Source organism: Somniosus microcephalus, unplaced genomic scaffold, assembly GCF_052327205.1.
Source record: "Somniosus microcephalus isolate GS21.2 unplaced genomic scaffold, FLI_Smic_1.0 unresolved_chr8, whole genome shotgun sequence".
Taxonomy (NCBI): domain Eukaryota; kingdom Metazoa; phylum Chordata; class Chondrichthyes; order Squaliformes; family Somniosidae; genus Somniosus; species Somniosus microcephalus.
In genome coordinates, this window is record NW_028225186.1 from 37554234 (window position 1) to 37626322 (window position 72089).

The 72089-nt window shown below is 46.3% G+C and overlaps 5 non-coding genes across 5 annotated transcripts; 4 read left to right on the forward strand and 1 right to left on the reverse strand.

Annotated features, from left to right (window-relative positions):
- The first annotated feature begins 47075 nt into the window (after positions 1-47075).
- trnag-gcc (transfer RNA glycine (anticodon GCC)) lies at positions 47076-47146 on the forward strand. Its single transcript has one exon. It is a non-coding gene; the product is annotated as a tRNA-Gly (tRNA).
- A 2145-nt stretch (positions 47147-49291) lies between these two features.
- On the forward strand, positions 49292-49362 carry trnag-gcc (transfer RNA glycine (anticodon GCC)). Its single transcript has one exon. It is a non-coding gene; the product is annotated as a tRNA-Gly (tRNA).
- Positions 49363-51489: 2127 nt separating this feature from the next.
- On the forward strand, positions 51490-51560 carry trnag-gcc (transfer RNA glycine (anticodon GCC)). The gene has a single exon. It is a non-coding gene; the product is annotated as a tRNA-Gly (tRNA).
- A 2126-nt stretch (positions 51561-53686) lies between these two features.
- trnag-gcc (transfer RNA glycine (anticodon GCC)) lies at positions 53687-53757 on the forward strand. Its single transcript has one exon. It is a non-coding gene; the product is annotated as a tRNA-Gly (tRNA).
- Positions 53758-64980: 11223 nt separating this feature from the next.
- Positions 64981-65077, reverse strand: trnar-ucu (transfer RNA arginine (anticodon UCU)). The gene is made up of 2 exons: positions 65042-65077; positions 64981-65016 (listed from the first exon to the last, which is right to left on the reverse strand). It is a non-coding gene; the product is annotated as a tRNA-Arg (tRNA).
- Positions 65078-72089: the final 7012 nt, after the last annotated feature.

Here is a 72089-nt window from a genome sequence, read left to right on the forward strand (position 1 = left end):
GGGCACTATTGAGTGAGTGCTGCACTGTCGGAGGGGCAGTACTGAGGGAGTGCTGCACTGTCGGAGAGGCAGTACTGAGGGAGCGCTGCACTGTCGGAGGAGCAGTACTGAGGGAGCACCGCACTGTTGGAGGGGCAGTACTGAGGCAGCACCGCAATTTCGGAGGGGCAGGACTGAGGGTGTGCCGCACTATTAGAGGGGCGGTACTGAGGGAGCACTGCACTGTCGGAGTGGCAGTACTGAGGGAGCGCAGCACTGTCGGAGGGGCAGAACTGAGGGAGCGCCGCACTGTCGGAGGGGCAGTATTAAGGGAGCGCCGCACTGTCAGATGGCAGTACTGAGGGAGCACCGTACCTTTGGAGGGTCAGTACTGAAGCAGCGCTGCGCTATCGGAGAGTCAGTACTGAGGGAGCATGGCACTATCATAGAGGAAGTACGGACGGAGCGCCGCACTGTCGGGGGGGAGGGAGTGCCGCACTTTAGGAGGTGCTGTCTTTCGGATGAGACATTAAACTGCTCTCTCTGGTGGATGTAAATGATCCCACGGCCACTATTCGAAGGAGAGCATGGTCATTCTCCTTGGTGTCCTGGGCCAATATTTATCCTTCAATCGACATGACTAAAAAAACAGATTATCTGGCCATATCACATTGCTGTTTGTGGGAGCTTGCTGTGCGCAAATTGGCTGCCACGTTTCCTGCATTACAACAGTGACTGCACTTCAAAAATTACTTCATTGGCTGTGATGTGCTTTGGGACGTCCTGAGCTGGTGAAAGCTGGCATAGAAATGCAAGTCTTTTAAAATATTTTTGTAACACAGTGATGTGTGTGTGGAGATCAGTGTCATATTCTCCATTGTCAGTCAATGCTGCCACTCGCTGGCATCAGATAGACAGTGCAGTGCTATAAATGTACAGGGGCTGAGGGCACTGGTTCTGTCCTGCCTCTGTCAGCAGTGACAGTTACCACTTAATCATTGCCTTGGGCTCATTTCTCTTCTACAGTCTCAGCAGCCTTTCCTCCATTCTTCGGACCCCACAGATGTGGAAGCCGGGCTGGTGAGCTGCCGCCCAAATGCTCGGTCCTCGATGGGGTGTAGGCTCTTAATCTGCAGCTGACTTGCTGTGCACCAGGCGGGAGGGCCATATTCCAGGGGCGGGCTGGGGAGAGCTCACAACCGTCTGAGGAAAGCCCTGGGGCTGACAGCGTGCCTCTTTCCACAGAGAGCTGGGGGTATCGGGCATTACCTGTAATCACCGTTCCAACCAGGGGTATCTGGGCATTACCTGTAATCACGGTCCCACCAGAGGTATCTGGGCATTACCTTTAATCACCGTCCCACCATGAGTATCTGGGCAATACCTGTAATCAGCATCCCACCAGTGGTATCCGGGCATTATCTGTAATCACCGTCCCACCAGGGTTATCTGGGCATTACCTGTAATCACCGTCCCACCAGGGATATCTGGGCATTACATGTAATCACCGTCCCACCAGGTGTATCGGGGCATGACCTGTAATCACCGTCCCACCAGGGGTATCTAGGCATTACCTGTAATCACCGACCCTCCAGGAGTATCTGGGCATTACTTGTAAACACTGTCCCACCAGGGGTATCCAGGCATTACCTGTAATCACAGTCCCACCAGGGGTATCCGGGCATTACCTCTAATCACCGTCTCACTAGGGGTAGCTGGGCATTACCTGTAATCACTCCCGCCCCAGTTGTATCTGGGCATTTCCTGAAATCACCATCCCACCAAGGGTATCTGGGCATTACCTGTAAACACCTTCACACCAGGGCTATCCGGGCATTACCAGTAATCACCGTTCCACCTGGGGTATCCGGGCATTACCAGTAATCACTGTTCCACCAGGGGTATCTGGGTATTACCTGTAATCACCATCGCACCACGGGTATCTGGGCATTAATTTTAATCAACTTCACACCAGGGGTATCGGGCATTACCTGTAATGACTGTCCCAATAGGGGTATCCGGGCATTACCGGTAATCACCATCCCACAAGGGGTATCTCGGCATTTCCTGTAATCACTGTCCCACCAGGTGTATCTGGGCATTTCCTGTAGTCACTGTCCCACCAGTGGTATCCGGGCATTATCTGTAATCACCGTCCCACCAGGGGTCTCTGGGCGTTACCTGTAATCACTGTCCCAACAGGGGTATCCGGGCATTACCAGTAATCACTGTCCAACCAGGGGTGTCTGGGCATTACCTGCAATCACCATCCCTGCAGGTATATCCTGGAATTACCTGCAATGGGTAGCACCAGGGCTATCCTGTCATGGGAGCCAATATTGTATCAAAATTAGCGGATAATATGAAAGGTTTGTTTACTGGATTTCTCACACCGGCCCATCCTCAGGCCACTGGGAATGTGAGTGAGATCTCCTGTTGTGCTCCAGTGTAGACAGCATTGTGCTGTGGATTAATGTCCTCCAGTGTCAGAATACCACGGACCAATGTCGTTCATGCCATCAGTCTGGCCCAGATTCTAGCAGATGTTGGATGGAAAGACGACAGTGAGCCGACATACGGGGGCCAGATGTTTATGGCTTTATTCTGTGCTTACATTGTGTGTCTGTACCTTTGCCATATCCTGGCTCAATAGCAGCAATGACAGGATTAACAATTGTAAGAAGTCACACAACACCAATTTATAGTCCAACAGTTTTATTTGAAATCACAAGCTTTTGCAGCGCTGCTCATTCGTCAGGTGAAGTGGACAGATGCATAAAGACACAGCTTATATAGTCAGAATAATGCCAGATGATTACATGTAACCTTTCTAACAGCCTTTTATCACACCTCGGCAGCGATATAATCACAGCAATCAAAGGTGTGAATGGTGTCCAAACAGGTCAGACAGAACCAAATTAGTAAGAATACTGTGGAGGAGGAATTCCTGGAGTGTTTACGGGATGGTTTCCTGGACCAATATGTCGAGGAACCAACCAGAGATCAGGCCATCTTAGACTGGGTATTATGTAACAAGAAAGGATAAATTAGCAATCTTGTTGCACGAGGCCCCTTGGGTTGGAGCGATCATAGTATGATCGAATTCTTCATTAAGATGGAGAATGAAGTAGTTGACTCAGAGACTAGGGTCCTCAATTTAAATAAAGGAAACTACGATGGTCTGAGAAGCGAGTTGGGTAGGATTGAGTGGGGAATGGCGCTCAAAGGGATGACGGTGTATAGGCAATGGCAAACATTCAAAGACTGAATGGACGAGCTACAGAATTTGTTCATCCCAGTTTGGCATAAAAATAAAACAAAAAAGGTGACTCAACCGTGGCTAACAAGGGAAATTAGGGATAGCATAACATCCAAGGAGAGGACATATAAATTGGCTAGAAGAAGCAATAATCCTCAGGATTGGGAGCAGTTTAGGAGTCAACAAAGGAGGACAAAGGGATTAATTAAGAAAGGGAAAATAGAATATGAGAGTAAGCCAACAGGGGACATAAAAACTGACTGTAAAATCTTTTATAGATATGTGCAGAGAAAAAGATTAGTGAAGTCAAGCGTAGGACCCTTACAGTCAGAATCAGGGGAATTTATAATGGGAAACAAGGAAATGGCTGCCAACTAAATACATACTTTGGTTCTGTCTTCACAAAGGAGGACACAAATAACCTCCCAGAGATGCCGGAGAATATAGGGTCTGAAGAAAGAGAGGAACTGAAAGAAATCAGTATTTGTAGGGAAATGGTGTTAGGAAAATTGATGGGACTGAAGGCCGATAAATCCCCAGGGCCTGATGGTCTACATCCCAGGGTACTTAAGGAAGTGGCCCTAGTGATAATAGATGCATTACTGGTCATCTTCCAGAACTCGATAGACTCTGGACCGGTACCCATGGATTGGAGGGCAGCTAATGTTACCCCAGTATTCAAAAAAGGTGGTAGAGAAAAAGTGGGGAATTACAGATCGGTAAGCCTGACATCGGTCGTGGGGAAAATGGTAGCGTCTATGATAAAAGATGTAATAGCAGAGTACTTGGAACGCAGTGACAGGATCGGACAAAGTCAACATGGATTTACAAAAGGTAAATCATGCTTGACTAATCTACTGGAAATTTTTGAGGATGTAACTGGTAAAATAGGTAAGGGAGAACCAGTGGATGTGGTGTATTTGGACTTTCAGAAGGCTTTCGATAAGGTCCCACACAAGAGATTAGCGTGCAAAATTAAGGCACATGGGATTGGGGGCAAGGAATTGACTTGGATAGAGAACTGGTTGGCGGACAGAAAGCAAAGTGTTGGAATAAACAGGTCGTTTTCCGAGTGGCAGGCAGTGACTAGTGGGACTAGTAGGCTCGGTCCTAGGGCCCCAGCTGTTCACAATATATATTAATGATCTGGACGAGGGAATTGGATGTAATATCTCCAAATTTGCAGACGACACAAAGCTGGGCGGGAGGATAAGCTGCAAGGAGGATGTCGGGAAACTCCAGTACGATATGGACAGGTTGGGTGATTGGGCAGAAACATGGCAAATGCACTATAATGTGGATAAATGTGAGATTATCTACTTTGGTGGCAAAAACAGGAAGGCAGATTATTATTTGAAATGCAATAGATTGGGAGAAGGGGAAGTGCAAAGAGACCTGGGTGTTCTTGTGCACCAGTCGCTGAAGGTAAGCATGCAGGTGCAGCAGGCGGTTAAGAAGGCAAATGGTATGTTGGCCTTCGTAGCAAGAGGGTTCGAGTACAGGAACAAGGATGTCTTGCTACAGTTGTACAGGGCCTTGGTGAGACCGCACCTTGAGTATTGTGTGCAGTTTTGGTCACCTTTCCTGAGGAAGGACGTTCTTGCCATGGAGGGAGTGCAGTGAAGATTCACCAGGCTGATACCTGGGATGGCAGGAATGACGTATGAGGAGAGATTGTTTCGATTGGGCTTATACACACTGGAGTTTAGAAGATTGGGAGGGGCTCTCATCGAAACCTATAAAATTCTGTCAGGTCTGGACAGACTAGATGCAGGAAGGATGTTTCTGATGGCCGGGGAGTCCAGAACCAGTGGTCATAGGCTAAGGATAAGGGGCAAGCAATTTAGGACTGAAATGAGGAGGAATTTCTTCACCCAGAGAGTGGTGAACCTGTGGAATTCTCTGCCACAGAGGGCGGTGGAGGCTAGTTCATTAAATATCTTCAAGAAAGAGTTGGATATATTTCTTGAGGCTAAAGAGATCAAGGGATATGGGGAAAAGGCAGGGACAGGGTACTGAATTTGGATGATCAGCCATGATCACATTGAATGGCGGAGCAGGCTCGAAGGGCCGAATTGCCTACCCCTGCTCCTATCTTCGATGTTTCTATGTTTCTATCAAAGAACAATGAGGTGGGGTCACAAGGGGTCAAATGTTGCAGATGCTGGGGCCTGTATGAAAAAGAAAGAATTTTTTTTTTGCTGGAAATCACAGCAATCCGTCCACATCTCTGTAGAGAGAACAAGCCAACGACTACTCGAGTCCGGGTGACCGTACGTCAGGTGGGGTTTCATGTAGCGTGACATGAACCCAAGATCCCGGTTGAGGCAGTCCTTATGAGTGCGGAACTTGGCTATCAGTTTCTGCTCTACGATTTTACGTAGATCCTGTGTATTCGCAGGGCTTGTCCATAGGGGACGGCTTCTTTAACGTGGTTAGGGAGGAAGCTGGAGAAGTGGAGCTACCTGAGGTTGTTTGTTCGTGGGCTTGCGGTAGAGAGAAGTGCTGTGGTGTCCGTCTTTGATGGAGATTTGTGTGTCCAAGGATGAAACCGATTCTGAGAAGTGGTCCATGGTGAGTTTGATGGTGGGATGGAACTTGTTGATGTTATCGTGCAGTCTTTTCAGTGATTCTTCGCTCACCAGATACCTGGTACACACTCATGTGACTCGGCCAACATTGTCTACCTCATACATTGCAGGAAAGGATGCCCCGGAGCATGGTACATCGGCGAGACCATGCAGACACTGCTACAACGGATGAACGGACACCACACAACAATCGCCAGGCAGGAGTGTTCCCTTCCAATCGGGGAGCACTTCAGCAGTCAAAGACATTCAGCCTCCGATCTTTGGGTAAGGATTCTCCATGGCAGCCTTCGAGACACACGACAACACAAAATCGCTGAGCAGAAACTGATAGCCAAGTTCCGCGCTCATGAGGACGGCCTCAACCGAGGTCTTGGGTTCATATCACGCTACATGTAACCCCACCTGATGTAGGGTCACCCAGACGCGAGTCGTCGTTGGCTTGTTCTCTCGACACAGATGCGGATGGACTTGCTGTGATTTCCAGCAAAACAAATATTTTTTTGACTGTTTGTTGTTTTTCATACCGACACCAGCATCTGCAACATTTTATCCCTTGTGACCCTACCTCATTTTTCTTTGATGTAATATTTTCCTGACTGACCAGTTTGGACAGCATTCACACCTTTGCTTGCTCTGATTATCTCTCTGCCGAGGTGTGATAAAAGGCAGTTAGAAAGATTATCTTGGCATAATTCTGACTATATACGCTGTGTCTTTATGCATGTGTTCACTTCACCTGACGAAGGAGCAGCGCTCCGAAAACTTGTGATTTCAAATAAAACTGGTGTTGTGTGACATGTTAGATTTGTTCACCCCAGTCCAACACCGTCCTCACCACACCAGGATTAACAATAAGGAGGGACTGTGTCAGAGGTGGAAGGAAGCTCGTGGCAGCGGATTCTGAGATGAGTGGGTGCCCTGCCACTAGAACCAAAGGGGCTTTGAGGAACACGGGCCAAGAAATTGGATATGGCCCGAAAACGGGCGGAGTCATGGCCCAGCGTTACTTAGCTGTGTCTGGACAAAGTGATCTAAGTAGCACGCAAAATTCATGCTGGGTGCTCTTTTACATGATTATTGCGCTGATCTCAGCACTAAACCCGCTGCTCATTGGTTTATCGCTCAATAGATGGGCCAATAGCGGGTGCAGTCTGACTGCAAGACATGTTTGGCCTCGGCTTTCTCCAGTACTTAAAGGGAAGGTTCTTTGATGCAGCAGCACCTCATTGTCATTCCATTTGGAGCGCCACTTGGAAGATCACGCTGTATCAGAGTGCTCTCGTGCAGCCTCAGTTTGCTGCCACCCAAGCTCAGACTGCAGCCACCATGGCAGGGTTTACCAGTATCGAACGGGGCTAGCAGGTTGTCACAGCCGCCCCGCATCTGGCCAGCAACAGATTGCTAGGAATGTTGAGGCACCGCCCCGGGGGGAGTGGCAGTGGGTCTGGGGACCAGGAGCCTGCTGCCCACTCTCAGGATGACAGTATTCCTACTCCCACCTCTGCCACTCCACCATTGCTCTTGCCGCTGTCTGTCAGCCAGCCTAGGTTGCTGCGGCCCATGCCGAGGTGGTGCAGTCTACAGCCATGCCTTCCAGGGCCAGAGCTGCTCGAGGTCGTCCTGCAAGGCCATTTGCAGTCTCCCCCACTGAAATTCAGCAGCCTTCCACTGGCCATTCCACAGCCACTGGGGGAGTTGCGCACAATTAACACAGGGCGGTAAGTTGAGCGGCGCACTCCAAAACATGTGGGAAGTGCGGCAGCCACCATGTTTCCCCTAACCGTGCCTTAAGGGCCTGCGGTAAGACTGTGGATTTCTAGGCTTGAAGCTTAATTTTCAGCAGCGGGAATCCCCTGCTTGGCCCAGTTGGAACCTTTAATCGCTTCTCTCACTTTGACCCGAAACAATTTTTGAGCTTCGATGTCTGATGGTCAGTGGATGTAGGTCTTCATTTTCATGACCTTTCTCTTCTTGTCGTAGGTTGAGAGTTCAGCATCTGGAATCTTCTCCAAGAAGATCAGGATGATGATATCTTTCATTTCGTGGAAGTGCCTGTAGCTGTACATCCAGGTAAGTCAGGGAGGGCAGGTGTTCCACAACCGTGCTATTGATGATCATAATGGAGTATTTCACCAAGAACAATGTCCTGAGGTTGGAAAGGTTTCCAAAGATGTCAAGAGACATGGATTGCAGGCAAACATTTTCAAGGTTGAGTGTCTTTATACTCTGGAGATTCTTGGAGATCCCTGGATTCAGACTGTGGATTCCGTTGCAAGCATCGGGCATTGAGCGGATTCTTCGAATTGATCAGGTCTTCAAATCTGTCTTTGGACAGCGACTTTTTACTCTCTCTAATTTACAGGCTTCTTAAAGAGATGAGGCCGTTGAAAAACTTTGTAGGAATAATGTTGATGCCGTAGGGTTGCTGGGCTTGTAGTTTGAGAATGTAGAGGTTTGTGAGGTTAACAAAGGGAGATGTTGCAATCAGGCCAGTGTTGTATCTTATCAGGTTACTGGCCAAGTCCAGCACTCGTAATGATGGGAGGATGTCGAAGATCTCCCTGCTGATACGGGTTATACAGTTCCTATCGAGATAAAGCTTGGTCAGGTTGTGTAATCCACAGAAAGACTGGCTGGTGAGGCTTCGAATTTTTTTCCCTCCCAGGTCCAATGTGTCCAGGTTATTGAGATTTGCAACCAGTTGCTGAAAACAATTGAGATCCTGTTGTTTCTAAACGTGAGATTCCTGAGACTCCCAAGATCGCTGAAGGAGTCTTCATAGATATCAGTATTGAGGTTGTTGTCGAGTCGGAGCTCCTGCAAGTTGGTGAGGTTAGAAAAGGCAGCCTCGTTGATGACAGCAATGTTGTTAATGTTCAGCTTCAGGGTCCGAAGAAGGGGAGCATAAGAGAAGGCATGACTATAAATGGTGAAAATGCTGTTATAGTGAAAGTTTAGGAGCGACAGCTTGGGAAACACCGCGACTGCCTTCCCATCCTTGTAACTGGAAGGTAACTTGTTGATTCTATTGTGCTCGATAATGAAAGAAACAACTTGTTTTCTTTTCGATGCAAATTCAAAGCAGGCCACAGATGTGAAGAGATTGTGTGATAAATATCAGCTGGTGATGGGTGGGCACTGGGATAGGGAATGGGCAGGGCGGATTGAGATCTGATTGTTCTGCAGGACCAGGCGGTTCATAATCCTGTGACCCAGATAGTGGCACAGGTTGGACAGCTGACTCTGGCTGTGCAGCCTTAACCCAGAGTATTGAACATTCTGTAGATCCAGGTTTGCAGATTTGAGGAAATAGGTGAAATTTAAGGGATTGTTCTTGATGCCCGAACAAGAGATGTTCCTCAGGTCAACTTTTGAAAATTCCAAAGCATCGGAGTGTTTGTTAGTGGATAGATCCAACTTGAGAATTTTGTTCAAGAAGTTCCTTTGGCAGTCAAAGGTTGTGAGAGAGCTGTTAGAGAGGTTGACTAACCGGAGGGAGGGCGGCAGGGTGGTGGGATGTTGCAGGGTGGCGAGTTGATTGTTGCCCAGATCCAGGAGCATCAGATTACTGAGCCCAGAGACAGCGCTCACCAGATGGGAGAAATTCTGTAGTTTATTGGAGCTTAAGACAAGTGTTTGAAGATTGTCCAATGCAGCGGAGGCTTGGGTTGAACTGTGACCAAGCGGTTGTGATGGAGAAGGAGGTGATCTAACTTTCCATGTTCTTGGAAGCCCGAAGGTGTCAGACGAGAGATACTGTTGTAGGTCAGGTTGAGGGTCAGTAGGCTGGTGAGATTACTGAACACAACGCAGCAAACACTCTCAATCCGATTGTAATCCAGTCACAGGCTGAGCCGCTTGGGCAGGCTGTGGAAGCTGCCCGCTTGCAGTTGGGTGAGCCAGTTGAGGGAGATGTTCAAGTGCACGGTTCTGGCTGGGATGTCGGACACGGCACTAGAGACCTGTGTTAGGAAGCGGTGGACGCACCAAAAGGTAACATTGTGGTTGGCATCCTGCATGCAGTTATTGAAGCTGTACCCGGGGACTGTGGGCACCAACACATTGCAGGAAAGGGCACAGAGAAGCAGCAGCCAGTCAATGCTCAGTCTCAACATCACAGCCTCCTTCCTCCATCCGAGGGTTCAGATGTTATGCAGGACCTCACTCAAGAAAAATTCTGTGGGTGTGAGATGTTTTTTCTCTGTCGCTGCCAGAACAGCCTGTAAAGTCAGAGATGGTTTACATTGTCAGTTTAGTAGAAATTAAGCAAATCAGTTAACCTGCTGCCACGGATACTCTGTTCTCCACTACTCTGAAAAGCCATTCCCATGTTTAATATTTGTGATAGGCAGAAGGCTCCTTTCTGTCCAGGTATTACCAGCTCCCTGAAGACCCCTGACTTCTCTGAACACCTCACGCTCTCGCATACCTCGCCCAGTCCATCATCACCTGTGGCCCTCCCAGGCCACGGCTAATTTCTCATTAAGATCTGCTTCCCCTTTTTATTGAAGTGCCAAAGGCCCCAGACCCTGATGACTGTGTTCTCGAATACTGAGGGCAGACAGAGAGGAGATAACAGAGGCTTTGAGGACAATGCTCCAAACACCCTGTGTACAGTTCTGGTCCCCATATTACAAAAACAATATAGAGGCACTGGAGAAGCTGCACAAAAGGTTTGTACCAGAACTGAGAGGTTTCAACTAACAGGAAAGATTAAACAGGCTGGGGCTCTTTAGAAAAGAGACTGAGAGGTGACCTGATAGAGGTCTTTAAAATTATGAAGAGGTTCGATAGGGTAGACAGAGAGAAGTTATTTCTAGTTGTGGGGGGAGACCAAAACTGGGGGCCATACATATGAGATAGTCACTAATTCAGCCAATAGGGAATTCAGGAGAAAGTTCTTCACCCAGAGAGTGGTGAGAATGTGGAAGGTGTTACCACAATGAGTGATTGAGGCGAATGTCATTTGAGGGGAAGCTAGATAAGGACATGAGGGAGAAAGGAATAGAGGGATGTGGTGATAGTGTGAGATGAAGTAGGGTGGGAGGAGGCTCGTGTGGAGCATAAACGCTGGCGTGGACTGGTCGAGCCGAATGGCCTGTGTATGTGTTGCAAAATTCTATCTAAACCTTGGATATGGAAGTTGGGCCACATGCCTGCAGTTGCCAATATAACAACTCTCTTCAATCAGAGTGAAAGTGATAAATCAGATAACTGCAGACCAGTCGGCCTAACATTGGTGATGGGTGAGCTCCCAGAGAAAGAAAAGAGAAAGTCTTGCATTTCTACAGCGCCTTTCATGACCTCAGGATATCCCAACGCTTTAGCGCCAATGAAGTGTAGTCACTGTTGCAATGTAGGAATTGTGGTAGCCAATTTGCGCACAGCAAGCTCCCACAAACAGCAGTGTGATAGTAACCAGATAATCTGTTTTAGTTATGTTGATGAAGGGATAAGCATTGGCCCAGGACCCAGGGGAGAACTCTCCTGCTCTTCTTCGAAATTGAGCCAAAAGGATCTTTAACAGCCACCTGAGAGGACAGGCACGGCCTCGGTTTAACATCTCATCTGAAAGACGGCACCTCCGACAGTGCAGCACACTCTGTGTACAGCATTGGAGTGTCAGCCTGGATTTTTGTGCTCAATTCACCGGAGTGGGGAGAGCGAGAGTGACTCAGGGCAAGGGTGCTTCCTACTGAACCACGGCTGACGGGAGCAGGGACTGCAGGGAGGATGAGCAACCTGGCCACAGCACCGTGGAACGGGGGGCCATTCAAGTGGGGGGGGGGAGTAAATAGAAATGCTGTAGTGGTAGGGGATAGTATTATTAGGGGGATAGATAGAGTTCTCTGCAGCCGAGAGCGAGAGTACCGAAGTCTGTGTTGCCTACCCGGTGCCAGGGTTAAGGACATCTCCTCTTGGCTGGAAAGAAAGTTGCAGTGGGAGGGGGTGGATCCAGTTGTCGTGGTCCATGTTGGTACAAATGACGTAGACAGCACTAGGAAGCCAGTTCTGTTAAAGGAGTATGAGCAGCTAGGGGTCAAATTAAAAAACAGAACCTCAAGGGTAATAATCTTTGGATTATTACCTGAGCCACGAGCGAATTTGGCTAGGACAAATAAAATTAGAGAGTTAAATGCGTGGCTCAAAGACTGGTGTGGGAGAAATGGATTTTGCTTCCTGGGACACTGGCACCAGTACTGGGGCAGGAGGGAACTGTTCTGTTGCGACGGGCTTCAATTGGCCAGTGCTGGGACTAGAGTCCTGGTGGATCATATAACTAGGGCTGTAGAGAGGGCTTTAAATTAACTAGTGGGGGGGAGGTTCCGAGAGAGCAAATAATAAAAATGACAACAGAGAATGTCATAGACTTAGGTAGCAGTGGGGAAATTAAAAACCAGAGCGTGTCAGGAAGGGGCAGAAGGTATGGAGTAAAAGGTAAAGTAATAAAAAGGGCGAAAGCAGGAACTAAGTGTCACAAAACATATTTGAAAGTTCTCTATCTGAATGCACGTAGCATTCGTAACAAAATAGATGAGTTAATGGCACAAATAACTACATATGGGTATGATCTTGTGGCCATTACAGAAACATGGCTGCAGGGTGACAATGCCTGGGAATTAAACATACAAGGTTATTTCACGATCAGGAAGGACAGGCAGGAAGGAAGGGGAGGTGGGGTGGCTCTGTTAATAAAGGAAGGAATCACTGTAATACAGAGAAATGATATTGGGTCAAAAGATCAGGATAATGAAACAGTTTGGGTGGAGGTAAGGAATAATAAGGGGTGTGCTGCCTCTCCCTCTAACTTAACCTCACTGTATGTATTTAACTTACTTATATATGTATAACCTACCTGTTGGGGCCGTTGCCCCTTTAACTTACCTTTTAGGGCCATTGCCCCTTTAAGACGCGCCTTAGCGTGCTGACGTCACGTCACGTACAACGTAGCGTGCTGACGTCACGGCACGTACGACGTGACGTGCGTGAGGCGGCTGCCGGCCCGACTCGGCCTTCCAGAAAGGCTGCCGGCACAGCCCGGCCTAGCGTCTTCGGCCGCATCTACCAGCCGCCGGGAGCGACGCGATCTTCCACTCCCGCGGCAAGCATCGGCTCAGCCTGGCCTCCAGCTCCCGACTTCGGCCTCCACGGCCAGAAACGCGACCACGCGCATCACGTGACGCCCCAAGCGCGGACAACGCTACCGAGCGTGATGAGGTCATCACGCTCCCCACAGGACTGCTACGTAGTCCTCGTGGAGTCCTCGCTGGGACACAGACCTACACCACGGTGCTCCTACAGCAGCACAGGCTCCGGGCAGTTGTATTGTCCCCATGCTTGAGTCTTGGAAATTGTTTGTCTGTAAGTATTTTAGGATGCTATGGATGATTAATGTGCACTGTATGTTGTAGAAAATGTTTAGTTGTAACTTTTCTCTGTCTAGCTGATTAACTAGTAGCTCTATTTTCATACACTATGTACAGGGCTAATTTAAAGAGAATGCCTCCCAGTTTACTAAATGTACTGTGTTGCTCAGGCATACCTAAATCTGTGTATACATATCAGTTATGCGCCTGTATACTAATGTGTGCTTCCATTTCTGTGTTGTATTTCAGTTTTACAATTAGAATCGTTCAGTAAAGCGTTACAAGAAAAGTCAAGCCTTGTGATTTTATTGGAAGATATCGAGTTGTTCGCTATCTGTCTAGCTCTGCATAGAAGCGCGTTGCGAGGGCAGAACAGTAAAAAGACAACAGCACAGCGGGCTCAAGCACAGGAAAATACCACTCAGCTACCATGAGTCTACGCTCAGGAAAACAATATACCATAGAGGACGTCGACCAGTCAAGCGAGAAGCATGAGCCTCTCCTAGCAAACGATGCCAAGTCACAGCCCTCTAAAGTATCCCCTAGGTCATCTCGGCGGTCCAGCAGACCGTCGTCATCGACAGCTTCTGCAGCCGCCAAAGCACGTGCCAAGGCAAAAGCTGCCCAGGCTCAATTGTCCTTCGCTGAAAAAGAAGCTGACCTTATGAAGCAGAGAGCCGACCTCGAAGCTAGTATGACAAAGCAGAAAGCTGACCTTATGAAGCAGAGAGCCGACCTCGACGCTAGTGTGATGAAGCAGAGAGCCGACCTCGACGCTAGTGTGATGAAGCAGACAGCACAGTCCTCTAAAGTATCCACTAGATCATCTCGGCAGTCCAGCAGACCGTCGTCATCGACAGCTTCTGCAGCCGCCAAAGCACGTGCCAAGGCAAAAGCTGCCCAGGCTCAATTGGCCCTTGCTGAAAAAGAAGCTAGGGTTATGAAGCAGAGAGCTGACCTCGCTGCCAGTCTCCACATTCTCCAAAGCCAGAGAGCTGCCGCTGCCGCTAAAGCTAAAGCCGCAGCTTATGAAGAAGGTGAGGAGAACGAAGGCGGGGAGCCCAGCCAGGAAACATATGTTCTGGGACAGCCCCTCAGTCCAGTGCAACGTACAAGTGAGTGTGTCCAACAACACTCCAAATTGTTCTCCAAGGAAACATCCAACCATCTCGACACAGAACCAGCTACTCACCACAGTAGCAAACAGCCTGTTTTTGGAGACACTGAGCTTAAAGGAGAAGAAACAAGCAAGACTTACCTACATAGACCTCCACAGCACTCGGCCAATCCGGCCAAGCAGTCCCCACCCGAGCCACAGGGTACACAGGACCTCGCTGGGTGCCTTATCCGCCGAGAGTTGTTGAGTTCGGGCCTTCTGGAGTTAGATGGCCGTCCTGAAAGTTGTTGGCCATGGAAAGAGTCCAACCCGAGACTACACAAGGTAGCATCGAACAGTGGACAGGTGATGGAAGCCTTCCCTGCAGAGGAACGTGCCAAGGATCTGAAGGATTTGCACCTTGGAGTGGATCCTCCCCCCCTTCAACGGAGCCTGGGGCTCTCCTGGAACCTGGAAACAGACAGCGTCACATTCCTGGTGTCCCGTGAAGAAAGGCCATTCACACGGAGAGACATCCTGTCCACAGTCAACAGTTTGTACGACCCTTTGGGGTTCGTAGCTCCCATAACAATGCAAGGAAAAGCATTAGTACGGGAACTCTCATCGGATCAGAGTGAGTGGGATGCTCCACTCCTCCCAGAAAAAGAAGCAAAATGGAACCTACAGTTGATCAGAGACAAGATTGACATCGATGTGGGCGCCGTCAAGTTCTTCACGGACAGCAAGATTGTACTTGGTTACATCCACAACTCCACAAGAAGGTTTTACGTGTATGTTTCCAACCGGGTGACTCGTATCAGACGATCCACTCACCCTGACCAGTGGTGCTATGTCTCCACAGACCTGAACCCTGCAGACCATGCTACCAGGTCTATACCAGCAGCACACCTACAGCAAAGCAGTTGGTTCTCGGGCCCCTCTTTCCTGTCTAATGTCAACACAGAGGAGACTCCTGAGTCCAATCCCTTCACCCTTGTGGAGCCTGAAGCTGATACTGAGATTCGGCCTGAAGTTACGACCCTGGTCACCAAAGCCTCAGAATCTCAGTTGGGCTCACAAAGCTTCGAGCAATTCTCAAGCTGGACAACACTCTGCCGAACCACAGCCCGACTCATTCATGTAGCAGCATCCTTCAAGGGGAATTCGGACAACATAGAACGCAAAGGATGGAAATGTTCTAAAGAAGTATCCAGCACAAGTGAGCCTTCACAAGCCAAAGGTGTGATCATTCGCTCTGTCCAGCATGATGTCTTCAAGGAGGAATTCAAATGTCTTGAAGAGGGACAGACATTCCCCAAGCAAAGAGGAGAGTATTTGTCCACCCTACAGAGCTGTAGGAAATGGACAGAAGACAAGCCAAACGTCAAAGTGAGAGACGTTGTCTTGCTGAAAGACAGCCAAGCACGCAGAAATGAATGGCCAGTGGGCCTGGTTGTCAAAACTCTGCCGACCAGGGACAAGAGGGTCCGCAAGGTGGAGGTGAAGATTGTCAAGGAGGGGCCTACCAAAGTGTTTCTGAGGCCAGTCTCAGAGATCCTCCTTTCTGAAGTAACCTAGAGAACGGACTCTGAGTATGTTGCAGCCAAAGGACGTTTTCTTCAGGTTTATTTTGTATCTGTAGTGGTACAATGGAATTGTACCAAGCGGGGAGTGTGCTGCCTCTCCCTCTAACTTAACCTCACTGTATGTATTTAACTTAATTATATATGTATAACCTACCTGTTGGGGCCGTTGCCCCTTTAACTTACCTTTTAGGGCCATTGCCCCTTTAAGACGCGCCTTCGCGTGCTGACGTCACGTCACGTACAACGTAGCGTGCTGACGTCACGGCACGTACGACGTGACGTGCGTGAGGCGGCTGCCGGCCCGACTCGGCCTTCCAGAAAGGCTGCCGGCACAGCCCGGCCTAGCGTCTTCGGCTGCATCTACCAGCCGCCGGGAGCGACGCGATCTTCCGCTCCCGCGGCAAGCATCGGCTCAGCCTGGCCTCCAGCTCCCGACTTCGGCCTCCACGGCCAGAAACGCGACCACGCGCATCACGTGACGCCCCAAGCGCGGACAACGCTACCGAGCGTGATGAGGTCATCACGCTCCCCACAGGACTGCTACGTAGTCCTCGTGGAGTCCTCGCTGGGACACAGACCGACACCACGGTGCTCCTACAGCAGCACAGGCTCCGGGCAGTTGTATTGTCCCCATGCTTGAGTCTTGGAAATTGTTTGTCTGTAAGTATTTTAGGATGCTATGGATGATTAATGTGCACTGTATGTTGTAGAAAATGTTTAGTTGTAACTTTTCTCTGTCTAGCTGATTAACTAGTAGCTGTATTTTCATACACTATGTACAGGGCTAATTTAAAGAGAATGCCTCCCAGTTTACTAAATGTACTGTGTTGCTCAGGCGTACCTAAATCTGTGTATACATATCAGTTATGCGCCTGTATACTAATGTGTGCTTCCATTTCTGTGTTGTATTTCAGTTTTACAATTAGAATCGTTCAGTAAAGCGTTACAAGAAAAGTCAAGCCTTGTGATTTTATTGGAAGATATCGAGTTGTTTGCTATCTGTCTAGCTCTGCATAGAAGCGCGTTGCGAGGGCAGAACAAGGGGGAAAAAACACTAGTGGGCGTAGTCGATAGGCCTCCGAACAGTTGCAACTTTGTTGGACGGTGTATCAATCAGGAAATAGTTGAGGCTTGTAATAAGGGAACATCTATAATTATGGGGAATTTAACTATCATATTAATTGGACAAATCAAATTGGGCAGGGCTGACTTGAGGATGAGTTCATTGAGTGTATTAGGGATGGGTTTCTTGAGCAGTATGTAACAGAACCGATGAGGGGGCAAGCAACCTTAGTAACGAGACAGGATTAATTTAAAATTTCCGAGTAAAGGATCCCCTTGGAATGAGTGACCATAACATGGTTGAATTCCATATTCAATTAGAGGGTGAGAAGGTTGGATCTCAAACAAGCGTGCTAAGCTTGAATAAAGTAGACTATGAAGGTATGAGAGCGGAATTGAGTACAGTGGATTGGGAAAATATATTAAAGGGTAAGACGATACATGATCAGTGGTGTACATTTAAGGAGTTACTTTACAACTTCCAAAAAATATATATTCCACTGAGAAGAAAGGGGTGTAAAAGATAAGACAGCCATCCGTGGCTAAGTAAAGAAATTAAGGATAGTATTCGACTAAAAACAAGGGCATATAAGGTACCCAAATCTAGTGGGAGGATAGAGGATTGGGAAAACTTTAAAAGACAGCAAAAAATAATAAAAAGATTGATTAAGAAAGGGAAGATAGATGATGAAAGTAAATTAGCAAAAAAAATAAGAACAGATGGTAAGAGTTTTTATAGTTATATGAAATGAAAAAGGGTGGCTAAAGTAAATGTTGGTCCCTTAGAGGATGAGACCGGGAAATTAATGGTGGGAAATATGAAGATGGCAAAAACACTGAATGAATATTTTGTATCAGTCTTTACAGTAGAGGTCACTAAGAATATCCCAACACTGGACAAACAGGGGGCTATAGGTGGGGAGGAGCTAAACAGGATCAAAATCACTAAGGAAGTGGTACTCGGTTAAATAATGGGACTCAAGGCGGATAAATCACCTGGACCTGATGGCTTACATCCTAGGGTCTTGAGGGAAGTGGCGGTAGGGATTGTGGATGCATTGGTAATAATTTTCCAAAACTCCCTGGACTCAGCAAAGGTCCCGGCAGACTGGAAAACTGCTAATGTAACACCCTTATTTAAAAAGAGCAGTAGACAGAAGGCTGGAAACTATAGACCGGTTAGCCTAAAATTTGTGGTAGGTAAGATTTTGGAGTCCATTATTAAGGAGACAGTAACAGGACATTTGGCTAATCATAATTTAATAGGACGAAGTCAGCATGGTTTTATGAACGGGAAGACATGTTTGACAAATTTGCTGGAGTTCTTTGAGGAAGTAACATATAGGGTGGATAAAGGGGAACCACTGGACGGAGTGTATTTAGACTTCCAAGAGGCATTTGACAAGGTGCAACACAAAAGATTATTGCTTAAGATAAAAAATCACGGGATTGGGGGTAATATTCTGGCATGGATAGAGATTGGATATCTAACAGAAGGCAGAGAGTTGGGATAAATGGTTCATTCTCAGACTGGCAATCAGTAACTAGTGGTGTTCCGCAGAGGTCAGTGCTGGGTCCCCAACTCTTTACAATCTATATTAATGATTTGGAGGAGGGGACCGAGTGTAACATATCAAAGTTTGCAGATGATACTCAGATGGGAGGGAAAGTAATGATTGAGGAGGACATTAAAAACCTGTAAGGGGACATAGACAGGCTAAGGAAGTGGGCAGAGATTTGGCAGATGGAATACAATACTGGAAAGTGTGAGGTTATGCACTTTGGCAGGAAAAATCGTAGAGCAAGTTATTATCTTAATGGCAAGAAACTGGAAAATACTGAAGTACAAAGGGATCTGGGGGTCCTGGTGCATGAAACTCAAAAGGTTAGTATGCAGGTGCAGCAAGTGATTAAGAAGGCCAATGGAATGTTGGCTTTCATTGCTAGGGGGATATAATATAAAAATAGGGAGGTATTGCTTCAGTTGTACAAGGTATTGGTGAGACCGCACCTGGAATACTGCATACAGTTTTGGTGTCCATACTTAAGATAAGACATACTTGCTCTCGAGTCAGTACAAAGAAGGTTCACTCGGTTAATCCCGGGAATGAGGGGATGGACATATGAGGAGAGGATGAGTAGATTGAGACTCTACTCATTGGAGTTCAGAAGAATGAGAGGCGATCTTATTGAAACATATAAGATTGTGAAGGGGTTGGATCGGGTGGATGCGGGGAGGATGTTCCCGATGATGGGTGAAACTAGAACTAGGGGGCATAGTCTTAGATTAAGGGGCTGCTCGTTCAAAACTGAGACGAGGAGGAACTACTTCACTCAGAGGGTGGTAGGTTCATGGAATATGCTGCCCTAAAAAGCTGTAGAAGCTACATCATTACATAAATTTAAAACAGAAATAGACAGTTTCCTAGAAGTAAAGGGAATTAAGGGTTACGGGGAGCGTGCAGGAACTTGGACATGAGTCTAGGTTCGGATCGGTCATGGCCCTGTGGGTAGCGGAGCGGGCCCAGGGGCCATGTAGCCTGATCCTGCTCCTATTTCGTGTGTCTAATTCTGTTAGATTCAGGAGATGGTTCTGTGATAGTGGATTGGCGGCTCGGATCAGATCAGCCATGATCTTAATGAATGGCGGAGCAGGCTCGAGGGGCGGATTGGTCGACTCCTGCTCCTATTTCTTATGTTCTAATGTTCTTATAGGGTCTGATGAAAGGGAGGAACTGAAAGAAATCAGTATTTGTAGGGAAATGGTGTTAGGGAAATTGACGGGATTGAAGGCCGATAAATCCCCAGGGGCTGATAATCTACATCCTAGGGTATTTAAGGAAGTGGCCCTAGAAATAGTAGATGCATTGCTGATCATCTTCCAACATTCGATGGAATCTGGAACAGTACCCATCGATTGGAGGGTAGCTAATGTTACCCCACTATTCAAAACAGGTGGTAGAGAGAAAAATGGGAATTACAGACTGGTAAACCTGACATCGGCAGTGGGGAAAATGCTAGAGTCCATTATAAAAGATGTAATAGCAGAGCACTTGGAAAACAGTGACAGGATCGGAGAAAGTCAACATGGATTTACAAAAGTTAAATCGTGCTTGACTAATCTACTGGAATTTTTTGAGGATGTAACTGGTAATACAGATAATGGAGAACCAGTGGATGTGGTGTATTTGGACTTTCGAAAGGCTTTCGATAAGGTATCGCATAAGAGATTAGCGTGTAAAGTTAAGGCACATGGGATTGGGGGCAAGCTATTGACTTGGATAGAGAACTGGTTGGCAGACAGTTGACAAAGAGTTGGAATAAATGGGTCTTTTTCCGAGCGGCAGGCAGTGACTAGTGGGGCACCGCAGGGAATGGTCCTTGGACCCCAGCTATTCACAATATATAATAATGATCTAGACAAGGGAACTAGATGTAATATCACCAAGTTTGCAGATGACACAAAGCTGGGTGGGCGTGTGTGCTGTGAGGAGGATGCCGAGAAACTCCAGTATGATTTGGACAGGTTGGGTGATTGGGCAAAAGCATGGCAGATGCAATATAACGTGGATAAATGCGAGGTTATCCACTTTGGTGTCAAAAACAGGAAGGCAGATTATTATCTGAATAGCAATAGATTGGGAGAAGGGGAAGTGCAACGAGACCTGGGTGTCCATGTACAGCAGTCGCTGAAGGTAAGCATGCAGGTGCAGCAGGCAGTTAAAAAGGCAAATGATATGTTGGCCTTCGTAGCGAGAGGGTTTGAGTACAGGAACAAGGATGACTTGCTGCAGTTGTACAGGGCCTTGGTGAGACCACATCGTGAGTATTGTGTGCAGTTTTGGTCGCCTTATCTGAGGAAGGATGTTCTTGCCATGGAAGGAGTTCAGCGAAGATTCACCAGGCTGATACCTGGGATGGCAGGAATGACGGATGAGGAGAGATTGGGTCGATTGGGCTTATACTCGCTGGAGTTTAGAAGAATGAGAGGGGATCTCATTGAAACTTATAAAATTCTGACAGGACTGGACAGACCAGATGCAGGAAGGATGTTCTCGATGGCCGGGGAGTCCAGAACCAGGGGTCACAGTCTAAGGATAAGGGGTAAGCCATTTAGGACTGAGATGAGGAGGAATTTCTTCACCCACAGAGTGGTGAACCTGTGGAATTCACTACCACAGAAGGCAGTAGAGGCCAGTTCATTAAATACATTGAAGAAGGATTTGGATATATTTCTTAAAGCTAAAGAGATCAAGGGGTATGGGGGGAAAGCAGGGACCGGGTACTGAATTTGGATGATCAGCCATGATCGCATTGAATGGCGGAGCAGGCTCGAGGGGCCGAATGGCCTACTCCTGCTCCTATCTTCTATGTTTCTATGTCCTTATATGGGATAAAATTAATACTCAACTAGAAACCATTCTAGAAACCAGGAAGCTGGTTAAAAGACAAAAGCAGAGTGCGATAGTTATTGGGTGTTTTTTTGACTGGACGCTGTAAAGACGTGGCCCCCCTGCATCACTGCTGCGACCGTTGCCCTTGTTGCTATTTCAACAATCTGGACTTGGATACAGGAGGCAGACGTATCGACATTTGCTGCTAACACGAAAAACAGGGAACCTGAGTAGCTGTGAAGGAACCGTCAGTGAACATTTAGAGAAGAATATGGAGAGGAAATGTACACCAAATGGTGTGTTAAAAGCTGCCGAGGAGTCTCCAACAATAGATATTTACAGAGCAGAGGAGACCATTCGGCCCACTGTGCTAATTCTGGGTCTCTGCCACAGCAATGCTAAACTAAACCCACTGACCCACTTTCTCCCCATAGGCATGTATCAATCGCAAACTAATCTCACTGCCCCACTCTCTCCCCAAAGACCTGTAGCTATCCCAAACTAATCCCACTGTCCCGCTCTCTCCCCAAAGCCCTGTAACAATCCCAAACTAATCCCACTGACCCGCTATCTCCCCATAGCCCTGTATCAATCCCCAAACTAATCCCACTGCCACGCTCACACCCCATAGACCAGTATCAATCCCAAACTAATCCCACTGCCCCGCTCTCTCCCCAAAGCCCTGTAACAATCCCAAACTAATCCCACTGACCCGCTATCTCCCCATAGCCCTGTATCAATCCCCAAACTAATCCCACTGCCCCACATACACCCCATAGACCTGTATCAATCACAAACTAATCCCACTGCCCAGCTCTCTCCCCATAGCCCGGAATCAATCCCAAACTAATCCCACTGCCCCGCTCACACCCCATAGACCTGTATCAATCACAAACTAATCCCACTGCCCCGCTCTCACCCCATAGCCCTGAATCAATCCCAAACTAATCTCACTGCCCCGCTCACACCCCATAGACCTGTATCAATCACAAACTAATCCCATTCCCCCGCTCTCATCCCATAGCCCTGAATCAATCCCAAACAAATCACACTGCCCCACTCACACCCCATAGCCCTGAATCAATCCCAAACTAATCACACTGCCCCACTCACACCCCATAGACCTGTATCAATCCCAAATAAATCCCAGTGCCCCACTCTCTCCCCATAGCCCTGCACCGGCACTTTGAAAGAGCTCTGCAATTAATTTCATTCACCTGCCCTTTCCCCATAGCCCTGTAATGTTTTTCCTTCAAGTATTTATTCAACTCCCTTTTGAAAGTTACTATTGAATCTGCTTCCACCGCCCTTTCAGGCAGCGCATTCCAGATCACAACAACTTGCTGCTTAAAAAAAATGTTGCCTCATGTCACCTCTGGTTCTTTTGCCAATCACCATAAATCTGAGTCCTCTGGTTACCGAACCTTCTGCCATTGGAAACACTTTCTTCTTGTTTACGCTATCAAAACTATTCATAATTTTGAACATCTCCATCAAATCTCCTCTTAACCCTCTCTGCTCTCAGGAGAACAATCCCAGCTTCTCCAGTCTCTCCACATAATTGAATTCCCTCATCCCTGGTACCATTCTGGTAAATCTCCTCTGCACCCTCTCTAAGACCTTGACATCCTGTGTTGACTTTAACAACATAGCACTGATTTGACACGTTCCTGTGAAAGATCATTGATCATTAAGAGATTGTAAATCTCACCTGCTTGCTGCTGGGGTTTGCCGATGTTGAGCTGAGACTGTAAGTGCAATGGTTTTGAAATGACAATCAGAGGGGATGTGGTTTAGACGTCACATGAATGAAATGACAGTTTCATCTTAAAAAGGAGAAGTGTAAGTGAAGGCAGTCCACGAGGAGGCTGGATTGGCTCGTGTGTGTCATGGGCAGTGGTAACCCACTGTCCAAACTGCCTACTGTGGGCAGCAGCAGCTGTCACAGCTGGGAGCCGTTTTCTTTATCTTTACAACTTCCCTTCTCCACCTCTCCCCTCCTGCTGAAGCCCATCACAACTGATCCTCTGCTCAGCCATTGCCCACAGCCAGCAGGGCGAGTGGACAAGAAACCAGGCTCATTCACCCTCTCCCTAACACAGGGCCACTGACACCAATTGTAACCGCTGCCCAGGTTCAAGTCAGCTCCCTCAGCACAGGCCGGGAATGGAGCCTGGAGCTTTCCAAATGCAAGAAAGTAAGAAACAAATACTGGCCAGGAAAGTCTCAGCGAGACCGAGAAATCTGTATGTTTGTTTGATTGAAACCAAAACGGCTTCGAACCCGAGGTTACTTCACACAGGTGGAGAAATTCAGTTCACTTTTTCGACACAATTCAAAGCAGCAGAAGCAACGAACACGTTGAAACCGGCAAATATGAACACATATATCACCACGCAACAACAGAATAAGGAGCATATGGCACAGAAAAAGAAGAAATGAAAGAAAGATTCAAAGAAAGAAAGAAAATACAAGGACTTGGGGTTTTATACACTGGCACTGTGTTTCTTTCTGCACCGGGACAGCAGAGGGCACAATCGGAACATCAGCCACATCAGTGCCTGAAACATGGTTCAATTGGAACAGGAGGAGGCCGTTCAGCCCCTCGAGCCTGTCAACCCAGAACAGGAGGAGGTCATTCAGCCCCTCTAGCCTGTCAAACCGGAACAGGAGGAGTCCTTTCAGCCCCTTGAGCCTGTCGAACAGGAACAGGAGGAGGCCATTCAGCCCGTTGAGCCTGTCGAACAGGAGGAGGCCATTCAGCCCCTTCAGCCTGTCAAGCAGGAACAGGAGGAGGCCATTCAGCTCCTCAAGCCTGTCGAACAGGAACAGGTGGAGGCCATTCAGCCCCTCGAGCCTGTCAAACAGGAACAGGAGGAGGCCATTCAGCCCCTCGAGCCTGTTACACAGGAACAGGTGGAGGCCATTCATTCCCTTGACCCAGTTACACAGGAACAGCTCATTTATTATTAATGTTTCATGTGATGTGCTTGCTCTGAAATAAATTGTTAAAAGATTTAACTTGCATTGGCCAGGAATCGAACCCACGTCTCCCACGTGGTAGATGAGAATTCTACTTCTGAACCACCAATGCTCGCAATGACCGCAAGCTTCTTTTTCCGGAAGCTACAATTTATTTTTGACTTTTGTTAATGGAAGCGCGGACACTGCGGTAAAATAAAAAGCGAAATGCAGCAGATACTGGATCTGAAATTGTTGATTAAATGTTGGAAACACTCCACAGGTCAGGGAACATCTGTGGACAGAAAAACACAGGGTTAACCTTTCAGGTCCATGAGCTCTCGGTAGAACTAAGATTTTGCAGCTTTGTAGGTCCCGTGTGAGTTTCCTTCCAAACTTTTTAAACTTTTAAACCGCACAAAAATAAGAAACTAACCTGCCCCCGGAAAATAAACGGCCCGTACGGGGATCGAACGCACGACCTTGTCGTTTTTAACACCACGTTCTAAACAACTGAGCTAACTGGCCCATCTATAGAGCTTATCTATAGTACCGTCCCTGTTTCTGGTCTTTGCCAGCAAAGTCACTTTGTCTTTGAAGGCTGTAAAAGAAAGACTTGCATTTCTACAGGCCTTTCACGACCTCAGGACATCCTAAAGTGCTTTACAGCCAATGAATACTTTTTGAACTGTTTTGCATCTGTGACAGGTAGACTGGTCAGGAGGAGGTCAAGTAGGTTTTCCCCTCGTGTTGGTTCCCTCACCACCTGCCGCAGGCCCAGACTGGCAGCCATGTCCTTCAGGACTCGACCAGCTCGGTCAGTATTGCTGCATTGAGGCCCCCCACCCAGAGTACATTCTGTGCCCTTGCTACATTCAGTGCTTCTTCCAAGTGGTGTTCAACATGGAGGAGTACTGATTCGTCAGCTGAGGGAGGGTGGTAGGTGGTAATCAGCAGGAGGTTTCCTTGCCCATGATTGACCTGATGTCCTGAGACTTCATGGGGTCCGGAGTCAATGTTGAGGACTCACAGGGCCTCTCCCTCCCGACTGTATACACTGTGCCGCCTGGTGGATCTGTCCTGCTGTTGCGACTGTATACCCATCTACTGGTCCTCTGTAACAGGCTTGAAGGGCTGAATGGACTCCTCCTATTCCTATTGAACATGTTTGAGGGGCTGAATGGCCTCCTCCTGTTCCTGTGTAACATACTCAAGCGGCTGAATGGCCTCCTCCTGTTCCTGTACATTAGACTCGAGGGGCTGAATGGATTCCTCCTGTTCCTGTGTAACAGCCTCCAGGGGCTGAATGGCCTCCTCCTGTTCCTGTGTAACAGGCTTGAGGGGCTGAATGGCCTCCTCCTGTTCCTGTATGATAGGCTCGATGGGTTGAATGGCCTCTTCCTGTTTATGTGTAACAGACTCGAGGAGCTGATTGGCCTCCTCCTGTTCCTTTATAAGAGACTCGAAGGGCTGAATGGCCTCCTCCTGTTCCTGTATAACAGGCTAAAGGGGCTGAATGGCCTCCTCCTGTTCCTGTGTAAAAGGGTCATGGGACTGAACGGCCTCCTCCTGCTCATGTGTAAAACGGTCATGGGACAGAATGGCTCCTCCTGCTCCTGTGTCAAACGGCCATGTGACTGAATGGCCTCCTCCTGCTCCTGTGTAACAGACTCAGGAGTTGAGAGCACTCAGAGGGTAAGTGTCGGGGCGGCAGTTTCCCTTCTCTGAATGACCGATTTACTGCAAAATGCACCGTCAGTGGAGGAAACACCGAACTCTGACCCGAAATCCGACTCTGAAGCCATCAACCTTTGAATGCCTTAATCTGTCTATACAACTAGCAGTCTAATGCACTAATCCATTGCGCCACAAAGCCAATTACATAAACCTGCATTACATAAGCAAAATAGTGTAGATGCTGGAAATCTGAAATATAAAGAGATGAAATGCTGGAAACACTCTGCAGGTCAGGCAGCATTCCATCTCTGTTTAAAAGGGATCTAATTTCAGTCCCGGATTATTCTGTGTCTGTTTAAAAGTGATCTACTGTCAGTCCCGGATCATTCTGTGTCTGTTTAAAAGGAATGTGCTGTCAGTCCCGGGTCATTCTGTGTCTGTTTAAAAGGGATGTGCTGTCAGTCCCGGATCAGTCTGTGTCAGTTTAAAAGGGATGTGCTGTCAGTCCCGGATCATTCTGTGTCTGTTTAAAAGGGACATGCTGTCAGACCCGGATCATTCTCTGTCTGGTTAAAAGTGATGTGCTGTCAGTCCCGGATCATTCTGTGTCTGTTTAAAAGGGATGTGCTGTCAGTCCCGGATCATTCTGTGTCTGATTAAAACGGGTGTTACATAATATTATAGAGTCTGCCCCACTGAAACAGTCCATTTGCACGAACTGGTCTCCACACGAGGCTCCTCCTTCTCTATTTCTCCTATCTCCCCCCAAAAAACTAGAATCAGTAATGGCAACCATGAGACTATCGGATTGTCGTAAAAACCCATCTGGTTCACTCATGTCTTTCAGGAAAATAAATCTGCCGTCCTTACCTGGTCTGGGCTTTGTGTGACTCCAGTCCCACAGCAATGTGGTTGACTCTTAACTGCCCTCTGAAATGGCCTAGCAAGCCACTCAGTAGTAACAAACAGCTACGAAACAAAATAATAAAAATGAAACTGTACGGACCACCTGGCCTGATCCATATCAGCCTCCTCCTGAGGTCCCCACCATCACAGAAGCCAGTCTTCAGCCAATTCGATTCACTCCACGTGGTATCAAGAAAAGGCTGAGCACACTGGATACAGCAATGGCTCTGGGCCCTGGCAACATCGCGGCTATCATTCTGAAGACTTGTGCTCCAGCCAAGCTGTTCTAGTACAGCTACAACACTGGCACCTATCAAACAATGTGGAAGACAGCCCAGGTATGTCCTGTCCACAAAAAGCAGGACAAATCCAACCAGCCAATTACCGCCCCATCAGTCGACTCTCTGCTCTCAATCATCAGCAAAGCAATGGAAGGTGTCATCCACAGTGCTGTAAAGTGGCACTTACTGACCAATAACCTGCTCATTGATGCCCGCTTTGGGTTCTGCCAACAGCACTCGGCTCCCGACTTCATTAAAACCTTGGTCCAACATGAACAAAGGAGCTGACCATCAACATCCTGGGGGTTACCATTGTCTTAAATACTGTGACAACAAGAGAAGGTCAGAGGCTGGGCATTCTGCGTCGGGTGTCTCACCTCCTGACTCCCCAATGACTTTCTACCATCTGCAAGGCACAAGTAAGGAGTGTGATGGAATACTCTCCACTTGCCTGGATGAGTGCAGCTCCAACAACACTCAAGAAGTTCGACACCATCCAGGACAAAGCAGCCCGCTTGATTGACACCCAATCCACCACCTTAAACATTCACTGCCTCCACCACCGGCGCACCTTGGCTGCAGTGCGTACCATCTACAAGATGTACTGCAGCAACTCACCAAGGCTTCTTGGGCAGCACCTCCCAAACCCGTGACCTCTTCCACCTAGAAGGACAAGCACAGCAGGGGCATGGGAACACCCCCACCTCCAAGTTCCCCTGCAAGTCACACACCATCCTGACTTAGAAGTATATTGCCGATCCTTCATCTTCGCTGGGTCAAAATCCTGGAACTCCCTCCCTAACAGCACTGTGGGAGTACCATCACCACACGGACTGCAGCGGTTCAAGAAGGCGTCTCACCACCACCTTCTCAAGGGGCAATTAGGGATGGGCATTTAATGCTGGCCTTGCCAGTGCACCCACATCCAATAAACGAGTTTAAATAAATCCTATCAGCATATCCTCTATTCCTATCTCCCTTCCTCTTAAATGCATCTGTAGTATTCGCCTCAACTGCTGCATTCTCAGCGCTCTTTGGGCAAAGAAGTTAATCCTGAATTCCCTGATGGATATATCGGTGAGTATTTGTGACCTGTCTTCTCTGAGCTAGTTCCTGACTTCACTCACAGTAGGAAGCATTTTCACCCTGCTATTCTGCCGCTGCGATGGCCGAGTGGTTAGGGTGTTGGAATTGCAATCTAATGGGTGTTTTCTCACGGAGGTTTGAACCCTACTCGCATGCGACTTTGATGCAAATTCTTCATTTTATTTCATCGGCTCCCTGTGGCGACCACTGGCACCGAAATAGATCAGAATTCCCTGCACTGCACTTTATTACACTGATTAACTCAAAGCTGTTGTTCCAATTGAAACACTAATAATTTATCGGCATCAATTAGATATTGTGGATTTGTTGGGAACTTGTGAGCAATACACACACAAAGCAGCATCAAAAATACCAATTAATAAAGAGCCCTGCAGTGTTTGGTAGGGAATCACCTTCAGCTACTAAGTGGGAACACGGTTTGGTTTTATAAAACTGAACACGAATTAAATAGTGTGTAAAAAGACCGCGGCAGGACTCGAACCTGCAATCGTCTGGTAACCTGAGAATTAAGTAGTGGATTGTAGATCAGCGACATCTGTGGACAGAGAAACACAGCGTCAACCTTCCAGTTCCTTGCGCCCGCAGCAGAACTTTGCTTCAAAGTATTTAAGCTCCAATCTTTTCAGCAAATAGCAAAATTAAGAAACTACCCACACCATCAAAAAGTAAATGGCCCGTACGGGGCTCGAACCCGCGACCTTGGCGTTATTAGCACCACCCTCTAACCTACTGAGCTAACCAGCCTGACTTCGCTCCTTTTCCTGTTAAATTCAATTTATGTTGATTTTTGGGTTTTTTAAGTTGACTTCGAAGGCTGTAAAAGAATGACTCTGATTTCAACAGCGCCTTTCACATCAGGACGTCTCAAAGTGCTTTAATACCAATGAAGTTGTAGTCACTGTTGTAATGTAGGAAAAACAGCAGCAGCCAATTTGTGCACAGCAAGCTCCCACAATGTGATAATCGAGGATAACCTGTTTTAGTGATGGTGATTTGCGGATAAATATTGGCTACAGGACACCGGGGTAAACCTCACCACCCCCTGCCCTTCTTACAATTGTGCCATGGAATCTGTTATGTCCACCCGAGAGGGCAGAGGGGGCCCTCAGTTTTGGAATTGTATTCCACCACAATCTGTAACCTGATGGACCGGCATATCCCTCACCCTACTATTAGCATCAAGACAGGGGACCAAACCAGGTTCAATGAGGACTGCAGGAGAGCATTTCAGGAGCAGCACCAGGCGTATCTAAAATGAGGTGCCAAACTCATGAAGCTCCAACACAGGACTACACACATGCTAAGCTATGGAAACCGCATGTGCAGACAGAGCTAAGCGATCCAACAACCAACGGATCAGATCAAAGCTCTGCAATCCTGCCACATCCAGTCGTGACTATTTTAATTTAATTTAATTTGTTTCTAGGACTTGGGCATCGCTGGCAAGGCCAGCATTAATTGTCCATCCCTAATTGCCTTTGAGAAGGTGGTAGTGAGAAGCCCTCTTGACCCGCTGCAGTCAATGAGGTGAAGGTGCTCCAATAGTACTGTTAGGGAGGGATTTCCAGGATTTCGACCGAGCGACGATGAAGTTACGGTGATATATTTTCACGTCGGGATGTTGTGTAACTTGGAGGGGAACTTGGAGGTGATGGTGTTTCCATGCACCTGCTGCCCTTATAAGAACATATGAACATAAGAAATAGGAGCAGGAGTTGGCCATTCAGCCGCTCGAGCCTGCTCCACTATTCAATAAGGTCATGGCTGATCTGATCTTGGCCTCAACTCCACTTTTCTGCCTGTTCCCCCTTAACCCTTGACACTCCGATAGTTCAACAATCTGTCTATCTCAGCCTTGAATATAATCAATGATTCAGGCTCCACAGCTCTCTGGGGTAGATAATTCCAAAGATACACAACCCTCTGAGAGAAGAAATTCCTCCTCATCTGCGTCTTAAATGGACAAACCCTTATTCTGAAACTATGCCACCTGATTCTAGATTCCCCCATGAGGGAAAACAGCCTCCCAGCATCTACCCTGTCGAGCCCCCTCAGAATCTTATATGTTTCAATAAGATCACCTCTCATTCTTCTAACCTCCAATGAGTATAGGCCCAACCTGCTCAACCTTTCCTCATAAGACAATCCCTTCATCCCAGGATTCAACCTAGAGAACCTTCTCTGAACTGTCTCCAATGCAAGTATTTCCCTTCTTAAATAAGGAGAACAATAATGTATGCAGTACTATAGGCGTGGTCTCACCTGTACAGTTGTAGCAAGACTTCCCTACTTTTAAACTCCATGCCCCTTGCAATAAAGGCCAACATTCCATTTGCCTACTTAATTACTGCATGCTAACTGTTTGTGTTTCATGTACGAGGACACCCAGATTCCTCTTAACCACAGCATTCTGTAGTCTCTCTCCATTTTAATAATATTTTGCTTTTCTATGCCCTCCATGGCCTCGCCCCTCCCTATCTCTGTAATCTCCTTCAGCCCCACAACCCCCTGAGATACCTGCACTCCTCTAATCCTGCCCTCTTGAGCATCCCTGATTATAATCGCTCAACCTTTCTGTTGCCCTAAGCTTTGGAATTCCCTGCCTAAACCTGTCCACCTCTCTTTCCTCCTTTAAGATGCTCCTTATAACCTATCTCTTTGAACAAGCTTTTGGTCACCTGCCCTAATTTATCCTTATGTGGATTGGTGTCAAATGTTTTGTCTGAAAATACTCCTGTGCAGCACCTTGGGACATTTTACAACGTTAATGGTGCGATATAAATGCAAGTTGTTGTTGGTAATGGTGGTACCTGATTCGGTGATGGTCATGCTGTTGAATGTGAAGGGGCAGTGGTTAGACATTCGCTTGTTGGAGCTGGCCATTGCCTGGCACTTGTGTTGGCTGTTGTCATGTGTGGCACACAGTGACATATGTACAGTATTTGCCGATAGGATAGTGTATGATTGACAACTGCAGGTGTATGCTGAAAGATTAATGCAGGAAATCGTCAGCTAGAGTCTCGAAAATATAAGCTTATACACATGAATAGACCCTGATGGCCGGTTAGTTCAGTTGGTTAGAGCGTGGTGCTAATAACGCCAAAATCGCGGGTTCGATCACCATACGGGCCATTTGATTTTTGGTAGAGAGGTTAGTGTCTTGATTTTGTTATTTGTTGAAAAGTTTGGATGGAAACTCACACGGGACCTGCAATACTTTGAAGGAAAGCTGGAAATCCTGAGTTATGACCTGCGGAGGTTTCCAACATTAAATGAACAATTCCAGATCCATCAGGACTTCTCGTATTTCAATCAGTGAACGGTTCACAGCTGCTGATTGGTTTGGAGTGCAAAGAATTGAACTGAAATAAATACAATCCCGGGGTTTAATCACTCATTATTAACATACCGCCAGAAACAGACCGTTCGGTCCAACCAGTCCATGCCGCCGTTTATGCTTCACTCGAGCCTCCTCCAGTCTTTCCTCATCCAAATCTATCAGCATAACCCTCTATTCACTTCTCCCTCATTTGCTTACCTAGCCTCCCTTTAAATGCATCTAAACTATTCGCTTCAACCACTTCCTGTGGTAGCGAGTTCCACATTCTCACCACTCTCTGGGTAAAGAAGTTTCTGCTGTATTCCCGATTGGATTTCTTGCTGATTATCTTATATTGATGGCCTCCAGTTCTGCTCTTCTCCACAAGTGGAAACATTCTCTCTGTATTCACTCTGTAAAAACCTTTCATAATTTTAAAGATCTCTATTAGCTCACTTCTCAGCCTTTTTTCAAGAGAAAAGGGACCCAGCCTGTTAATCCTTTCCTGATAAGTAAACCTTCGCATTTCTGGTATCATCCTTGTAAATCTTCTCTGTAGCCTTGGTCTAACCAAGGTTTGTTACTGGTTTAGCATAATTTCCCTACTTTTCAATTCTATCCCTCTAGAAATAAACCGTAGTGCTTGGTTTGCTTTATATATGGCCTTGTTAACCTGTGTAACAACTTTCAGTGATTTGTGTATTTGTACTCCGAGATCCCTTTGTTCCTCTACCCCACCTAGACTCGCACCCTCCAAGAAATAAGTGACCTCCCTATTCTTCCTAACATAATGAAATACGTCACACTTATTTGTGTTCAAATTCATTTGCCAATGCTATGCCCATTCTGCAAGTTTATTAATGTCCTCCTGTAACTTGTTGCAGTCCTCCTCAGTATTGACTATCCCCACCAATTTGGTGTCATCTGCAAATTTATAAATTGTGTTTCTGATTATTAAGTCTAAATCGTTAATACAAATTGCGAACAGCAGTGGCTCCAGCTCTGATACTTGTGGAACACCACTACACACCTTCTGCCACTGTGAATAAGCTACCCGGTAGTTGGACTATCTGCCTTCTCTCCTTAAGCCAGCCAGCAATCCATTCCACTACTTCTCGCCTGACCCCGAATTATCTGACCTTGTTCATCAGTCTATTATGGGGTACATTATCGAAGGCCTTCTGAAAATCCAGATAAATTACCTCTACTGCATTACCATTGTCTACTCTCTCTGTTGGTTTGGAGTGCAAAGAATGGGACTGAAATGACATCGGCGATCTCCAGTTCCCTGCTCCCATCACCCACTCCAACCTATCTCCCTCTGAACTTGCAGCACTCCGTTCTCTCCAATCCAACCCTAACATTGTTATTAAACCTGCTGACATAGGTGGTGCTGTTGTTGTTTGGAGAACCGTCCTCTACCATCTGGAGGCTGAACGGCAACTCACTGACACCTCCTCCTACCTCCCCCTGGACCATGACCCCACTACTGAACATCAAGCAATTGTTTCCAAGACTGTCACTGACCTCATCTCCTCTGGAGATCATCCCCCCATGGCCGCCAATCTCTCAGTTGCTCAACACTGCACTGCCCACATTTACAACCTTCCCAAGATCCACAAACAGGACTGCCCTGGTTGACAAATTGTTGCAGACTGTTCTTGCTCCACAGAACTGATTTCTTCCGATCTTCACTCTATTTTTTCTCGACATGTCCTGTCCCTTCCCAGCTACATGTGCAACTCTTCCAACACCCTCCGTATTTTAACAGTTTCCAGTTTCCTGGCCCCAAACGTCTCCTTTCCACTCTGGATGTCCATTCCCTCTACACCTCCATCCACCAGCTGGACGGCCTTAAGTGGCTCCACTACTTCCTTGAACTGAGGCCCCACCAGTCCCCATCCACCACCGTCTTCGTCCGCCTGGCTGAACTTGTTCTCACATTGTACAACTTCTCCTTTGATTCCACTCACTTCCTCCAAATTAAAGATGTTGCTATGGGTACCTGCATGGGCCGTAGCTATGCCTGCCTTTTTGTGGGATATGTGGAACATTCTTTGCTCCAGTCCTACTCAGGTCCCTCTTTTTCCTGTACATCGATGACTGTATTGCTGCTGTTTCCTGCACTCGCCCTGAACTAGATAATTTCTTTTACTTTGCTTCCAATTTCAACCCTTCCCTCACCTTCACATGGTCCATCTCCAACTCTTCCCTTCCCTTCCTCGACTTCTCTGTCTCCATTTCGGGGGATAAGCTATCGACCAACATCCACTATAAGCCCACTGACTCCCACAGCTACCTGGACGACACTTCCTCCCACCACGCTTGCTGTAAGGACTCATAGAAACATAGAAACATAGAGACATAGAAGATAGGAGCAGGAGTAGGCCATTCGGCCCCTTGAGCCTGCTCCACCATTCAATGAGATCATGGCTGATCATCCACATTCAGTACCCTGTCCCTGCCTTCTCCCCATATCCCTTGACCCCTTTAGCCTTAAGAAATATATCTAACTCCTTCTTGAATATATTTAATGAATTTGCCTCAACTGCCTTCTGTGGTAGAGAATTCCACAGGTTCACCACTCTCTCGGTGAAGTAATTCCTCCTCATCTCTGTCCTAAATCGCTTACCCCTTATCTTTAGACTGTGACCCCTGGTTCAGTCTAGTCCTGTTAGTATTTTATAAGTATCAATGAGATCACCTCTCATTCTTCTAAACTCCAGCGAGTATAAGCCCAATCGATCCAATCTCTCCTCATACATCATTCATGCCATCCCAGGTATCAGTCTGGTGAATCCTTACTGCTATCACTCCATGGCAAGAACATCCTTCCTCAGATAAGGTGACCAAAACTGCACACAATGCTCAAGATGTGGTCTCAATAAGGCCCTGTACAACTGCAGCAAGACATCGTTGTTCCTGTACTCGAACCCTCTCGCTACGAAGGCCAACATACCATTAGCCTTCCTAACCACCTGCTGCACCTGCATGCTTACCTTCAGCGACTGGTGCACAAGGACACCCAGGTCTAGTTGCACTTCCCCTTCTCCCAATCTATTGACGTTCAGATAATAATCTGCCTTCCTGTTTTTGCCACCAAAGTGGACAACCTCGCATTTACCCACATTATACTGCATCGGACATGCTTCTTCCCAATCACCCAACCTGTTCAAATCATACTGGAGTTTCTCGGCACCCTCCTCACAGCACACATGCCCACCGAGCTTTGTGTCATCTGCAAACTTGGAGATATTACATCTAGTTCCCTCGTCTAGATCATAAATATATATTGTGAATAACTGGGGTCCTAGCACCAATCCCTGCGGTACCCCACTAGTCACTGCCGGCCACTCGGAAAAAGACCCGTTTATTGCAACTCTTTGCTTCCTGTCTGCCAACCAGTTATCTATCCAAGTCAGTACCTTGCCCCCAATCCCATGTGCCTTAACTTTACACGCTAATCTCTTATGCGGGACCTTATCGAAAGCCTTCTGAAAGTCCAAATACACCACATCCACCTGGCATTTTCCCCACTACCAATGTCAGGCTTACCGGTCTATAATTCCCCGTTTTCCCTCGACCACCTTTTTTGAATAGTGGGGTAACATTAGCTACCCTCCAATCCATGGGAACTGTTCCAGAGTCTATCGAATTTTGGAAGATGACCAGCAATGCATCTACTATTTCGAGGGCCACTTCCTTAAGTACACTAGGATGTAGATTATCAGTCCCTGGGGATTTATCCATTCCACTCTATTCCATTCTCCCACTTTCTCTGTCTCCGTTGCATCTGTTCTGATGATGCCACCTTCCATACCAGTGCTTCCGGTATGTCCTCCATTTTCCTCAACTGAGGATCCCCCTCTACCATGGTTGACATGACACTCGACCGAGTCTGTACCATTTCCCGCACTACTGCTCTCACCGCTTCCGCTCACTCCCAGAAACATGATAGGGTTCCCCCCTTGTCCTCACCTTTCACCCCACCCGCCTCCATATTCAACGGATCATCCTGCGCCATTTCCACCACCTCCAGCATGATCCCACCACCAAACACATCTTCCCCTCCCCCGTTTCAACATTTCGAAGGGACCGCTCTGTCCATGACAGCCTGGTCCACTCCTCTATCACCCCAACACCCCTTCTCCTTCGCCCGCCACCATCCCATGCAAGTGCAGGAGATGCAACACCTGCCTTTTTAACTCCTTCCTTCCCATCGCCCAGCGCACCAAACACTCCTTACAGGTGAATCAGCGATTACATGTACTTCTTACAATTTAGTATACTGTATTCGCTGAATCTACATTGTGACACTTAATGCAGATTGGGTGACCGCTTTGCAGAACAGTCGGCAAGTGTGACCCCGAGCATCCAGTCGCCTGTCACTATAATTATCTGCTCCACTCCCTCTCTTATCTCTCCTTCCTTGGCCTGTTACACTGTACCAATGAAGCTCCATGTAAGCTCGAGGAACAGCACCTCATCTTTCTATTAGGCACTTTACAGCCTTCTGGACTTAACATCGAATTCAACAATTTCAGACTATAAATTGGCCCCTGTATTTCTTTTATTTGTTAAATTGGTTCTCATGTTTCCTCACATGACAGTTGTTAATGTTTCTGCCATAATCATTCACACCTCATCTTGAGCCATCTTTTGTTCGTTAACTTGTCCTATTACCTTTCCTTTTGGCTTGCACCATCATCCCTTTTGTAAGTCAATCTCTCCTGCCTTCCATTCTATCACAGATATTCCCTTTGTTCTTACCTCGCCTCCATCCACCCCTGCTTAAAAATCCCTCTTCCCTAACCTTTTCCAGTTCTGACGAAGGGTTCGACCTGAAAGGTTAACTGTTTCTCCCTCACTCGATGCTGCCTGACCCGCTGAGTGTTTCCAGCATTCTCTGTTGTTATTGAAATGAACACAGTAACGGAGTTTAATCACTCATTATTAGGATTTGTTAGCTTACATTTGTGTGGCCGCGTGGCCTAATGGATAAGGTGTATGACTTCGGTGTAAATTCTGATGTCTACCATGGAGGTTGCAGGTTCGAGTCCTGCCGTGCTCATTTTACACACTTTTTAATTCGTTTTCAACTTTAGAAAACCAAGCCGCGTTTCCACTCTTTTCCTTCCAAACTTTGCAGGGTCCTTTATTAAATGGAATTTTTACGTGCTGTCCTTTGTGTAAATTTCTCACTGATCTTTGCAAATAGTTTCAAACAAATCCACAATTTCTAATTGATGACAAATTAGTCTTTCCAATTGGAACAACAGCTTTGGGTTAATCAGTGTCATAACGTGCAGTGGAGGGAATTCTGATCAGTTTCGGGGCCAGTGATCTCCACAGGGAACCGATGAAATAAAATAAAGGATTTGCACTGAAGTCACATGCAAGCAGGGTTCGAACCTGCACAGAAAAACTCCATTGGAAATTCAAGTCCAACGCCTTAACCACTCGGCCATCGCAGCTGCACAAATGCAATCCTTCAACAGTTGCAAACTATTAGACAACTGCCCTGCACAATATAAATGGAATGAAGTTGTGTGACAGCTGTACAGAGGCCTGGTTTGGCCACTGTGTACAGTTCTGCGCACTGCACCTTAGAAAGGATATATTGAACTTTGAGGATGTGCGGTGCAGATTCACGAGTGTGTTACCAGGGCTCCAAGGGTTAGGCTATGAGCAGAGATCACATAATCTAGGCTTGTATTCCCTGGAATATTGAAGATTAAGGGCAGAGATCATAGAAATACAGAAAATTACGCCAGAGAAGGAGGCCATTCGGCCCATCGTGTCTTTGCCGGACGAAAAAGACATATTTTGCCTGATCCCACTTTCCAGCACTGGGTCTGTAGCCCTGTAGGTTGCAGCACTTCAAGTACATATCCATAGTGCTTTCTATTAATGTGATCGGTAGTGACTTCCAGATCCGCTCCACTCTCTGTGTGAAAATGGTTCTTGTCAACTCCTCTTTAATCATTTACCAGTTACTGTAAATCTACGCCCCTGATCATTGACATTTCTGCTAAAGGAAATAGGTCCTTCCTATCCACTGTATCTTGGCCCCTCAGAATTTTATGCACCTCAATTATGCTCCAAAGAAAACAACCCAACCCTATCCAATCTTTACTTATAGCTAAAATTTTCCAGTCCTGCCAACATCCTAGTAAATCTCCTCTGTACCCTCTCTAGTGCAATCACATCTTTCCTGTACTGTGGTGACCAAAGCTGTCTGCAGTACTCTAGCTGTGGCATAACTAGTGTTTTATACACTTCAAGCATAACAATCCTGTTCTTGAATTCTATGGCTTGGCTAATAGAAACATAGAAGATAGGAGCAGGAGTCGGCCATTCGGCCCCTCGAGCCTGCTCCACCATTCAATGAGATCATGGCTGATCATCCAAATTCAGTACCCGGTTCCTGATTTCTCCCCATAACCGTTGATCCCTTTAGCCTTAAGAAATATATCCAACTCCTTCTTGAATATATTTAATGAATTGGCCTCTACTGCCTTCTGTGGTAAAGAATATCACAGGTTCACCACTCGCTGGATGAAGAAATTCCTCCTCATTTCAGTCCTAAATGGCTTACCCCTTATCTTTAGACTTTGACCTCTGGTTCTGGACTCCCCGACCATCGGGAACATCCTTCCTGCATCTAGTCTTTCCAGTCCTGTCAGAATTTTATAATTTTCAATGAGATCCCCTCTCATTCTTCTAAACTCCAAAGAGTATAAGCCCAATCGACCCAATCTCTCCTCATACATCATTGCTGCCATCCCAGCTATCTGCCTGGTGAATCTTTGCAGAACTCCTTCCATGGCAAGAACGTCCTTCCTCAGAAAGGCGAACAAAACTGCACACAATACTCAAGATGTGGTCTCACCAAGGCCCTGTACAACTGCAGCAAGACATCCTGTACTCAAACCCTCTCGCTATGAAGGCCAACATACCATTTGCCTTCTTAACCGCCTGCTGCCTAATAAAGGAAAATATTTCCTCGGACTTTATAACCAATAATAAAAACAGAAAATGCTGGAAATATTCGGCAGGCAATCATAAGGTCAGAAGTGGGGATGTTCGCTGATGATTGCACACTGTTCAGCACCATTCGAGACTCGTCAGATACTGACGCAGACCGTGTCCAAATGCAGCAAGACCTGGACAACATTCAGACTTGGGCTGACAAGTGGCAAGTAACATTCGCACTACACAGGTGCCAGGCAATGACCATCCCCAACAAGCGAGACTCTAACCATCTTCCCTTGACATTCAATGGCATTACCGTCGCTGAATCCCCCACTATCAACATTCTGGGGGTTACCATTGATCAGAAACTGAACTGGACCAGCCATATAAGTACTGTGGCTACAAGAGCAGGCAAGAGGCTGGGAATTCTGCGGAGAGTGTCTCACCTCCTGACTCCCCAAAGCCTTTCCACCATCTAAAAGGCACAAGTCAGGAGTATGATGGAATACTCTCCACTTGCCTGGATGAGTGCTACTCCAATAACACTGAAGAAGCTCGACACCATTCAGTATAAAGCAGCCCGCTTGATTGGCACTCCATCCACCACCTTCATCATTCAGTCCCTCCACCACTGGCGCACTGTGGCTGCAGTGTGTAACATCTACAAGATGCACTGCAGCAACTCTCCAAAGCTACTTCAACAGCACCTTCCAAACCTGCGACCTCTACCAATTAGAAGGACAAGGGTAGCAGATGCATGGGGACATCACCACCTACAAGTTCCCCTCCAAGGCACACACCATCCTGACTTGGACCTGTATCACCGTTCCTTCTCTGTCGCTGGGCCAAAATCCTGGAACTCCCTTCCTAACAGCATTGTGGGTGTACCTACACCATATGGACTGCAGTGGTTCAAGAAGGCGGCTCACCACCATCTTCTCAAGGGCAATTAGGGATGGGCACTAAATGCAGGCCTAGCCAGCGACGCCCACATCCAATCAATGAAAAAAAAAATTTAAAAATCTGAAATAATGACCACCTTATCTACCTGCACTACTACCTTCATGGACCTGTGGACATGCACTCCAATGTCCCTCTGTTCTTTTATGCTTCTCCATATCCTACCATTTATTGTGTATTCCTTTGTCCTGTTAGCCCTCTCCTAATGCATTACCTCTCACTTCCACGAATTAAATTGCATTTGCCACTTTTCTGCCCACCTGACCAATTCACTGTTAACGTCCTGCAGTCTGGAGCTTTCTTCCTCACTAACAACTACACGGACTATTGTTATATAACATCTGCAAACTTCTTAATCCTACATTGAAGTCTAAATCAGTGATATATAACACAAAAAGCACGGGGCCTAGTACTGAGCCCTCCCGAACCCCACTGAACAGCCTTCCAGTCACAAAAACACCCATCGACCACTACCCTTTGCTTCCAACTTGTCACTTTGCTTGGATCCTTTGGGTGTTTACCTGTCTTCCCAGTCTGCCATGTGGGCAGACTCTGATTTTTAGGATATTGAAGGTAATTGATAGGGTAGACAGAGGGAAACGTTTTCCACTGGGGCGAGGGATGGGGGGTGGGGGGGGGGCAGGTGTGGGGGGCGGGGGGGGGGTGGGAGGTAAAGTCTAGGTCAAGGGGACCTTACCTTCCAATAGGAACCAGACCGTTCAAGAGAGAAATTAGGAACCATTTCTTCATACAAAGAAAGGTCGAAGTGTGGAACTCCCTCCCACAAAAGGTAGTTGTTGCTAGATCATTTAATGATTGTATATCTGAGATCGATAGACTTTTGCTAGACCAGGGTATTAGGGGAAAATAATAGACTTGTTTAACAAAAATGCAATTAATATAATTATACTTTAAAAATGATGGCGAATGTGCCCCACCTGGTGGGTTAACAGGCACGGTGCATGTAAGCAAGTCTGCAGTGTAAGTAAAGGCGAGTGTGCAGTGTGCATGTTAGGTAGTCTGCTTCTTTACAGAAAACTGAAGGCTGCCTGTGGTTCATCAATTCAGGAATTTCCTAACCATCAGCTTTTTTGGACTGAATGTGTTTAAAAGGGATCAACTGTCAATCCCGGGTCACTCAGTGTCTGTTTAAAAGGGATGTGCTGTCAGTCCCGGATCATTCGGTGTCTGTTTAAAAGGGATGTGTTGTCAGTCCCGGATCATTCGGTGTCTGTTTAAAAGGGATGTGCTGTCAGTCCCGGATCATTCTGTGTCTGTTTAAAAGGGATGTTCTGTCAGTCCCTGGTCATTCTATGTCTGATTAAAAGAGATGTGCTGTCAGTCCCGGATCATTCTGTGTCTGTTTAAAAGGGATGTGCTGTCAGTCCCCGATCATTCTGTGTCTGTTTAAAAGAGATGTGCTGTCAGTCCCGGATCATTCTGTGTCTCTTTAAAAGGGATGTGCTGTCAGTCCCGGATCATTCTGTGTCTGTTTAAAAGGGATGTGCTGTCAGTCCCAGATCATTCTGTGTGTGTTTAAAAGGGATGTGCTGTCAGTCCCGGTTCATTCGGTGTCTGTTTAAAAGGGATCTACTTTCAGTCCCGTATCATTCTGTGCCTGTTTAAAAGGGATGTGCTGTCAGTCCCGGGTCAGTCTGTGTCTGTTTAAAAGGGATGTGCTGTCAGTCCCGGATCATTCTGTGTCTGTTTAAAAGGGATGTGCTGTTTGTACAGATCATGTCAGTCCCGGGCCATTTCAAAATCATCAGCCGTCTAGTCAGAGCAGATAATGGCTCGAAGGTCCAAATGGCCTAGTTCTGCTCCTATTTCTTATGTTCTTATGTCAGAAGTGTCGAGAGCCGGAGGGCACAGATTTAATGTGATTTGCAGAAGAACCAAAGGCGACATGTGGAAAAGCTTTTATACGCAGTGAGTGGTTAGTAACTGGAAAGGGTGGCGGAGGCAGATTCAATCATGCACTTCAAAAGGGACTTGGATAAGTATCTGAATGAGCAAAAATTGCAGAGCTACGGGGCACGGGCAGGTGTGCGGGTGGGACTATCTGAAGTGCTCATGCAGAGAGCCAGCACGGGCTTGATGGACCGAATGGCCTCCTTCTGTGCTGTAACCATTCTATGATTCTATGATTCTATGGTCATTCTGTATCTGGGCCTGTTTCAAGGAGATTTATTTTCAGGTGCGGTATCTCATTGGTTGCGGCATTGGTCTCTAAGTTCAATGTGATTTAAGCACAATGGTTTGAACCCTGTTCGAAGCAGATCTGTTCATTAATTTGAAATCTCAAACCCCTTCATAATTTAAAAGAATTTGAAAGGTCACCCTCAGCCTCCTGTTTCCATAGAAAAGAACGCCAGCCTGTTCAGACTTTCCTAATATTTATCCCCTCTCAGTTCTGGTATCATCCTTCTCAATCTTCTTTGCACCTTCGCCAGTTCTCTATATTTTTTTGTAAAATGGAGACCAGAACTGTGCGCAGTATCCTAAGTGTCATCTAACCATGGTTCTATATAAATTTAACATAACCTCTCTGCTTATGAATGGACAAGTTTACCCGTGCTGCATGCTGTTTGCTGCCGGACTTTAGGACAGAGAGACAGAGAGAGAGAGAGAGAGAGAGAGAGAGAAAGACGGAGAGAGCGAGAGAGAGCGAGAGAAAGAGAGAGCGAGCGAGAGAGAGAGTGAAAGAGGGAGAGAGCGAGAGAGAGAGAGAGACAGACAGAGTGAGAGAGAGAAAGATGGAGAGAGCGAGAGAGAGAGTGAAAGAGGGAGGGAGCGAGAGATAGAGAGAGAGAGAGACAGAGAGAGAGACAGAGAGAGAGAGAGACAGAGAGAGAGAGAGAGACAGAGACAGAGAGAGTGAAAGAGAGTGAGACAGAGAGAGACAGAGAGAGAGTGAGAGAGTGAGAGAGAGACAGAGACAGAGAGAGAGAGAGAGAGAGAGAGAGACAAAGACAGAGAGAGAGTGAGAGAGAGTGAGTGAGAGTGAGAGAGAGACAGAGACAGAAAGAGAGACAGAGAGAGACAGAGAGAGAGAGAGAGAGAGACAGAGAGAGAGAGAGAGACAGAGAGAGAGAGAGAGACAGAGAGAGAGAGAGAGACAGAGAGAGAGACAGAGAGAGAGAGAGAGACAGAGAGAGAGAGGGAGCAAGACAGAGACAGAGACAGAGAGACAGGGAGCGAGAGACAGAGACAGAGAGATAGAGTGAGACATAGACAGAGACAGAGAGACAGAGAGAGAGAGAGAGAGAGAGAGACAGAGAGAGAAAGACAGAGAGAGAGAGAGAGAGAGACAGAGAGAGAGAGGGAGCAAGACAGAGACAGAGACAGAGAGACAGGGAGAGAGAGACAGAGAGAGAAAGACAGAGAGAGAGAGCGACAGAGAGAGAGAGAGTGAGAGAGAGAGAGAGAGAGAGAGAGAGAGTGAGAGAGAGAGAGAGGGTCGTCATTTTCCCCGACGGGGAGGAATTTTAACATCCCCAATTTGAAACCTTTGGGCAGCACCTTAAAGCGCTCCTTGGAAAAGATCAACAGCGAAAAATTGAACCTAAAATAATTTTAAACGCTGAGGGACTGTGCAAAAACCTCCTGCATCAATTCCTCGTCAGCATACTGTTCTCATTCTGTTTGTCTTTTGTGCGGGGCACTGCGGAACGAGAGAGGACAGGGAAATGCAGATAACAGCGGGAGAAAACACGTCTGATCTTTCAAAGGGACAGCACTGTCACGATTGGCCGAATGGCCTCACACTGTACTGCAAGCCTCCATGAATCATATGAAAATCTGAGACATACCCAAACAAAGTGAGCACACATCTGTGTTCGTGCATCTGTTTGAGTCTTTGTCTCAAGCAGTGCATTATTATTTCCTCTGTATTGTTCTTGATATTTTGGTGCTGATTATTCAATATCCCGACGGCTTTTCTCTGACTGTGTATCTCTGAGAAAAGCACAGAAGCAAATAGATTTCAGGTGGGCGCCTACCCGCACTTGATGCTGTGGTTTCCTGAACATGTCCTTTGTGATCTCGCCTAAAAAATGTAATCATGTACGAAAAGTTTGCCTGGCGTGAAAGTGACCTGAATTTCAAAGCAGCAAGGAGGAAAGACTGCCTTGTTCTGCTTGCTGGCACGACGCTTTTCGCAGTTTTCTGGTGTTCTAGTGGATAGGATTCGGCGCTTTCACCTCCGCGGCCCGGGTTCGATTCCCGTTCAGGCAACCAGTGCGTTTTCTGGCTGTTTGAAATGCCAGCAATCAAAGCACCCGCGCGAAACAATGCTTGCACCTCATCAACCTTTACAATTTTCCACACGGCTGCTGTTGCCTCAACAGTCAGCAGCGCATCATTCGGTACCGAGATGCAGCATTCGCTTCCTTGCCTTCTATAAAATGCCTGCTGTTTCATCGTCAGCAGGGAATGGCATTGGGAACAAGACACTTTAAATGCCCACATTTATGTGTACCTCACAGTGTCAGAACAGTCACGGTTATTATCCGTCTTCCATGTATTATTTTGCCGACTGCATCTCCCTAACAAACTTAGCTGATCACAGCACGGCTATCAGTCAACTCATTGCCAGTGTGAAAAATGCCACATTAGCAACGTGTGCAAGAATCGAATCACAGAGTAACTGGGCCGTGATAACTTATCCTGATATTCATGAGGCCTTAACATTCGCTGCATAAGACAATTCTACCTCTGATTACCATCCCTCCTGCCATTGGAAAGCGTTTGTCTTTATTTCCTCTATCAAAACCCATTGTAATTTTGCAAGCCTCTATTAAATTTCCTGTTAGCCTCCAGAGGAAACCAATCGCAGCTTCTCCACACTATCCCTCGGGTCACACTGTAAGACGTCAAACGGGTTCTGTATGTCTGATGGACATATATTTCAGCTACAGGAGAGTCAAAGGTTTTGGGGAACGGGCGGCAAAGTTGCGTTGTGTCGAAGATCTCATCAGCCACGAACTTATTAAATGGCGGGCTCGAGGGGCCGAATGGCCCAATCCTGCTCCTATTTATTCTTTTGGGGAAGGTTAGTTTCTTAATTATGTAATTTTTGAGCAGCTAAACAACGTTGGAAGGAAACTCCCACGGGACCTAGAAAAGTGCAAAATCTTAGCTCTGCCGAGAGCTCATGCACCTGAGAGGTTAACCCTGTGTTTCTCTGTCCACAGATCTTCCAGGACCTTCGAAGTGTTTCCAGCATTTAATCAACAATTCCAGATGCAGTATCTGCTGCATATTGCTTTTTATGTTAACGCAGTGTCCCCGCTTGTATTAACAAAAGTCAAAAATAAATTGTAGCCACCAGAAAATAGAATCGATTAAGTCGGCGTGCTTTGGTGGTTCAGGGGTAGAGTTCTCGCCTGCCACGCGGGCGACCCGGGTTCGATTCCCGGCCAATACAGGCTAATTTTTTTAACAATTCATTTCATAGGAAACACATCACATGTGCATAAATAATTTATTAGCTGTGCCTGTGCAACTGGATGAAGGGTATGAATGCTCTGCTCCTGTTCCTGTGCAACAGCTTTGAGGGGCTGAATGGCATCCTGTTCCTGTGTAACAGGCTCGATTCTTACTCTGACAGACATTGCATTGCTCACTTCCTCGTTAGTCTCGTTGTGAGTATCCCCGCCTGTCACGCGGGAGACCAGGGTGAAATTCCCCGACGGGAAGGAATTTTAACATCCCCAATTTTAAACGTTTTGGCAGCACCTTAAAGCGCTCCTTGGAAAAGATCAACAGCGAAAGATTGAACCTAAAATAATTTTAAACGGTGAGGAACTGTATAAAAACCTCCTGCATCAATTCCTCGTTTGCATAATGTTCTCCTTCTGTTTGTCTTTTGTGCGGGGCACTGCGGAACGAGAGAGGACAGGGAAATACAGATAACAGCGGGAGAAAGCACGTCTGACCTTTCAAGTGGACAGCACTGGCACGATTGGCCTAATGGCCTCATACTTTACTGCACGCCTCCATGAATCATATGGATATCTGAGACATACTCACACAAAGTGAGCACACATCTGTGTTCGTGCATGTGTTTGAGACTTTGACTCACGCAGTGCATTACTGTCTCCTCTGTATTGTCCTTGATATTTTGGTGCTGATTATTCAATATCCCGACGGCTTTTCTCGGACTATGTATCTCTGAGAAAAGCACAGAAGCAAATAGATTTCAGGTGGACGCCTACACGCACTTGATGCTGTGGTTTCCTGAACATGTCCTTTGTGATCTCGCCTAAAAAATGTCATCTTGTCCGAAAAGTTTGCCTGGCGTGAAAGTGACCTGAATTTCAAAGCAGCAAGGAGGAAAGACTGCCTTGTTCTGCTTGCTGGCAGGACGTTTTTCGCAGTTTTCTGGTGGTGTAGTGGATAGAATTCGGCGCTTTCACCGCCGCGGCCCGGGTTCGATTCCCGGTCAGGCAACCAATGCGTTTTCTGGCTGTTTGAAATGCCACCAATCAAAGCACCCGCGCGAAACAATGCTTGCACCTCATCAACCTTTACAATTTTCCACACGGCTGCTGTTGCCTCAACAGTCAGCAGCGCATCATTCGGTACCGAGATGCAGCATTCGCTTCCTTGCCTTCTATAAAATGCCTGCTGTTTCATCGTCAGCAGGGAATGGCATTGGGAACAAGAAACTTTAAATGCCCACATTTATGTGTACCTCACAGTGTCAGAACAGTCACGGTTATTATCCGTCTTCCATATATTATTTTGCCGACTGCATCTCCCTAACAAACTCATCAGTCAACTCATTGCCAGTGTGAAAAATGCCACATTAGCAACGTGTGCAAGACTCGAATGATAGAGTAACTGGGCCGTGATAACTTATCCTGATATTCATGAGGCCTTAACATTCGCTGCATAAGACAATTCTATCTCTGGTTACCATCCCTCCTGCCATTGGAAAGCGTTTGTCTTTATTTCCTCTATCAAAACCCATTGTAATTTTGCAAGCCTCTATTAAATTTCCTCTTAGCCTCCAGAGGAAAGCAATCGCAGCTTCTCCACACTATCCCTTGGGCCACACTGTAAGACGTCAAACGGGTTCTGTATGTCTGATGGACATATATTTCAGCTACTGGAGAGTCAAAGGTTATGGGGAACGGGCGGCAAAGTTGCGTTGTGTCGAAGATCTCATCAGCCACGAACTTATTAAATGGCGGGCTCGAGGGGCCGAATGGCCCAATCCTGCTCCTATTTATTCTTTTGGGGAAGGTTAGTTTCTTAATTATGTAATTTTTGAGCAGCTAAACAACTTTGGAAGGAAACTCCCACGGGACCTAGAAAAGTGCAAAATCTTAGCTCTGCCGGGAGCTCATGCTCCTGAGAGGTTAACCCTGTGTTTCTCTGTCCACAGATCTTCCAGGACCTTCGAAGTGTTTCCAGCATTTAATCAACAATTCCAGATGCAGTATCTGCTGCATATTTCTTTTTATGTTAACGCAGTGTCCCCGCTTGTATTAACAAAAGTCAAGAATAAATTGTAGCTACCAGAAAATAGAATCGATTAAGTCGGCGTGCATTGGTGGTTCAGGGGTAGAATTCTCGCCTGCCACGCGGGAGACCCGGGTTCGATTCCCGGCCAATGCAGGCTAATTTTTTTAACAATTCATTTCATAGCAAACACATCACATGAGCATAAATAATTTATTAGATGTATCTGTGCAACTGGATCAAGGGTATGAATGTTCTGCTCCTGTTCCTGTGCAACAGCTTTGAGGGGCTGAATTACATCCTGTTCCTGTGTAACAGGCTCGATTCTTACTCTGACAGACATTGCATTGCTCACTTCCTCGTTAGTCTCGTTGTGAGTATCCCCGCCTGTCACGCGGGAGACCGGGGTGAAATTCCCCGACGGGAAGGAATTTTAACATCCCCAATTTTAAACGTTTTGGCAGCACCTTAAAGCGCTCCTTGGAAAAGATGAACAGCGAAAGATTGAACCTAAAATAATTTTAAACGGTGAGGAACTGTATAAAAACCTCCTGCATCAATTCCTCGTTTGCATAATGTTCTCCTTCTGTTTGTCTTTTGTGCGGGGCACTGCGGAACGAGAGAGGACAGGGAAATACAGATAACAGCGGGAGAAAGCACGTCTCATCTTTTAAGTGGACAGCACTGGCACGATTGGCCGAATGGCCTCATACTGTACTGCACGCCTCCATGAATCATATGGATATCTGAGACATACTCCCACAAAGTGAGCACACATCTGTGTTCGTGCATGTGTTTGAGTCTTTGTCTCAAGCAGTGCATTACTGTCTCCTCTGTGTTGTCCTTGATATTTTGGTGCTGATTATTCAATATCCCGACGGCTTTTCTCGGACTGTGCATCTCTGAGAAAAGCACAGAAGCAAATAGATTTCAGGTGGACGCCTACACGCACTTGATGCTGTGCTTTCCTGAACATGTCCTTTGTGAACTCGCCTAAAAAATGTAATCTTGTACGAAAAGTTTGCCTGGCGTGAAAGTGACCTGAATTTCAAAGCAGCAAGGAGGAAAGACTGCCTTGTTCTGCTTGCTGGCCCGACGCTTTTCGCAGTTTTCTGGTGTTCCAGTGGATAGGATTCGGCGCTGTCACCTCCGCGGCCCGGGTTCGATTCCCGTTCAGGCAACCAGTGCGTTTTCTGGCTGTTTGAAATGCCAGCAATCAAAGCACCCGCGCGAAACAATGCTTGCACCTCATCAACCTTTACAATTTTCCACACGGCTGCTGTTGCCTCAACAGTCAGCAGCGCATCATTCGGTACCGAGATGCAGCATTCGCTTCCTTCCCTTCTATAAAATGCCTGCTGTTTCATCGTCAGCAGGGAATGGCATTGGGAAGAAGACACTTTAAATGCCCACATTTATGTGTACCTCACAGTGTCAGAACAGTCACGGTTATTATCCGTCTTCCATGTATTATTTTGCCGACTGCATCTCCCTAACAAACTTAGCTGATCACAGCACGGCTATCATTCAACTCATTGCCAGTGTGAAAAATGCCACATTAGCAACGTGTGCAAGACTCGAATGACAGAGTAACTGGGCCGTGATAACTTATCCTGATATTCATGAGGCCTTAACATTCGCTGCATAAGACAATTCTACCTCTGGTTACCATCCCTCCTGCCATTGGAAAGCGTTTGTCTTGATTTCCTCTATCAAAACCCATTGTAATTTTGCAAGCCTCTATTAAATTTCCTCTTAGCCTTCAGAGGAAGCAATCGCAGCTTCTCCACACTATCCCTCGGGCCACACTGTAAGACGTCAAACGGGTTCTGTATGTCTGATGGACATATATTTCAGCTACAGGAGAGTCAAAGGTTATGGGGAACGGGCGGCAAAGTTGCGTTGTGTCGAAGATCTCATCAGCCACGAACTTATTAAATGGCGGGCTCGAGGGGCCGAATGGCCCAATCCTGCTCCTATTTATTCTTTTGGGGAAGGTTAGTTTCTTAATTATGTAATTTTTGAGCAGCTAAACAACGTTGGAAGGAAACTCCCACGGGACCTAGAAAAGTGCAAAATCTTAGCTCTGCCGAGAGCTCATGCACCTGAGAGGTTAACCCTGTGTTTGTCTGTCCACGGATCTTCCAGGACCTTCGAAGTGTTTCCAGCATTTAATCAACAATTCCAGATGCAGTATCTGCTGCATATTGCTTTTTATGTTAACGCAGTGTCCCCGCTTGTATTAACAAAGGTCAAAAATAAATTGTAGCCACCAGAAAATAGAATCGATTAAGTCGGCGTGCATTGGTGGTTCAGGGGTAGAATTCTCGCCTGCCACGCGGGAGACCCGGGTTCGATTCCCGGCCAATGCAGGCTAATTTTTTTAACAATTCATTTCATAGGAAACACATCACATGGGCATAAATAATTTATTAGCTGTACCTGTGCAACTGGATCAAGGGTATGAATGTTCTGCTCCTGTTCCTGTGCAACAGCTTTGAGGGGCTGAATGGCATCCTGTTCCTGTGTAACAGGCTCGATTCTTACTCTGACAGACATTACATTGCTCACTTCCTCGTTAGTCTCGTTGTGAGTATCCCCGCCTGTCACGCGGGAGACCGGGGTGAAATTCCCCGACGGGAAGGAATTTTAACATCCCCAATTTTAAACGTTTTGGCAGCACCTTAAAGCGCTCCTTGGAAAAGATCAACAGCGAAAGATTGAACCTAAAATAATTTTAAACGGTGAGGAACTGTATAAAAACCTCCTGCATCAATTCCTCGTTTGCATAATGTTCTCCTTCTGTTTGTCTTTTGTGCGGGGCACTGCGGAACGAGAGAGGACAGGGAAATACAGATAACAGCGGGAGAAAGCACGTCTGACCTTTCAAGTGGACAGCACTGGCACGATTGGCCTAATGGCCTCATACTTTACTGCACGCCTCCATGAATCATATGGATATCTGAGACATACTCACACAAAGTGAGCACACATCTGTGTTCGTGCATGTGTTTGAGACTTTGACTCAAGCAGTGCATTACTGTCTCCTCTGTATTGTCCTTGATATTTTGGTGCTGATTATTCAATATCCCGACGGCTTTTCTCGGACTGTGTATCTCTGAGAAAAGCACAGAAGCAAATAGATTTCAGGTGGACGCCTACACGCACTTGATGCTGTGGTTTCCTGAACATGTCCTTTGTGATCTCGCCTAAAAAATGTCATCTTGTACGAAAAGTTTGCCTGGTGTGAAAGTGACCTGAATTTCAAAGCAGCAAGGAGGAAAGACTGCCTTGTTCTGCTTGCTGGCAGGACGCTTTTCGCAGTTTTCTGGTGGTGTAGTGGATAGAATTCGGCGCTTTCACCGCCGCGGCCCGGGTTCGATTCCCGGTCAGGCAACCAGTGCGTTTTCTGGCAGTTTGAAATGCCACCAATCAAAGCACCCGCGCGAAACAATGCTTGCACCTCATCAACCTTTACAATTTTCCACACGGCTGCTGTTGCCTCAACAGTCAGCAGCGCATCATTCGGTACCGAGATGCAGCATTCGCTTCCTTGCCTTCTTTCAAATGCCTGCTGTTTCATCGTCAGCAGGAAATGGCATTGGGAACAAGACACTTTAAATGCCCACATTTATGTGTACCTCACAGTGTCAGAACAGTCACGGTTATTATCCGTCTTCCATGTATTATTTTGCCGACTGCATCTCCCTAACAAACTCATCAGTCAACTCATTGCCAGTGTGAAAAATGCCACATTAGCAACGTGTGCAAGACTCGAATGACAGAGTAACTGGGCCGTGATAACTTATCCTGATATTCATGAGGCCTTAACATTCGCTGCATAAGACAATTCTACCTCTGGTTACCATCCCTCCTGCCATTGGAAAGCGTTTGTCTTTATTTCCTCTATCAAAACCCATTGTAATTTTGCAAGCCTCTATTAAATTTCCTCTTAGCCTCCAGAGGAAAGCAATCGCAGCTTCTCCACACTATCCGTCGGGCCACACTGTAAGACGTCAAACGGGTTCTGTATGTCTGATGGACATATATTTCAGCCACAGGAGAGTCAAAGGTTATGGGGAACGGGCGGCAAAGTTGCGTTGTGTCGAAGGTCTCATCAGCCACGAACTTATTAAATGGCGGGCTCGAGGGGCCGAATGGCCCAATCCTGCTCCTATTTATTCTTTTGGGGAAGGTTAGTTTCTTAATTATGTAATTTTTGAGCAGCTGAACAACTTTGGAAGGAAACTCCCTCGGGACCTAGAAAAGTGCAAAATCTTAGCTCTGCCGAGAGCTCATGCACCTGAGAGGTTAACCCTGTGTTTCTCTGTCCACAGATCTTCCAGGACCCTCGAAGTGTTTCCAGCGTTTCATCAACAATTCCAGATGCAGTATCCGCTGCATATTGCTTTTTATGTTAACGCAGTGTCCCCGCTTGTATTAACAAAAGTCAAGAATAAATTGTAGCCACCAGAAAATAGAATCTATTAAGTCGGCGTGCATTGGTGGTTCAGGGGTAGAATTCTCGCCTGCCACGCGGGAGACCCGGGTTCGATTCCCGGCCAATGCAGGCTAATTTTTTTACCAATTCATTTCATAGCAAACACATCACATGAGCATAAATAATTTATTAGCTGTACCTGTGCAACTGGATCAAGGGTATGAATGTTCTGCTCCTGTTCCTGTGCAACAGCTTTGAGGGGCTGAATGGCATCCTGTTCCTGTGTAACAGGCTCGATTCTTACTCTGACAGACATTACATTGCTCACTTCCTCGTTAGTCTCGTTGTGAGTATCCCCGCCTGTCACGCGGGAGACCGGGGTGAAATTCCCCGACGGGAAGGAATTTTAACATCCCCAATTTTAAACGTTTTGGCAGCACCTTAAAGCGCTCCTTGGAAAAGATCAACAGCGAAAGATTGAACCTAAAATAATTTTAAACGGTGAGGAACTGTATAAAAACCTCCTGCATCAATTCCTCGTTAGCATAATGTTCTCCTTCTGTTTGTCTTTTGTGCGGGGCACTGCGGAACGAGAGAGGACAGGGAAATACAGATAACAGCGGGAGAAAGCACGTCTGACCTTTCAAGTGGACAGCACTGGCACGATTGGCCGAATGGCCTCATACTGTACTGCACGCCTCCATGAATCATATGGATATCTGAGACATACTCCCACAAAGTGAGCACACATCTGTGTTCGTGCATGTGTTTGAGTCTTTGTCTCAAGCAGTGCATTACTGTCTCCTCTGTGTTGTCCTTGATATTTTGGTGCTGATTATTCAATATCCCGACGGCTTTTCTCGGACTGTGTATCTCTGAGAAAAGCACAGAAGCAAATAGATTTCAGGTGGACGCCTACACGCACTTGATGCTGTGGTTTCCTGAACATGTCCTTTGTGATCTCGCCTAAAAAATGTCATCTTGTACGAAAAGTTTGCCTGGCGTGAAAGTGACCTGAATTTCAAAGCAGCAAGGAGGAAAGACTGCCTTGTTCTGCTTGCTGGCACGACGCTTTTCGCAGGTTTCTGGTGCTCTAGTGGATAGGATTCGGCGCTTTCACCGCCGCGGCCCGGGTTCGATTCCCGGTCAAGCAACCAGTGCGTTTTCTGGCTGTTTGAAATGCCAGCAATCAAAACACCCGCGCGAAACAATGCTTGCACCTCATCAACCTTTCAATTTTCCACACCGCTGCTGTTGCCTCAACAGTCAGCAGCGCATCATTCGGTACCGAGGTGCAGCATTCGCTTCCTTGCCTTCTATAAAATGCCTGCTGTTTCATCGTCAGCAGGAAATGGCATTGGGAACAAGACACTTTAAATGCCCACATTTATGTGTACCTCACAGTGTCAGAACAGTCACGGTTATTATCCGTCTTCCATGTATTATTTTGCCGACTGCATCTCCCTAACAAACTCATCAGTCAACTCATTGCCAGTGTGAAAAATGCCACATTAGCAACGTGTGCAAGACTCGAATGACAGAGTAACTGGGCCGTGATAACTTATCCTGATATTCATGAGGCCTTAACATTCGCTGCATAAGACAATTCCAACTCTGGTTACCATCCCTCCTGCCATTGGAAAGCGTTTGTCTTTATTTCCTCTATCAAAACCCATTGTAATTTTGCAAGCCTCAATTAAATTTCCTCTTAGCCTCCAGAGGAAAGCAATCGCAGCTTCTCCACACTATCCCTCGGGCCACACTGTAAGACGTCAAACGGGTTCTGTATGTCTGATGGACATATATTTCAGCCACAGGAGAGTCAAAGGTTATGGGGAACGGGCGGCAAAGTTGCGTTGTGTCGAAGATCTCATCAGCCACGAACTTATTAAATGGCGGGCTCGAGGGGCCGAATGGCCCAATCCTGCTCCTATTTATTCTTTTGGGGAAGGTTAGTTTCTTAATTATGTAATTTTTGGGCAGCTAAACAACGTTGGAAGGAAACTCCCACGGGACCTAGAAAAGTGCAAAATCTTAGCTCTGCCGAGAGCTCATGCACCTGAGAGGTTAACCCTGTGTTTCTCTGTCCACAGATCTTCCAGGACCTTCGAAGTGTTTCCAGCATTTAATCAACAATTCCAGATGCAGTATCTGCTGCATATTGCTTTTTATGTTAACGCAGTGTCCCCGCTTGTATTAACAAAAGTCAAAAATAAATTGTAGCCACCAGAAAATAGAATCGATTAAGTCGGCGTGCATTGGTGGTTCAGGGGTAGAATTCTCGCCTGCCACGCGGGAGACCCGGGTTCGATTCCCGGCCAATGCAGGTTAATTTTTTTAACAATTCATTTCATAGCAAACACATCACATGAGCATAAATAATTTATTAGCTGTACCTGTGCAACTGGATCAAGGGTATGAATGTTGTTAACCTTGCTGTATAAATATGAGCGCTGTACATTAGTAATTTAGAGTGCTGGTGGGCAGTAGGGACTGCTGCAGACCCTCCGTGAAATCACGTAATAAATTCCTAAAGCGAACCTCGAAGTCTCCGTCTGATACTTAATTTTCTCGACAAACAGTCAGCAGCGCATCGTTCGGTACAGAGGTGCAACATTCACTTCCTTGCCTTCTGTAAAATGCTTGTTGTTTCAAAGTCAGCAGGAAATGACATTGGGAACAAGACACTTTAAATGCCCACATTTAACTGTACCTCACAGTGTCAGAACAGTCACGGTTATTATCCGTCTTCCATGTATTATCATGCCGACTGCATCTCCCTAACAAACTTAGCTGAGCACAGCACGGCTATCAGTCAACTCATTGCCAGTGTGAAAAATTAGCAACGTGTGCAAGACTGGTATGAGAGAATACCTGGGCCGTGATAACTTATCCTGATATTTATTAGGCCTTAACACTTGCTGCATAAGACAATTCTCCCTCTGCTTACCATCCCTCCTGCCACTGGAAATCGTTTGCCTTTATTTCATCTATCAAAACCCCTTGTAATTTTGCAAGCCTCTATTAAATTTCCTCTTAGCGTTCAGAGGAAAGCAATCCGAGCTTCTCCACACTATCAACATAACCGAAGTCGGTTATCCCTTGGGCCACTCTGTAAGACGTCAAACGGGCTCTGTATGTCTGGCGGAGATAGACATATATTTCAGCTACAGGGGAGTCAAGCTTTATGGGGAGCGGGCGGCAAAGTGGCGTTGTGTCGGAGATCTCATCAGCCATGAACTTATTAAATGGCGGGTTAGGCTCGAGGGGCCGAATGGCCCAATCCTGCACCTATTTATTCTTTTGGGGAAGGTTAGTTTCTTAATTATGTAATTTCTGAGCAGCTTAACAACTTTGGATGTAAACTCACACGGGACCTTCAAAACTGCAAAATCTTAGCTCTGCTGAGAGCTCATGGACCTGAAAGGTTAACCTTGTGTTTCTCTGTCCACAGATGTTCCAGGACCTTCGGAGGGTTTCCAGCATTTAATCAACAATTCCATATCCAGCATCTGCTTCCTTTTGCTTTTTATGTTAACGCAGTGTCCCCGCTTGTATTAACAAAAGTCAAAATTAAATTGTAGCTACCAGAAAATGGAATCTTTCGTCAATGCGAGCATTGGTGGTTCAGGGGTAGAATACTCGCTTTCCATGTGGGAGACCCGGGTTAGATTTCCGGTCAATGCAGGGTAAGATTTTTTAACAATTTATTTCATATCAAACACATCACATGAAGCATTAATAATATATTAGCTGTACCTGTGCAACTGGTCAATGGTATGAATGTGCTGCTCCTGTTCCTGTGCAACAAGTTTAAGGGGCTGAATGAGCGTCCTGTTCCTGTGTAACAAGCTCGATTCTTACTCTGACAGAGATTACATTGCTCACTTCCTCGTTAGAATAGTGGTGAGTATCCCCACCTGTCCCGCGGGGGACCGGGGTTAAATTCCCCGACGGGGAGGAATTTTAACATCCCCAATTTTAAACCTTTGTGCAGCACATCAAAGTGCTCCTTGGAAAAGAAGAACAGAAAAAAAATGAACCTAAAATAATTTTAAACGGTGAAGAACTGTATAACATCTTCCTGCATCAATTCCTCGTTGGTGTTCTCCTTCTGTTTGTCTTTTGTGCGGGGCACTGCGGAAGGATAGAGGACAGGGAAATGTAGATAACAGCGGGAGAAAGCACGTCTGCTCTTTCAAGGAGACAGCACTGGCACGACTGGCCGATTGGCCTCACAATGTGCTGTGGTTTCGCGAACATGTCCATTGTGATCTCGCCTAAAAAATGTCATCTTGTACGAAAAGTTTCCCTGGCGTGAATGTGACCTGAATTTCAAAGCAGCAAGGAGGAAAGACTGCATTGTTCTACTTGTTGGCAGGACGCTTCCCACAGCTTCCCTGGTCGTCTAGTGGTTAGGATTCGGCCCTTTTACTGCCACGACCCGGGTTCGATTCCCGGTCAGGAAAAAGTGCATTTTCAGGCTGTTTGAAATGCTTGCAATCAAAGCACCTGCGCGAAGCAATGCTTGCACCTCGTCAACTTTTCACACCGCTGCTGTTGCCTCAACCGACAGCAACACATCATTCGGTGCAGAGGTGCAACATTCACTTCCTGCCTTGCCTGTTGTTTCAAAGTCAGCAGGAAATGACTTTGGGAAGGAGACACTTTAAATGCCCACATTTAACTGTGTCAGAACAGTCACGGTTATTATCCCTCTTCCATGTTTTATCTTGCCGACTGCAATTCCCTAACAAACTTAGCTGATCACAGCATGGCTGTGAGTCAACTCATTGCCAGTCTGAAAAATTAGCATCGTGTGCAAGAGTGGAATGAGAGAATACCTGGGCCGTGATAACTTATCCACATATTTATTAGGCCTTAACACTTGCTGCATAGGACAATTCTCCCTCTGCATACAAACCCTCCTGCCACTGGAAAGCGTTTCCTTTTATTTCATCTATCAAAACCCCTTGTAATTTTGCAAGCTTCTATTACATTTCCTCTTAGCCTTCAGAGGAAAGCAGTCCCAGCTTCTCCACACTATCAACAAAACTGAAGTCGCTTATCCCTCGGGCCAATCTGTAAGAAGTCAAACGGGCTCTGTATATCTGGAGGAGATAGACATATATTTCAGCTACAGGGGAGTCAAGCTTTATGGGGAGTGGGTGGCAAAGTGGCGTTGTGTCGGAGATCTCATCAACCATGAACTTATTAAATGGTGGGTTAGGCTCGAGGGGCCGAATGGCCCAATCCTGCACCTCTTTATTCTTTAGGGGAAGGTTAGTTTCTTAATTATCTAATTTTTGAGCAGCTTAAGAACTTTGGATGGAAACTCACACGGGAGCTACAAAACCGCAAAATCTTAGCTCTGCCGAGAGCTCATGGTCCTGAAAGATTAACCCTGTGTTTCTCTGTCCACAGATCTTCCAGGACCGTCGGAGTGTTTCCAGCATTTAATCAACAATTCCAGATCCAGCATCTGCTGCATTTTGCTTTTTATGTTAATGCAGTGTCCTCGCTTGTATTAACAAATATCAAAATTAAATTGTAGCTACCAGAAAATGGAATTCGCTGACTCTGCGTGCATTGGTGGTTCAGGGGTAGAATTCTCGCACTGCCACGCGAAAAACCTGTGTTCGATTCCTGGTCAATGCAGCGTAATTTTTTTAACAATTTATTTCACAGCAAACACATCACATGAAGCATTAATAATATATTAGCTGTACCTGTGCAACTGGGTCCAGGGTATGAATGATCTGCTCCTGTTCCTGTACAACAGGTTTGAGGGGCTGAATGGTCATCCTGTTCCTGTGTAACTGGCTCGATCCTTACTCTGACAGAGATTACATTGCTCACTTCACCGTTAGAATAGTTGTGAGTATCCCCGCTTGTCACGCGGGAGACCGGGGTTACATTCCCCAACGGGGAGGAATTTTAACATTCCCGATTTTAAACCTTTGGGCAGCACATTAAAGTGCTCCTTGGAAAAGAAGAACAGAATAAAAATGAACGTAAAATAATTTTAAATGGTTGTGAACTGAATAACAACTTCCTGCATCAATTCCTCGTTAGTGTTCGCTTTCTGTTTGTCTTTTGTGCGGGGCACTGCGGAAGGAGAGAGGATAGGGAAATGTAGATAACAGCGGAAGAAAGCACGTCTGCTCTTTCAAGGAGACAGCACTGGCACGATTGGCCGAATGGCCTCACACAGTGCTGCAAGCTTCCATGAATCATAAGGATATCTGAGACATACGCACACAAAGTGGGCACACATCTATGTTCGTGTATGTGTTTGATTCTTTGCCTCAAGCACTGCATTACTATTTCCTCTATATTGTCCTTGATATTTTAGTCCTGATTATTCAATATCCCGAAGGGTTTTCTCTGACTGTGTGTCTCTGAGAAAAGCATAGAAGCAAATAGATTTCAGGTGGACGCCTCCCCGCATTTGATGCTGTGGTTTCGTGAACATGTCCTTTGTGATCTCGCCTAAAAAATGTCAACTTGTGCGAAAAGTTTGCCTGGCGTGAAAGTGACCTAAATTTCAAAGCAGCAAGGAGGAAAGACTGCATTGTTCTGCTTGCTGGCAGGACGCTTCCCTGGTGGTCTAGTGGTTAGGATTCGACGCTTTCACCGCCGCGGCACGGGTTCCATTCGCGGTCAGAGAACAGTGCATTTTTCGGCTGTTTGTAATACCAGCATTCAAAGCAATCTTGAGAAAAATTGCATGCACCTCTGAACCTTTCATCTTTCCACACCGCTGCTGTTGCCTCAACAATCAGCAGTGCATCATTCGGTACAGATGTGCAAAATGAGTGCGAGTTGCAGAGAGCACTGTGAAAGTTTGGGTAAATGACATAGTTCTTTAATGGTTATTTCTCTTTAAATCATTTGGAGTGGTGCAAATTGTTCGTGGCATTTGCCAGTAGTATCTTGATAAGATTACTTAAGCAGTTTAAGTAATGGGGAAAAGTTAAATATTTGAGATTCTGTTGATTTAAGAAGAGTAATGCAAGGTAACAGTGCAGGTCAGAGTTAATTGGCAGGCAGTGAAAACCAGTTCTCTAACGAATCAGCAGGGGTGATTCAATTGGTTACAAACAAACAGTATAAAAAGATCAGTGCGAGTAGCAGAGCGTGCTGTGAGAGTTTGGGTAAGTGAGAGAGTACTTTAATGGTTATTTCTCTTGAAATCATTTGGAGTGGTGCAAATTGTTAGTGGCAATTGCAATTAGATTGTTGATAAGATTACTTAAGCTGTTTAAGTAAAGGGGAAATGTTAAATATTTGAGATTCGGTGGGTTTAAGAAGAGTAAAACAAGGTTAATTGGCAGGCAGAGAAAACCAGTGCTCTAACCAATCAGCAGGGGTGACTCAATTGGCTACAAACAAACAGTATAAAAAGACCAGTGCTAGTGCGAGCAGCAGAGTGTGCTGTGAGAGTTTGGGTAAGTGAGAGAGTTAGGGTGATTGGGGTGTGAGGTGCTGTTTCTGTTTTGTATCTGGCCCTGATTTTCCTGCCAGTCTCAGGATTAGCAGACATCGTGAAGGCGGAGCAGCGAGGTGAGGCCCAGTCGAGGCAGCCGGTAGCAGCAGTGGGTGTTGAGTCGAGTCGGAGCAGCGAGGCGAAGCAGCCTAAAAAGGCTCCAAAGGCAACATACCAAGGGGACGTCAGAATTCAAAAGTGACATCACAGCCAAGCTGGTAGGTGATTGGCTGGTTCGTGAGTACTTTTCCTTCCCTTAGAAACCTTTATAAGTTGATAAGTTCAATTAAATAGAGGTGTGATATTCATCATCTAGAATCGGGGCAGAGGGTATTTAAAAATAATATTTTTAAATGTAATTAATTACATAGAATGGGAGAGCAGGTGATGTGTTACTGCTGCAATATGTGGGAGCTGGTGGACAGCATTGGTGTTCAAAGTGATCACATTTTAAGTAAGTGCTGGCTGCTCGAGGAGCTCTGGCTCCGTGTTGATGAGCTGGAGGCGGAGCTTCAAATACCACGACACATCAGGGAGGGGGAGAGTTACCTGGAATCTGTTTTCCTGGAAGTAGTCACACCAATTAGATTAACAATTTCAGATGTAGTCCGTGGTCCGGGCAGGATGGTGTGACTATGATTGAGGCAGGGACGGGGAACCAGGAGGTAGTGCTGGACGAGCCACAGTCCTTGCTCTTGTCCAACAGGTTCGAGGCTCTTACTCCCTGTGAGGACGGGAACGGGGACTGCAGGGAGGATGAGCAACCTGGCCACAGCACCGTGGAATGAGGGGCCATTCAAGTGGGGGGAGTAAATAGAAATGTTGTAGTGTTAGGGGATAGCATCATTAGGAGGATAGACAGGGTTCTTTGCAGCCGAGAGCGAGTGTCCCAAAGGTTGTGTTGCCTGCCCAGTGCCAGGGTTAAGGCCATCTCCTCTGGGCTGGAGAGAAACTTGGAGTGGGAGGGGGAGAATCCAGTTGTCGTGGTCCATGTTGGTACCAACGACATAAATAGGACAAGGAAAGAGGTTCTGCTGAGGGAGTATGAGCAGCTAGGGGACAAATTAAAAAGCAGAACCAGAAGGGTAATAATCTCTGGATTACTACCTGAGCCACGAGCAAATTTGGCTTGGGTAAATAAAATCAGAGAGTTAAATGCGTGGCTACAAGACTGGTGTGGGAGAGATGGGTTTTGCTTCTTAGGACACTGGCACTAGTATTGGGACAGGATAGAGCTTTTCCATTGGGACGGACTTCACTTGGCCAGTGCTGGGACTAGAATCCTGGCGAATCGAAAAACTAGGGCTGTAGAGAGGGCTTTAAACTAATTAGTGGGGGGAGGGATGTTTCAAGAGAGTGAAAAATAAAAATGTCAACGGAGAAGGCAATAGACCAAGGTAGCAGTGGGGGAATTAAAAACCAGATCGTGTCTGGAAGGGACAGAATATATAAAGATAAAGGTAAAGTGGTAAAGGGGGTAAAAGCAGGAATAAATTGTCACAAAGCATATTTAAACGTTCTTTATCTGAATGCATGCAGCATTCGTAATAAAATAGACGAGTTGACAGTACAAATAATTACACATGGGTATGTTCTGCTGGCCATTACGGAGACCTGGCTGCAGAGTGACTAAGACTGTGAGCTAAACATCCAGGGGCACTTGACTATTAGGAAGGACAGACAGGAAGAAAAGGGAGGTGGGGTGGCTGTGTTAATAAAGATGGAATCACTGCAATAGTGAGAAATGATATTCGGTCAAATGTTCAGGATAGTGGAACGGTTTGGGTGGAGATAAGGAATAATAAGGGGAAAAAGTCACTAGTGGGCGTAGTCTATAGGCCTCCTAACAGTGGGATCTCTATTGGTCGGAGTATAAATCAGGAAATAGTTTGGGCTTGTAATAAGGGAACAGCTATAATCATGGGAGATTTTAACTTTCATAATGACTGGACAAATCAAATTGGGCAGGGCAGCCTTGAGGAATATTTCATAGAGTGTATTAGGGACGGGTTCCTTGAGCAGTATGTTACTGAAACAACCAGGGGGCAGGCAATCTTAGATCTGGTCCTGTGTAATGAGAAAGGATTAATAAAAAATGTCCTAGTAAAGGATCCCCTTGGAATGACTGACCATAACATGGTTGAATTCCAAATTCAGTTGGAGGGTGAGACATTTGGAGCTCAAACCAGCGTACTATGCTTAAGTAAAGGACACTATGAAGGTATGAGAGCAGAGTTGACTAAAGCGGACTGGGAAAACAGATTAAGGTGTAAGACGGTACATGAGCAGTGGTGTACATTCAAGGAGATATTTCACAACTTTCAAGAAAAATATGTTCCACTGAGGAAAAAGGGGCATAAAAGAAAAGACAGCCATCCATGGCTAAGGAAAGGAATAATGGATAGTATCCGACTGTAAACAAGGGCATATAAAGTAGCCAAATCTACTGGGAGGAGAGAAGATTGGGAAGCATTTAAAAGCCAGCAAAGAATAACTAAGAGATTAATTAATAAAGGGAAGATAGATTATGAAAGTAAACTAGCAAAAAATATAAATACAGATTACAAGTGTATCTACAGTTATATAAAAAGAGAAAGTGTGGCTAAAGTGAATGTTGGTCCCTTAGAGGACAAGACCGGGAAATTAGTGTTGGCGAACATGGAGATGGCAGAAACGCTGAACAAATATTTTGTATCAATCATTACAGTAGAGGACACAAAAACTATCCCAACACTGGACAAACAGGGGGCTATAGGGGTGGAGGAGCTAAACACGATTACAGTCACAAAGGAGATGGTACTCGGTAAGATAATGGGACTTAAGGTGGACAAATCCCCTGGACCTGATGGTTTACATCCTCGGGTCTTTAGAGAAGTAGCGGTAGGGATTGCGGACGCATTGGTGGTAATAATCCAAAACTCCCTGGATTCAGGAAAGATTCCAGCAGATTGGAAAACTGCTAATGTAACGCCCTTGTTTAAAAAGGGAGGTAGACATAAGGCAGGAAAATATAGACCAGTTAGCCTAACATCTGTGGTTAGTAAAATGTTGGAGTCCATTATTAAGGAAGCAGTAACAGGAAATTTGGATAAGCATAATTTAATCGTACAGAGTCAGCATGGTTTCCTGAAGGGGAAGTCATGTTTGACAAATTTGCTTGAATTCTTTCAGGATGTAACAAACAGTGTGGATAAAGGGGAACCAGTGGTTGTGGTGTATTTGGAATTCCAAAAGGCATTTGACAAGGTGCCACACAAAAGGTTACTGCACATGATAAAATATCACGGGATTTGGGGTAATAACCTGCATGGGTCGAATATTGGCTATCGAACAGAAAACAGAGAGTTGGGAAAATGTTTTATTCTCGGGTTGGCAATCAGTAACTAGTGGTGTTCCGCAGGGGTCAGTCCTGCGACCACAACTCTTTACAATCTATATTAACGAATTGGAGGAGGGGACCAGTTGCAACATATCCAAGTTTGCCGATGCTACAAAGCTGCGAGGGCAAGCAGTGAGTGAGGAGGACATAAAAAACCTGCAAAAAGGACATAGACATGCTAAGTGAGTGGGCAGAAATTTGCCAGATGGAATATAATGTTGGAAATTGTGAGGTTATGCACTTTGGCAGAAAAAAATCAAAGATGAAGTTATTATCTAAATGGAGAGCAACTGCAAAGTGCTACAGTACAAAGGGAACTGGGGGTCCTGCCACAGGAAACAGAGAATGTTGGTATGCAGGTACATCAGGTGATCAGGAAGGCCAATGGAATCTTGGCTTTTATTGCAAGGGGGATGGAGTATAAAAGCAGCGAAGTCTTGCTTCAGTTATATAGGGTACTGGTGAGGACACACCTGGAATATTGCGTACAGTTTTGGATTCCATATATAAGAAAAGATATACTTGCTCTCGAGGCAGTTCAGTGAAGGTTCACTTGGTTGATTCCGGAGATGAGTGGGTTGACTTATGAGGAAAGGTTGAGTAGGTTGGGCCTCTACTCATTGGAATGCAGAAGAATGAGTGGTGATCTTATCGAAACATATAAGATTGTGAGGGGGCTTGATCGAGTGGATGTGGGGAGGATGTTTCCACTGATGGGTGAGAATAGAACTAGGGGACATCATCTTAGAATAAGGGGCTGCCGTTACAAAACTGAGATGAGGAGACTCTTCTTCACTCAGAGCGTAGTAAATATATGGCATTTGCTACCTCACAGAGCTGTGGATGCTGCGACATTAAATACATTTAAAAAGGAGATAGACAGTTTCCTATCTGATAAGGGAATTAGGGGTTATGGGGAGCGGGCAGGGAAGTGGACGTGAGTCTAGGTTCGGATCAGCCATTATCCTATTGATTGGCGGAGCAGGTCCGTGGGGCCGTATGGTCTACTCCTGCTCCGAGTTCTTATGGTATGTTATGTTATACACTTCATTGCCTTCTGTGAAATGCCTGTTGTTTCAATGTCTGCAGGAACTGACATTGGGAACAAGATACTTTAAATGTTTACTTGCACACATTTAACTGTACCTCACAGTGTCAGAACCGTCACGGTTGTTATCCGCCTTCCATGTATTTTGTTGCCGACTGCATCTCCCTAACAAACTTAGCTGATCACAGCACGGCTATCAATCAACTCGTTGCCAGTGTGAAAAATGCCACATTAGCAACGTGTGCAAGACTGGAATGAGAGTGTACCTGGGCCGTGATAACTTATCCTGAGCATTAAGATATTCATTAGTCCTTACCCCTTGCTGCGTGAGACAATTCTCCTCATGCTGGTTCTTTTGCCGGTTATCTCCAATCGGTGTTCTCCGGTTACCGACCCTCCTGCCACTGGAAAGCGTTTCTCCACATTTCCTCTACCAAATCCCCTTGTAATCATGCAAGCTTCTATTAAATTTCCTCTTAACCTTCTGAGGAAGGCAATCCCAGTTCTCCACACTATCAACATAACTGAAGTCCCTTATCCCTCGGGCCACTCTGTAAGACGTCAAACTGAGGCTCTTGCTCTGTATGTCTGGCAGAGATAGACATATATTTGAGCTACGGGGGAGTCAAGGGTTATGGGGAGTTGGCGGGAATCTGGCGTAGAGTGGATGATCTGATCAGCCATGATCTTATTCAATGACGTGGCAGGCTCGAGGGGCCGAATGGCCCACTCCTGCTCCTAATTCTTCTGTCCTTATTCTTCTTTCTCTCCCTTCTGCCACTTTGTCCCTCGGTCAATTCTTGCACTGACGGACATTGCATCGCTCCCTTCTTTCTTAGTATAGTGGTGAGTATCCTCGCCTCTCACGCTGGTTTAATTCTTTGATGGAGAGGATTTTTCACCGCCTCCTCCTCCTCCTATATAACAGACTCGAGTGGCTCAATGGCCTCCTCCTGTTCCTGTGTAACATGCTTGAGGGGCTGAATGGCCTCCTCCTGTTCCTGGATAACAGACTCGAGTGGGTGAATGGTCTCCTCCTGATACTGTGTATCAGGCATTAGTGGCTGAATGGCCTCATCCTGTTACTGTGTAACAGGCTTAAGTGGCTGAATGGACTTCTCCTTTTCCTGTATAACAGACCCGAGTGGCTGAATGGTCACCTCCTGTTCCTGTGTAAAAGGCTCAAGGGGATGAATGTCCTCCTCCTCTTCCTGAATAACAGACTCGAAGAAATGAATCACCTCCCCCAGTTCCATTGTAACAGGCTTGAGGGTCTGAATGGCCTCCTCCTGTTCTTATGTAACTGGCTCGAGTGACTGTATGGCCTCCTCCTGTGCATGCATAACAGGATCGAGGGGCTGAATGGCCTCCTCCTATTCATGTATATCAGGATTGAGGGGCTGAGTGGCCTCCTCCTGTTCATGTGAAACAGGCTCGAGGGGTTCAATTGAATCCTCCTGTTCCCGTGTAACAGATTCAGGGGTGAAGAGGACTCAGAGGGAAAGTGGGGTGGGACTGGAGCCACTTGTGTAAAGGAAGTGTTGGGGGGGTGGGAACTTTCCCTTCACTGAATTACTGATTTACTGCCAAATGCACCGTCAGTAGAGGTAACACAGAACCCTGACCCCAAATCCAACTCTGGTGGAATTCGAACCCACAGCCTTTGAATGACTTCATCTAGTGACACATAGAATTAGAAGTCCAATGCGCTTCCATTGCGCCACAGAGCCAACTGCAGGCTCTTGTATTACAAAAGCAAAATATTGTTGGTGTTGGAAATCTGAAATATAAACATATAAAATGCTGGAAGCGCTCTGCAAGTCAGGCAGCTTTAGATGCCTGTGTAAAATGGTTCTGCTTTCAGTCCCGGATCATTCTGTGTCTATTTAAAAGGGATGTGCTGTCAGTCCCGGATCATTCTTTGACTTTTTAAAAGGATGTGCTGGCAGTCCCGGATCATTGTGTGTCTGTTTAAAAGAGAGCTTCTGTCAGACTCAGATCATTCTATGTCTGTTTAAAACGGGTGTTACGTATTATTATAGAGTCTGCACCACAGAAACCGTCCATTTGCACGAACTGGTCTCCACATGAGGCTCCTCCTTCTGTACTTCAACTCACCAAAAAAAAGCCAGGATCAGTAATGGTAACCATGAAACTATTGGATTGTCGTAAAAACCCATCTGGTTCACTAATGTCTTTCAGGGAAAGAAATCTGCCGTCCTTACCTGGTCTGGCCGATGAGGGACTCCAGTCCACAGCAATGTGGTTGACTCTGAACTGCCCTCTGAACTGGCCTAGCATGACACTCAGTTGTAACAAACCGCTATAAAACAAAATTATAAAAATGAATCTTGGAGGATCACCTGTCCTGATCCATATCAGCCTCCTTCTAAGTTCCCCAACACCACAGAAGCCAGACTTCAGCCAATTCGATTCACGCCACGTGATATCAAAAACGGCTGAGCACACTGTCGACAGCAAAGGCTATGGGCCCTGACAACATCCCGGCTATCATGCTGGAGACTTGTGATCCAGAACTAGTTGCGCATCTAGCCAAGCAGTTCTAGTGAGGCTACAACACTGGCATCGAACCAACAATGTGGAAGGGTGCCCAGGTATTTCCTGTCCACAAAAAGCAGGACAAATCCAATCCAGCCAATACCGCCCCATCCATCTATGCTCAATCATCAGCAAAGTGATGTAAGTTGTCATCGACAGTGCTATCAAGTGGCACTTACTCACCAATAACCTGCTAATTGATGCCCAGTTTGGGTTCTGCCAAAACCTATCGGCTCCCGACTTCATTACAGCCTTGGTCCAAACATGAAATAAGGAGCTGAATTCCAGAGGAGAAGTACGAGTGACTGCCCTTGGCATCAAGGCAGCATTTGACGGAGTGTGGTGTCAAGGAGCCCTATTAAATCTGAAGTCAATGGGAATCGGGGGGTGGGGTGGAAACTCTCCATTGGTTGGAGTCTTACCTAGCACAAAGGAAGATGGTTGTGGTGACTGAAGGTCAGTCATCACAACCCCAGGACTTCGCTGCAGGATTTACTCAGGGCAGTGTCCTAGGCACAACCATCTTCAGCTGCTTCATCAATGACCTTCCCTCCAGCATAAGGTCAAACGTGGGGATATTCGCTGATGATTGCAGTGTTCAGTGCCATTAACAACTCCTCAGATAATGAAGCAGTCCATGCCCGTATACAAAAAGACCTGGACAACATTCAGTCCTGTGCTGATAAGTGGCAGGTAACATTCGTTCCACAGAAGTGCCCGGCAATGTCTATTTTGAACAAGCGAGTGTCTAACCACCTCCTCTTAACATTCAACGACATTACCATCGCCGAATCCCCGACCATCAACATCCTGGGGGGTTACCAGTGACCAGAAACTTAACGGGACCAACCCCATAAATACTGTGACAACAAGAGAAGGTGAGAGGCTAGATATTCTGCGGCCGGTGTCTCACCTCCTGATTCTCCAAAGACTTTCTGCCATCTACAAGGCACAAATAAGGAGCGTGATGGAATACTCTGCACTTGCCTGGATGAGCGTAACACCAACAATACGCAAGAAGCTAGTCACCATCCAGCACAAAGCAGCCCGTTTGAATGTTACCCCATCAACCACCTTAAACAATCACTCCCTCCACCACCGGTGTACCTTGGCTGCAGTACGTACCATCGACAAGATTCACTGCAGCAACTCACCAAGGCATCTTCGGCAGCACCTGCCAAATACGCGACCTTTTTCTCCTAGAAGGAGAAGGGCAGCAGGCGCATGGGAACGCCCCCACCTCCAAGTTCCCCTGCAAGTCGCAGACCATCCTGCCTTAGAAGTATATTGCTGATCCTCCATTGTCACTGGCTCAAAATCTTGGTTCGAACCCTGCTTGCAGCAACTTTGCCACAAATTCTTTATTTTATTTAATCGGCTCCCTCTGGAGAACACTGGCCCCGAAACCGATCAGAATTCACTCCTCTGCACTTTATTACACTGATTAGCGCAAAGCTGTCATTCTAATTGAAACACTAATAATTTATCGGCATCAATTAGATATTGTGGATTTGTTGGGAACTAGTGAGCAATAGACACACAGAACAGCGTCAAAATACTAATTAATAAAGGGCCCTGCAATGTTTGGAAGGAAATTACCTTCAGCTAATGAGTGGAAAAGCAATTTGGTTTTCTAAAGTTGAACACGAATTAAAAAGTTTGTAAAGCGACCGCAGCAGGAGTCGACCCTACAATCTTCTGATAACATCAGGAGCAGCTTCGGATCCACGCGCCACTAGAAGTAGTGTGCAGGTCAGGTGATATCTGTGGACAGAGAAACACAGGTCCAATCTTGCAGGTCCTTGAGCTCTCGGCAGAACTAAGGTTTTGCAGCTTTGCTTCAAAGTATTGCAGTTCCAAACTTTTCTGCAAATAACAACATTAAAAACTACCCAGGCCAGCAAAAAATAAATGTCCGGTACGGGCATCGATTCCACAACCTTGGCGGTATTAGCACCACGCTCTAACCAACTGCGGTAACCGGCTTTGTGCCACTTCTTTTGTTGTTACATTCAATTTATGTTGACTTCTGGTCTTTGTCAGTTGACTTCGAAGGCTGTAAAAGAAAGACTCGGATTTCTACAGCGCCTTTCGCCCAGGACGTCTCAAAACGCTTTCCAACCAGTGAAGTTGTAGTCACTGTTGTAATATAGGAAAAACAGCAGCAGCCAATTTGTGCACATCAAGCTCTCACAACTAGCAATGATATAATCGAGAATAATCTGTTTTAGTGACGTTGATGTACGGATAAATATTTGCTGCAGGACACCTGGGTGAACCTCACCACCCTGCTCTACTTCCAATAGTGCCATGGGATCATTTATGTCCACCAGAGCCGGCACAGGGGGCCTCAGTTTTGGAATTTGTTTCCACCACAATCTATAACCTTATGGACCAGCATATCCCTCCCTTTACTATTAGCATCAAGACACAGGACCAACCCTGGTTCAATGAGGTGTGTAGAAGTGCATGTCAGGAGCAGCACCAGGCATACCTAAAAATGAGGTGCCAACCTCATGAAGCTAGAACACAGGACTACACACATGCTAAACTATGGAAACAGCATGTGTATACAGAGCTAAGCGATCCAACAACCAACGGATCAGAACAAATCTCTGAAATCCTGCCACATCTAGTCGTGACTATTTTAATTTAACTTAATTCGTGCCTAGGGTTTGTGCATCGCTGGCAAGGCCAGCATTAATTGCCCATCCCTAATTCCCTTTGAGAAGGTGTTAGTGAGAAGCCCTCTTGGCCTGCTGCAGTCAATGTGGTGAAGGTACTCCAATAGTACTGTTAGGGAGGGACTTCCATGATTTTGACCGAGCGACAATGAAGTTATGGTGATATATTTTCACGTCGGGATTGTGTGTAACTTGGAGGGCAATTTGGAGGTGATGGTGTTCCCATGCACCGGCTGCCCTTATAAGAACATAACAACATAAGAAATAGGAGCAGGAGCAGTCGATTCGTCCCCTCAAGCCTGCACCGCCATTCAATAGGATCATGGCTGATCTGATCAGGCCTCAACTCGAATTTTCTGCCTGTTTCCCCATATCCTTGACTCTCCTGTAGTTCAACAATCTGTCTATCTCAGCCTTTAATATAATCAATGATTCAGGCTCCACAGCTCTCTGGGTTAGATAATGCCAAAGATTCTCAACCCTCTGAGAGAAGAAATTCCTCCTCATCTCCGTCTTAAATGGACAAACCCTTATTCTAAGACTATGCCACCTGATTCTAGATACACCCATGAGGGAAAACACCCTCTCAGCATCTACCCTGTCAAGCCCCCTCAGAATCCTATATGTTTCCATATGATCACCTCTCATTCTTCAAACCTCCAATTAGTATAGGCCCCACCTGCTCAATCTTTCCTCATAAGACAATCCCATCATCCCAGGAATCAACCTAGAGAACCTTCTCTGAACTGTCTCCAATGCAGGTATATCCCTCCTTAAATAAGGAGAACAAAAATGTATGCAATACTCTAGGTGTGTTCGCAACTGTACATTTGGAGCAAGACTTCCCTACTTTTATACTCCATGCCTTTGCAATGAAGGCCAACATTCCATTTGCCTTCTAAATTACTGCATGCTAACTTTTTGTGTTTCATGTACGAGGACACTCAGATCCCTCTTAACCGAAGCATTCTGTGGTCTCCCTCCATTTTAATAATATTTTGCTTTGCTGCTCTTTCTACCAAAGTGGATAACATCACATTTTCCCACATTATACTCCATCTGCAAATTTTTACCCACTCACTTAATCTATCTATATCCCTTTGAAGACTTTTTGTGCCCTCCTCACAACTTGTTTTCCCACCTATCTTTGTATCATCAGCAGATAAGGCTGTGGTAGAGGTCGCGGGTTTGGGAGGTGTTGTTGAAGGAGCCTTGGTGAGTTGCTGCAATGCATCTTGTAGAAGGTACAGACTCCAGACACGGTGTGTTGGTGGTGGAGTGAGTGAATGTTTATGGCGGTGGATGGGGTGCCAATCAAGCGGGCTGCTTTGTCCTGGATGGTGTCGAGCTTGTTGAGTGTTGTTGGAGCTGCACTCATCCAGGCAAGTGGAGATTATTCCACCACACTCCTGGCTTGTCCATTGTAGAAGGTGGAAATGATTTGGGGAGTCAGGAGATGAGACACTCGGCACAGTATACCCAGCCTGTGACCTGCTCTTGTAACCACACTCTTCATCTGACTGGTAACCCCCAGGAAGTTGATGTTTTCGATTGTATTCCGCCATTGTTTTCAGACCCCTCCACAAACTGCATTATGTAGCCACTAACCACATCCATCTCACGATCATTTGTCTGAGGCTGAACCACACTGTTCACAAACTTGATGTCATATTTCACCCTGAATGACCTTTCCATCATATATCCACAGCATTACAAAGACCAACTACTTCCATCTACGTAACATCACCCGTCTCCACCCTTGTCTCAGCTCATCTGCTGCTGAAAACCTCATCCATGCCTTTGTTACCTCTAGACTTGACTATTCCAACGCACTCCTGGCTGGCCTCTGACATTCCACCCTACATAAACTTGAAGTGATCCAAAACTCTGCTCTCCCTTTCCCTAACTCGCACCAATTCCCGTTCACACATCACACCTGTGCTCTCTGACCTACATTGGCTCCCGGATAAGCAGTGTCTCGATTTCAAAATTCTCATCCTTGTTTTCATATCCCTGCATGTCCTCGCCCCTCCCTATCTCTGTAATCTCGTTCAGCCCCAAAACCGCCTGAGATATCTGCGCTCCTCTAATTCTGCCCTCTTGAGCATCCCTGATTATAATCGCTCAACCTTTGGTGGCCGTGCCTTCTGTTGCCCTAAGCTTTGGAATTCCCTGCCGAAACCTGTCTGCCTCTCTTTCCTCCTTTAAGACACTTCTTAAAACCTATCTCTTTGACCAAGCTTTTGGTCACCTTCCCTAATTTCTCCTTATGTGGATTGGTGTCAATTTTTTTTCCGAAAATACTCCTGTGCAGAGCCTTGGGACGTTTTACTCCATAAAAGGCGCTATATAAATGCAAGTTGTTAATGTTGATGATGGTGGTTGGGGATTCGGTGATGGTCATGCTGTTGAATGTCAAGGGGTGGTGCATAGACTTTCGCTTGTTGGAGCTGATTTACTGGCACTTGTGTTGGCTGTGTTCATGTGTGGCACAAAGTGCCATATCTACTGCATTTACCGATCAGATAGTGTATGATCGACAACCGCAGGTTGTATGCAGAAAGATTAATGCAGAAAAATGCCAGAGAGTGTTTCTCGAAAATATAAGCTTAGGACACGTAAGCCAAACCTGATGTCCGGTTAGCTCAGTTGTTTGAGCGTGAAGGTCACGGTTTGATCCCCGTATGGGCCATTGACCTTTTTGTTTTGAGATAGTTTCTTCTTATTCTTTTTGAGCAGCTTAAAAATTTTGGAAGTAAATGCACACAGGACCTGCAATATTTTGACGCAAAGCTACCGACTTAGTTCTGCCCAGAGCTCATGGACCTGAAAGGTTAACCCTGTGGTTCTCTGTCTGCAGATGTTTCCAGCATTTAATAAACAATTCCAGATCCAGCATCTGCTGCAATTGGCTTTTCATTTTACTGCAGCATCCCCGCTTCTATTAAGAAATACAAATGTTGTGGTTAGCACCTGGAGTGCACTGCCTGAAAGGGTGGTGGAGGCAGATTCAAGAGTGGCTTTCAATAGGGAAAACATTGGAGGGCTTCAGGGAAAGGGTGGAGGAGTGGGACAAGCAGAAGTTATCTTGTAGAGACACGGCACGGGCTCGTCGGGCCGAATGGCCTCCTTCTGTGCGGTAACCATTCTATGATTCTATGAAAGATTCTATAAGTACAAGTCTTTCTTTTAGAGCCTGCTGAGAAAAAAGTGAATGAGCCGACAAAAAGGAAAATCAACCATAAATGAACTGATCACCAGATCATAGAAGGCTGGTTAGCTCAGTTGGTTAGAGTGTGGTGTTAATACCGCCATGCTCGCTGCTTCCATCCCCATGCGAGCTGTTTGATTTTTGGTAGACAGGGGTTTTCTTGATTTTGTTATTTGTTGAAAAGTTTGGATGGAAACTCACACGGGACCTGCAATAATTTGAAGCAAAGCCGGAAATCCTGAGTTATGACCTGCGGAGCATTTCCAACATTAAATGAACAATTCCAGA